Here is a 55306-nt window from a genome sequence, read left to right as displayed (position 1 = left end):
ATGGGACAACTAGGGTGGAGCATCAAGACACTCCATTCTCCTCCATGAAATTAGAGAAGACCAAAGAATCATGAGGGAGGAGCACAAAGACAAGGAAGAGACATTGAGGAGCTCAAGCACTCCATAGATCTTCAAGAGCAAGAAAGCCGCCATCACTAAGGTGGACCCGTTCCTTGATTTCCTTGTTCTTTATTCTTCTGTTTTTCGATTTTTATGCTTATGTTTGCCCTGTTATGTCTTGTGATCATTAGTCTTAGTGTCTATGCCTTAAAGTTATGAATGTCCTATGAATCCATCACCTCTCTTAAATAAAAACGTGCTTAATTGAAAAGGAAAGAATGCATGAATTCTGAATTTTATAATAGTTTAATTATTTTGATGTGGTGGCAACACTTTTGTTCTCTGAATGTATGCTTGAACAGTGCATATGTCTTTTGAACTTGTGTTCATGAATGTTGGCTCTTGAAAGAATGATGAAAAAGGAGACATGTTACTGAGGATCTGAAAAATCATAAAAATGATTCTTGAAGCAAGAAAAAGCAGTGAATACAAAAAAAAAAGACCGAAAAAAAAAGAAGAAAGGAAAGAAATAAAGTTGTGATCCAAGGCAAATAAGAGTGTGCTTAAAACCCTGGACACCTCTAATGGGGACTTTAGCAAAGCTGAGTCACAATCTGAAAAGGTTCACCAATTATGTGTCTGTGGCATGTATGTATCCGGTGGTAATACTGGAAGACAGAGTGCTTTGGGCCACAGCCAAGACTCAAGAAATAGCTATGTTCAAGATCATCACTTTACTAAGAGAATCATTAACCCTATCCGATTCTAAGTTCCTAAAGAAGCCAATCATTCTGAATTACAAGGGATAGAGTGAGATGCCAAAAACTATTCAGAGACAAAAAGATAAAAGCCCCGCTCATCTAATTAATACTGATCTTCATAGATGTTTTTGGAGTTCATTGCATATTCTCTTCTTTTATCTTATTTGATTTTCAGTTGCTTGGGGACAAGCAACAATTTAAGTTTGGTGTGTGATGAGCGGATAATTTGTATGCTTTTTGGCATTGTTTTTAGTATATTTTTAGTATGATCTAGTTAGTTTTAGTATATTTTTTATTAGTTTTTAATTAAAATTCACTTTTCTGGATTTTACTATGAGTTTGTGTGTTTTTCTGTGATTCAGGTATTTTCTGGCTGAAATTGAGGGATCTGAGCAAAATCTGATCCAGAGACTCAAAGGACTGCAGATGCTGTTAGATTCTGACCTCCCTGCACTCGAAGTGGATTTTCTGGAGCTACAGAAGCCCAATCGGCGCGCTCTCAACGGCGTTGGAAAGTAGACATCCTGGGCTTTCCAGCAATATAAATAGTCCCATACTTTGCCCAAGATTTGATGGCCCAAACCGGCGTTCAAAGTCACCTCAAGAAATTCCAGCGTTAAACGCCGGAACTGGCACCTAATTGGGAGTTAACGCCCAAACTGGCACTAAAGCTGGCGTTTAACTCCAAGGAGAGTCTCTACAAATTGCTTCATTGCTCAGCCCAAGCACACACCAAGTGGGCCCGGAAGTGGATTTTTCTGTCATTTACTCATCTATGTACTAGTTTTCTATAAGTAGGACCTTTACTATTGTATTAGGAGATCTTTTGATCATGTTTTGATGATTAAACCCTCTTTGGGAGGCTGGCCATTCGGCCATGCCTAGACCTTGTTCTTATGTATTTTCACGGTGGAGTTTCTACACACCATAGATTAAGGTGTGGAGCTCTGCTGTACCTCGAGTATTAATGCAATTACTGTTGTTCTTCTATTCAATTCCGCTTGTTCTTTGTCCAAGATATCACTTGTTCTTCAACCTGATGAAGGTGATGATTGACGCCCATCACCATTCTCACCCATGAACAAGGTGACTGACAACCATTCTTGTTCTACAAGCATCTGAGGCTTAGTGAATATCTCTTGGATTCCTGATTGCACGCTGCATGGTTGATCGCCTGACAACCGAGTGCTCGCCTGACAACGAGCCAACCATTCCGTGAGATCAGAGTCTTCGTGGTAAAGGCAGGACTTGATGGCAGCATTCAAGAGAATCCGGAAGGTCTAACCTTGTCTGTGGTATTCTGAGTAGGATTCAATGATTGAATGACTGTGACGTGCTTCAAACCTGTAACCTACTGGGCGTTAGTGACAGACGCAAAAGAGTGATTCTATTCCGGTAGGGGAGGGAACCAAACCGGTGATTGGCAGTACTGTGACAGAGTGCGTGCATTAGCTTTCACTGCGCGGATGGGAGGTAGCTGCTGACAACAGTGAAACCCTACACGAGCTTGCCATGGAAAGGAGTAAGAAAGGATTGGATGACAGTAGGAAAGCAGAGAGACGAAGGGAAGGCATCTTCATACGCTTGTCTGAAGCTCTTACACCAATGATATACATAAGTATCACTATCTTTATGTTCTATGTTATTTTCGTTCATCATCATATACATTTGAGTTTGCCTGACTAAGATTTACAAGATGACCATAGCTTGCTTCAATGCTAACAATCTCCGTGGGATCGACCCTTACTCACGTAAGGTATTACTTGGACGACCCAGTGCACTTGCTGGTTAGTTGTGCGAAGTTGTGTAATGCCATGGAATTGAACCACCAAGTTTTTGGAGTTCATGACCAGGGATTATGAGAGTTGTGAAAAGTATTGTTCACAATTTCGCGCACCAACGACCCAGTGCACTTGCTGGTTAGTTGTGCGAAGTTGTGTAATGCCATGGAATTGAACCACCAAGTTTTTGGAGTTCATGACCAGGGATTATGAGAGTTGTGAAAAGTATTGTTCACAATTTTGCGCACCAGTAAGTAATTAATCACCATTTATATTTTAAGTAATTTATGGTTTTTGCTCTTTAGTCATGAGTTACATGTTTGGTGTGATGTTGTATTTTAGGAAAGTTCGTAAGTTTAGTGGACCTCATACCTACTTGGCACCAACGATGTCTGTTGACCATGGGCAGCTAGACGACACGGTGATTAATAGTGTCATCTGGCCTATCATTATCATCCAATCCAATCCTTCAGTATCCATCCCGACGTCATAGAGTGTCGTACAACAGAGTTATCACTTCAAACCTTCATATCGAAAAGTGTGGCTGGGTAAATAGAAAGCAATTGCAAAGATATATAGTGATTAGAAGCACTCCAACAGTGCCTCTCGAGGACCATTGCTGACCTCTAAGCTATGTCATACTACATTGATGAATTGCTTGACACAGTGTGACAAAGTATTCTGGTCATTTCTATCGTGCATTGAGGCTTTTAGGTATTGTAAGCCATTTGTTTTTGTAGACGGTAGTCATTCATAAGGGAAGTACGCGAGTGTACTGCTCATGGTTGTGACACAAGATGGTAACTCAAACGTTAGTACTGCAGGCTGGCGCATGTGGAAATTGGAAGATGGTGATTTGTGAGTGGGACTTGTGAGGATGGGAGACCCGAACCACGTCCAACTTGGGGCAAGTATACCATCTCCCCAATGCAGTAGACAAAATATATCAAATCACACAGTCTTCGGTTCTGACACAACTCTTGCCACTAGTCGTCTAGTCGAGACTTGAGAATGTCTTGGTCTATGATCAATAAAATTTTTTTTAATAAATAAAATAAATATTAAATTTACGCCCATAAGCACCTACGAGTAAATTAAGACTAAATCCCCGTTTTGGTCCATGAGATTCACGCGATTATCTATTTTGATCGTCAAAATTCAAAATTACCTATATTGATCCTCCGAATTCAGATCCGGGCACCAATGTGGTCCCTCGACTCTTTCTGGCGATGACTAGGCAAACAGAGTGCTGAGATGGCACCCTCCCTACCACGCTGGATACTGTAATGGCTAGCTGACATGGTGAGGGTTGTATTTGTATCCAATTTAGTCCTTGAAACTCTAATTATCTTATTATTTATCTGAGTTAGATTCTTTTTTAACCTCCTCTTCCTTCCTCTTGTCTTTTTATTCCTCTTTATGTTCTTGTTGTTGTTACTCTTCTCCTTGTTAAAGATTTGTCATTCATCGCTATTAGTTGAGGCACCATGACGGGTGGTCGCACCGCATCTGGAAGATCAGTTCGCTCTCCTTCGAACGGTAACTAGGTCAGGTCGCAAAGATGGAACAGAAGTGCAAAGGTACCGGAATGGTGTGGGTGCGGCAGCCGTCCAGTTCTGCAATGGTCTAGAATAGAATCAAATCTAAACAAGCCATTTTTTGGATGTCCCAATTATAATGTAAGTTAAACATATGTGAATTTTGTTTGTTTATTCTTGTCTGCTTCATTTCATCTTTGGTTAGTTAATTTCAGAAAAGAGGAAAAACTTGGTGTGGTATGTTTGTTTGGGTTGATATTGAATAAGATGAAGGTGCTGGGATAGCAGATTCTGACAGGGTCAATGGAGAAATGAAGATGAACTGATGCACCACTATTTCGTGGTATATCTATGTTTAATTGAGTGGATTTTATCCACTATTCTCACATTTATTCATAGAATTTGAATGTTTTACACTTTTCTTCCTAATTTTGTTCTATGATTGAAAACATGCTTCTTTGGTCTTAAATTTGCTATGTTTAATCATCTCTTATTACCATTCGATGCCGTGATATGTTCGTTAAGCGTTTTCAAGGTTTTTAGGGCAGGAATGACTTAGAGGATGGAAAGGAAGCATGCAAAAGCGGAAGGAATACAAGAAATTGAAGGAATTGCAAAGCTGTTAAGCCTGACCTCTTCGTACTAAATCAGATTTAACTTGAGCTACAGAGGTCCGAATAAGGCGGTTTCAGTTGCGTTGGAAAGCTAACATCTGGGGCTTCGAAATGATATATAATTTGTCATAGTTGCCTTGCTGTTAGGTGACGCGCACGTGCAAAGCACGCGTACACGTGGATGGTGCGACAAACAAGTGACGCGTACGCATGGGCGACGCGTACGCGTGACGGAGCCACGTGCTGTACATATCAGGCAATTTCTGGGCTATTTTTGGCCCAATTTCAAGCTTGGAAAACACAGATTAGAGGCTGCAGAGTGGAGGATTCAAGGATTCACCTCTCATTATTCACTCTTTAGGTTTTAGATGTAGTTTCTAGAGAGAGAGAGGCTCTCTCCTCTCTCTAGGTTTTAGGTTTTTAGGTTTAGTCTTTCTCAATTTCAAATTTCTATTATGCTTTAATTTAGTTCTTCTTCTACTTTTATTAATTCTAGTACTTTGGTTTATTTATTTCTCTTGTTGGATTATTTATTTCCCCAATTTGGTTTCTGAACTCCATGTTAAATTCAATTTCCTTTTAATACAATTTGAAGTATTTCATGTTTATTGCTTCTTCTATTATTTGTTATCATTGATTTTGCAATTGTTGGTTTTAGGTTTCATATTCTATTATTACTTTTCTATGCTTGTATTTTATGCCTTCCAAGTATTTGATAAAATGCTTGGAAGGATGTTAGAGTAGGATTTTATGTTCTTGACTTGGGAAGGTAACTTAGGAACTCTTGAGTTACTAATGTCCAAGTAATTGATGATTGGAGCCATCAACTCTAGTTCTCACTAATTGAATTGGTGGAGAACTAGGACTTATGGACTTAAATTGATATAACTCATTTAACTTTCCTTTACTACTAGTTAGAGGATGAATTAATGGGATTGATCCTTGCCAATTCTCATGTTGTGGTTAGTGATAAGAAGAAAGATCCTTGACCACCAAACCTTGCCAAGACCGTTTTTATCATTTAATTTTCATTGCAATTTACTTTCCTTGTTCCTCATTCAAAACTCCAAAAATATACTTTTCCATAACCAACTATAAGTACACTTCCCTGCAATTCCTTGAGAGACGACCCGAGGTTTGAATACTTCGGTTATTATTTTTAAGGGTTTGTTACTTGTGACAACCAAACTTTTGTGTGAATGGATTATTGTTGGTCTAGAAACTATACTTGCAATGAGAGTTTATTGTAAAATTCTAGATCACACAAAAGTCCGTTCATCATGAACCTAGCATGGAGCATTGAGAGTTTGAAAGCTAATGTAAGGAGTAAAAAATTCATGATCCATTTATTGCTGGTAGCTATGTTCATGATGGTGGTATTTTTGTTATTGATTTGTTACAGATTTTGAAGTAAAAAGTGAATAAGAGATTCATGTATAATGTAATGTAATAGAAAGTGTATTGTATGATGAATATTTGAATTGAATGAATAGTTTAATTTGTACAATTTATGTGACTCACACATGATTTAACAATATTGCAAAAAAGATACATAAACTAACAAAGCTAACTTATATTTCAATAGGATTATATAAAGCAACTTAAACCAATAATCCTGACTTATATTAAAGTAATTATCATAGTTGAACAAAACAGATGCAAAAACAAACATCATGAGTATTAGCATCAAAAGATCTAGTGTGATAACAAAACAATCATGTCTTAAGAGGGCTGATTGATGAGCGGATATTTTATACCCTTTTTAGGTTCATTTTCTTAGTGTTTTCAGTACATTTTATCAAGTTTTATTATGCTTCAGTAGGGTTTAGTGCAAAATTAACTTTTTGGATGATACTTTGAGTTTTTGTATTTTTCCTATGATTTTAGGTGATATTTTGGTGAACATGGCAAGTTTTGGAAAAGTCTGGTTTAGAGGCTAAGAAAGGATAGCAGATGCTGTCAGATCCTGACCTCCATGTATTTGAATAAAACTTTTTGGAGCTACAAAGATCCAATTGACGCGCTCTCAACGGATTTGAAAATCTAATTTCAAGAGCTTTCCAACAATATATAATAGTTTATACCTTTCGTTGGACATGACTGCCCAAAAGGGGCGTTGAACGCCTAACTTACCCTTTTTCTGGCGTTCAACGCCCCAAAAGGACCAAAGCCAACGTTTAACACCCAAAACTGGCGTTCAACGCCACCAAGGGAGCATCAAGGCAGCGTGGACACCTCCTAGTGGGCGTTCAATGCCCACTCAGTCAAGCTAAATGCCAGCTCAACCCAAACACTCACCAAGTGGGCCCAGAAGTGGATTTTTGCACCTTTAGCTTAGTCCATTTCATTTTTATAATTTCTAATTATGATTAATGTCTTTCTAGGTCTAGTTATTAGTATAAATAGAAGGAAGATCACCTTTGTTAAGAACTTTTGATCTTCAACTTCTCAGACTTATCTTTTTTTTGTAAAATATGAGCGGCTGAACCTCCTAGGTTAAGGATAGGAGCTTTGATCATTCCTATGGATTAATATCATTACCTTAATATATGTTGTTTCCATCCTATGATGTATTGTCGTTCTTCATCTTTATGAATCTAGGGTGGAACGAAAGTATAACCCCTTATTCTACATGAGTTTTTTACGAGTCCTGACCCGGGTAGTATTGAGCTGCAGCTTGAGAGTACATCATAGGATCCAACAAGTTATTTGGGCTAATTGAGATATGTGACATGAAATCTCATTAGTCGTGGGTAATTTAGGTTTTTGTGGCATTGATAAACCATTATTTTATGATTTATATTATGTTTAATTGGGTGGTTTTATCAAGTCTTCACCCACTTATTCATATGATTTGCATGTATTTACAATTCCTTCCCAAAATTGTTCTTTGATTGAAAATTTGCTTCCCAAAGATCTTTTAATTGTATATTCTTATTCTCCTTTATACCATTTGATGCCGTGATCTGTGTGTTAAGTGTTTCAGGCTTCATAGGGCAGGAATGGCTTAGAGAATGGAGAGGAAGCTTGCAAAAATGGAAGGAACACAAGAAATTGAGGAGATGACCAGTGAGAAGTGACGCGGGCGCATGGCTCACGCGACCGCGCAAAATGGAAGAATTCACAGCGACGCAAACGCGTGCCTGACGCGAACGCGTGGATGGAAAGCCGCAGGAATGACGCACGCGTGGTACAGAAAACGCTGAGTGACGCGAATGCGTGGACGACGCAGTCGCATGACGTTCGTGATCTGCAGAATTACAAAATTCGCTGGCATAAATTCTGGGCCGCGTTTTAACCCAGTTTTCGGCCCAGAAATGCAGATTAGAGCCAGGGAACATGCAGAGATAGAGAACATTCATTCATTCGGATATTTTTTAGTTTTTAGATCTAATTTTACTCCTCCTCTAGGTTTTCTCTCTACACATTCATAGTTCTTTGGATTTGGTTTTTATTGCTTTTTGGCTTGGGATATTGAGAAGAGTTATTACCTCCGCCAGACTTCATCACTCTAGTTTGTTCTCTTTACTTGTTGCTTACTCTTCCATATCCTTAATTTGTTTAGAGTTACAATTGGATTATTTTTAGAATTTATTAATACAGAAACCATTTTTATCTTTAATTGATCTTTTTGATTATTGTCTATCATGTCTTTCCTTATTCCTTATTTTTATTTTGTGAAAGTTACATCCATGATGAGCGAGTAGTTCCCTAACTTGATTGGGAGTTGATTGAAAGGAGAACCTTGAGTTGGAATGCTCAAGAATAAAATTGTAATTGGGTTTATTGTTGGATGTCTCTCTAGTCACTTACACTAATCCTTCCCAAAGGAGAGGATTAGGACTTGTGAATAGAAGTAGACTTCCAACTTACTTGACTTTCCTTTACCTAGTAAAGGATAACTAAGTAGAACAACTGATGAGCGGATAATTTATACGCTTTTTGGCATTGTTTTTAGGTAGTTTTTAGTAAGATCAAGCTACTTTTAGGGATGTTTTCATTAGTTTTTATGTTAAATTCACATTTCTGGACTTTACTATGAGTTTGTGTGTTTTTCTATGATTTCAGGTAATTTCTGGCTGAAATTGAGGGACTTGAGCAAAACTCTGAAAAAGGCTGATAAAAGGACTGCTGATGCTGTTGGAATCTGACCTCCCTGCACTCGAAATGGATTTTCTGGAGCTACAGAACTCCAAATGGCACGCTCTCAACGGCGTTGGAAAGTAGACATCCAGATCTTTCCAGCAATATATAATAGTCCATACTTTATTCGGAAATTGACGACGTAACTTGGCGTTGAACGCCAAGTACATGCTGCTGTCTGGAGTTAAACGCCAGAAAAACGTCATGATCCGGAGTTGAACGCCCAAAACACGTCATAACTCGGAGTTCAACTCCAAGAGAAGCCTCAGCTTGTGGATTGATCAAGCTCAGCCCAAGCATACACCAAGTGGGCCCCAGAAGTGGATTTATGCATCAATCACTTACTCATGTAAACCCTAGAAGCTAGTTTATTATAAATAGAACATTTAACTATTGTATTAGACATCTTTTGACAGTTTAATTTCTTGACTGTTTAGCCTTTGATTATTCGGTCTCTTGATCACTCAGGGGGCTGGCCATTCGGCCATGCCTGAACCTTTTACTTATGTATTTTCAACGGTGGAGTTTCTGCACACCATAGATTAAGGGTGTGGAGCTCTACTGTACCTCAAGTATTAATGCAATTCTATTTTCTTCCATTCAATTCTATCTTATTCTTATTCCAAGATATTCATTCGCACCCAAGAACATGATGAATGTGATGATTATGTGACGCTCATCATCATTCTCACTTATGAACGCGCGTAATTGACAACCACCTTCGTTCTACATGCAACCGAGCTTGAATGTGTATCTCTTAGATTCCCCAACAGAATCTTCATGGTATAAGCTAGATAGATGGCGGCATTCATCAGGATCCGGAAAGTCTAACCTTGTCTGTGGTATTCCGAGTAGGATCCTGGGAATCCAGAAAGTCTAACCTTGTCTGTGGTATTCCGAGTAGGATTCCGGTAATGAATGACTGTGACGTGCTTCAGACTTGCAAGTGCTGGGCGTTAGTGACAGACGCAAAAGAATCAAGGGATTCTATTCCAGTAGGAGCGGGAACCAACCAGTGATTAGCCGTGCTGTGACAGAGCGCGTGAGCGTAGTTTTCACTGCGAGGATGGGATGTAGCCTTCGGCCAGTGTGATGCCTCCAGACGATTAGCCATGCGAGTGACAACCGCAGAGGACCATTTTCCAGAGAGGATACAAAGTAGCCATCGTCGAACGGTGAACCCCTATACACAGCTTGCCATGGAAAGGAGTAAGAAGGATTGAGTTGAAGCAGTAGGAAAGTAGGCGTTCTTGAGCCATACAGTATCTCTATTCGCTTATCTGAAATTCCCACCAATGAATCTGCATAAGTATTCTATCCCTTTTATTATTTCTATTTTCTTATTTCTATTTTCGAAACCATAAACAAATTTAATCTGCCTAACTGAGATTTACAAGGTGACCATAGCTTGCTTCATACCAACAATCTCTGTGAGATCGACCCTTACTCACGTAAGGTTTATTACTTGGACGACCCAGTACACTTGCTGGTCAGTTGAACGGAGTTGTGTCCACTCGTGCCAATTTCAAATTCCATAAAAGTACAAGGAGTACAACTTAAAGAATATGGATCACAATTTCGTCCACCAAGTTTTTGGCGCCGTTGCCGGGGATTGTTCGAGTATGGACAACTGACGGTTCATCTTGTTGCTCAGATTAGGTAATTTTCTTTTCAAAAATCTTTTTCAAAATTTTTCTTTTCTTTTTCGTTTTTCCTAACTTTGTTTTCGAAAAAAAATTAATAAAAATCAAAAAAATTAGAAAATCATAAAAATCAAAAATATTTTGTGTTTCTTGTTTAAGTCTTGAGTCAAATTTTAAGTTTGGTGTCAATTGCATGCTTTTAAAATTTTCTTGCAATTTTTCGAAAATCCATGCATTCATAGTGTTCTTCATGATCTTCAAGTTGTTCTTGACAAGTCTTCTTGTTTGATCTTGATGATTTCTTGTTTTGTATTGTTTGTTGTTTTTCATGTGCATCTTGGCATTCATATTTTCCCTACATTAAAGATTTCTAAGTTTGGTGTCTTGCATATTTTCTTTGCATCAAAAATTTTTCAAAATTATGTTCTTGATGTTCATCATGATCTTCAAAGTGTTCTTGGTGTTCATCTTGACATTCATAGCATTCTTGCATGCATTCATTGTTTTGATCTAAAAATTTCATGCATTGAGCATTTTTGTTGTTTTTCTCTCTCATAATTAAAAATTCAAAAAAAAATATCTTTTCCTTATTTCCCTCCAAATTTTCGAAATTTTGGGTTGACTTGGTCAAAAATTTTTAAAATTAGTTGTTTCTTACAAGTCAAGTCAAAATTTCAATTTTAAAAATCTTATCTTTTCAAAAATCATATCTTTTTCATTTTTTTTATTATTTTCGAAAATTTTAAAAAATTATTTTTCAAAAATCTTTTTCTTAGCTTTTATGTCTAATTTTCGAAAATTAGCTAACAATTAATGTGATTGGTTCAAAAATTTGAAGTTTGTTACTTTCTTGTTAAGAAAGGTTCAATCTTTAAGTTCTAGAATCTTATCTTGTAGTTTCTTGTTAGTTAAGTCATTTTAAAAATTAAATCTTTTTCAAAATATCTTATTATCTTCTTATCTTTTTAAATTTTGATTTCAAATCTTTTTCAATCAACTAACTAACTTTTTGTTTATCTTTTATCTTTTTCAAAACCACCTAACTACTTTTCCCTCTTCAAATTTTCGAAAATATCTCTCTCTTTTCAAAAATTCTTTTTAATTAATTAATTGTTTCAAATTTTAATTTCAATTACATTTATCTCTAATTTTCGAAAATCACTAACCCCTTTTTAAATTTATTTTCGAAATTCTCTTTCTCTTTTCTTCTTCTATTTAATTATTTAATTACTAACACTTCTCTCCACCTCTCTTCATCCAAAAATCTGAATCCCCCTCTTCATTCTTCTACCCCTTCTTTTTCTACTAACATAAAGGAATCTCTATACTGTGACATAGAGGATTCCTCTTCTTTTCTTGTTTTCTTCTCTTTCATATGAGCAGGAACAAGGATAAAGGCACTCTTGTTGAAATTGATCCAGAACCTGAAAGGACTCTGAAGAGAAAATTAAGAGAAGCTAAATTACAACAATCCAGAAACAACCTTTCAGAAATTTTCGAACAAGAGAAGGAGATGGCAGCCGAAAATAATAATAATGCAAGGAGAATGCTTGGTGACTTCACAAAGCTAACGTCCAAGTTTGATGGAAGAAGCATCTCCATTCCTGCCATTGGAGCCAATAACTTTGAGCTGAAACCTCAGCTAGTTGCCTTAATGCAACAAAACTGCAAGTTTTATGGACTTTCATCTGAAGATCCTTATCAGTTTTTAACTGACTTCTTGCAGATCTGTGAGACTGTAAAGACGAATGGAGTTGATCCTGAAGTCTACAGACTCATGCTTTTCCCTTTTGCTGTAAGAGACAAAGCTAGAATATGGTTGGATTCACAACCCAAGGATAGCCTAGACTCATGGGATAAGCTGGTCACTGCCTTCTTGGATAAATTCTTTCCTCCTCAAAAGCTGAGCAAGCTGAGAGTGGATGTTCAAACCTTGAAACAAAAAAGATGGTGAATCCCTCTATGAAGCTTGGGAAAGATACAAGCAGCTGACCAAAAGATGTCCATCTGACATGTTTTCAGAATGGACCATTTTAGATATATTCTATTATGGTCTCTCTGAATTTTCAAAAATGTCATTGGACCATTCTGCAGGTGGATCTATTCACCTGAAGAAAACGCCTGAAGAGGCTCAAGAACTCATTGACATGGTTGCAAACAACCAATTCATATACACTTCTGAGAGGAATTCCGTGAACAATGGGATACCTCAGAAGAAAGGAGTTCTTGAAATTGATGCTCTGAATGCCATATTGGCTCAGAACAAGGTGTTGACTCAACAAGTCAACATGATCTCTCAAAATCTGAATGGATGGCAACATGCATCCAACAGTACTAGAGAGGCAGCTTCTGAAGAAGCTTATGATCCTGAAAACCCTGCCATGGCAGAGGTTAATTACATGGGTTAACCTTATGGAAACACCTATAACCCATCATGGAGAAATCATCCAAATTTCTCATGGAAGGATCAACAAAAGCCTCAACAAGGCTTTAACAATGGTGGACGTAATAGGCTGGGCAATAGCAAGCCATATCCATCATCTTCTCAGCAACAGACAGAGAATTCTGAACAAAACACTTCTAATTTAGCCAATGTAGTCTCTGATCTGTCAAAGGCCACTTTCGGTTTCATGAGTGTAACAAGATCCTCCATTAGAAATCTGTAGGCACAAGTGGGCCAGCTGAGTAAGAAAGTCATTGAAACTCCTCCCAGTATTCTCCCAAGCAATACAGAAGAGAATCCAAAAGGAGAGTGCAAGGCCATTGACATAGTCAATATGGCCGAATGCACAAGGGAGGAGAAGGACGAAAATCCTAGTGAGGAAGACCTCCTGGGACATCCCTCAAGCAAGAAGGAGTTTTCTATTAAGGATCCAAAGGAATCTGAGGCTCATATAGAAACCATAGAGATTCCATTAAATCTCCTTCTGCCATTCATGAGCTCTGAAGACTATTCCTCCTCAGAAGAGGATGAAGATGTAACTGGAGAGCAAGTTGCTCAATATTTAGGAGCTATCATGAAGCTGAATGCCAAGTTGTTTGGTAATGAGACTTGAAAAAGTGAACCTCCCTTGCTCATTAATGAACTGGATACTTGGATTCAAAAAATTCTACCTCAAAAGAAACAAGATCCTGGCAAGTTCTTAATACCTTGTACCATAGGCACCATGATCTTTGAAAAGGCTCTGTGTGATCTGGGGTCAGGGATAAATCTTATGCCATTCTCTGTAATGGAGAAGCTAGGGATCATTGAGGTACAACCTGCCTTGTTCTCATTACAACTGGCAGACAAGTCATTGAGACAAGCTTATGGATTAGTAGAGGACGTGCTAGTAAAGGTTGAAGGCCTTTACATCCCTGCTGATTTCATAATCTTAGACACTAGGAAGGAAGAGGATGAATGCATCATCCTTGGAAGACCTTTCCTAGCCACAGCAGGAGCTGTGATAGATGTCAATAGAGGTGAATTAGTCCTTCAATTGAATGGGGACTACCTTGTGTTTAAGGCACATGGCCATCCCTCTGTGACAAAAGAGAGTAAGCACGAAGAGCTTCTCTCAGTTCAGAGTCAAGAAGAGCCCACACAGTCAAACTCTAAGTTTGGTGTTGTGAGGCCACAACCAAACTCTAAGTTTGGTGTTAAGACCCAATATCCAAACTCTAAGTTTGGTGTTGGCAACTATACAACATTGACCTGATCACCTTGTGGCTCCATGAGAGCCACTGTCAAGCTACTGACATTAAAGAAGCGCTTGTTGGGAGGCAACCCAATTTTATTTATCTAATTTTATTTTATTCTATTTTATTGTTATTTTGTGTTTTATTAGGTACATGATCATGAGGAGTCACGAAAAAATCATAAAAATTAAAAACAGAATCAAAAATAGCAGAAGAAAAAATTCACACCCTGGAGGACGCACAGGCTGGCGTTCAACGCCAGTAAGATGCATCTGGCTGGCGTTCAACGCCAGAACAGAGCATCATTCTGGCGCTGAACGCCAGTAACAAGCATGAAACTGGCGTTCAACGCCAGAAACATGCTTTACATGGGCGTTGAACGCCCAGAATGTGCACCAATGGGCGTTTAAACGCCAGAATGATGCACGAAGGCATTTTACATGCCTATTTGGTGCAGGGATGGAATTCCTTGACACCTCAGGATCTGTAGACCCCACAGGATCACCTCAGGATCTATGGACCCCACAGGATCACCTCAGGATCTGTGGACCCCACAGGATCCCCACCTAACATATTCCCACCTTACCTTTTAATCCTAATCACACTCTCCTATTCCCCATGCCACACTTCTCAACACTCTTCACCAATCACCTCAATTCCTCTTCCCAATTACCCCATTCACCACTCACATCCATCCACTCTTCCCCATAAACCCCACCTACCTTCAAAAATTCAAAACCAATTTCCCACCCATTCCCACCCTATATGGCCGAATACACACTACCCCCTCTCCCTATAAATACCCTTCCATTCTACTTCATTTTCACATAACACAACCCCTTCTTCTCACCCTTGGCCGAACCATCACTCCCCCTTCTCTACCATATTCTTCTTCTTCTTCTTCTCTTCTTTCTTCTCTTGCTTGAGGGCGAGCAATATTTTAAGTTTGGTGTGGTAAAAGCATAAGCTTTTTGTTTTTCCATTACCATCAATGGCACCTAAGGCCGGAGTATCCTCTAGAAAAGGAAAAGGGAAGACAAAAGCTTCCACCTCCGAGTCATGGGAGATGGAAAGATTCATCTCCAAGAGCCATCAAGACCACTTCTATGATGTTGTGGCAAAGAAGAAGGTGATCCCTGAGGTCCCTTTCAAGCTCAAGAAAAATGAGTATCCGGAGATCCGGCATGAAGTCCGAAGAAGAGGTTGGGAAGTCTTAACCAACCCCATGCAACAAGTCAGAATTTTAATGGTTCAAGAGTTCTATGCCAATGCATGGATCACTAGGAACCATGATCAAGGTATGAACCCGAGTCCAAAGAATTATCTCACAATGGTTCGGGGGAAATACTTGGATTTCTACTTGCCCATGATGCAAGGTGATGAACGCCCCTACACTAGAAGGGTCAACTTTGATCAAAGGTTGGACCAAGTCCTTATGGACATTTGTGTGGAAGGAGCTCAATGGAAGAGAGACTCCAAAGGCAAGCCAGTCCAACTAAGAAGACTGGACCTCAAGCCTATAGCTAGAGGATGGTTGGAGTTCATCCAACGCTCCATCATTCCTACTAGCAACCGATCTGAAGTTACTGTGGATCGGGCTATCATGATTCATGGCATCATGATTGGAGAGGAAGTAGAAGTTCATGAGGTCATCTCCAATGAAATCTACAAAAAAGCCGACAAGCCTTCACCCATGGCACGGCTAGCTTTTCCTCACCTTATTTGCCATCTATGTTACTCAGCTGGAGTCATCATAGAAGGAGACATCTTCATTGAAGAGGATAAGCCCATCACCAAGAAGAGGATGGAGCAAGCAAGAGAGACCCCTCACGGTTCTCAAGAGATGCATGAGGAAGCTCATCATCAAGAAATCCCTGAGATGCCTCAAGGGATGCACTTTCCTCCAAACAACTATTGGGAGCAACTCAACACTTCTTTAGAAGGTTTGAGCCACAATGTGGAACAATTAAGGGTGGAACATCATGAGCACTCCATCATTCTCCAAGAAATAAGAGAAGATCAAAGAGCAATGAGGGAGGAGCAACAAAGGCAAGGAAGGGACATAAAAGAGCTTAAGGACATTATTGGACCTTCAAGAAGAAGACGCCACTAGAGGTGGATTCATTCCTTGTTCTTTATTTCTTTCTGTTTTTCGGTTTTTAATAGTGTGTTTATCTATGTTTTGTGTCTTTATTTCATGATCATTAGTATGTAACCATGCCTTAAAGCTTTGAATAAAATCCATTAATCCTTCACCTCTCTTAAAAGAAAAATGTTTTAATTCAAAAGAACAAGAAGTACATGAATTTCGAATTTATCCTTGAATTTAATTTAATTATATTGATGTGGTGACAATACTTTTGTTCTCTGAATGAATGCTTGAACAGTGCATATGTTTTTTGATCTTGTTGTTTATGAATGTTAAAACTGTTGGCTCTTGAAAGAATGATGAACAAAGAGAAATGTTATTGATAAATCTGAAAAATCATGAAATTGATTCTTGAAGCAAGAAAAAGCAGTGAACAAGAAGAAAATGGCGAAAAAAAAAAGAAGGAGCAGTAGAAAAAGCCAATAGCCCTTAAAACCAAAAGGCAAGGATAAAAAGGATCCAAGGCTTTGAGCATCAATGGATAGGAGGGCCCAAGGAAATTAAATCCAGGCCTAAGCGGTTAAATCAAGCTGTCCCTAACCATGTGCTTGTGTCATGAAGGTCCAAATGAAAAGCTTGAGACTGAGTGGTTAAAGTCGTGATCCAAAGCAAAAGAGTGTGCTTAAGAGCTCTGGACACCACTAACTGGGGACTCTAGCAAAGCTGAGTCACAATCTGAAAAGGTTCACCCAGTTATGTGTCTGTGGCATTTATGTATCCGGTGGTAATACTGGAAAACAAAGTGCTTAGGGCCACAGCCAAGACTCATAAGTAGCTGTGTTCAAGAATCAACATGCTTAACTAGGAAAGTCAATAACACCATCCGAAATTCTAAGTTCCTAGAGAAGCCAATCATTCTAAACTTCAAAGGAAAAAGTGAGATGCCAAAACTGTTCAGAAGCAAAAAGCTACAAGTCCCGCTCATCTAATTAGAATTAATATTCATTGATATTCTGGAATTTATAGTATATTCTCTTCTTTTTATCCTATTTGATTTTCAGTTACTTGGGGACAAGCAACAATTTAAGTTTGGTGTTGTGATGAGCGGATAATTTATACGCTTTTTGGCATTATTTTTAGGTAGTTTTTAGTAAGATCAAGCTACTTTTAGGGATGTTTTCATTAGTTTTTATGTTAAATTCATATTTCTGGACTTTACTATGAGTTTGTGTGTTTTTCTATGATTTCAGGTAATTTCTGGCTGAAATTGAGGGACTTGAGCAAAACTCTGAAAAAGGCTGATAAAAGGACTTGCTGATGCTGTTGGAATCTGACCTCCCTGCACTCAAAATAGATTTTCGGGAGCTACAGAACTCCAAATGGCGTGCTCTCAACGGCGTTGGAAAGTAGACATCCAGAGCTTTCCAGCAATATATAATAGTCCATACTTTATTCGGAAATTGATGATGTAACTTGGCGTTGAACGCCAAGTACATGCTGCTGTCTGGAGTTAAACGCCAGAAAAACGTCATGATCCGGAGTTGAACGCCCAAAACACGTCATAACTCGGAGTTCAACTCCAAGAGAAGCCTCAGCTCGTGGATTGATCAAGCTCAGCCCAAGCATACACCAAGTGGGCCTCGGAAGTGGATTTATGCATCAATTACTTACTCATGTAAACCCTAGAAGCTAGTTTATTATAAATAGAACATTTAACTATTGTATTAGACATCTTTTGACAGTTTAATCTCTTGACTGAAAGCCTTTGATTATTCGGTCTCTTGATCACTCAGGGGGCTGGCCATTCGGCCATGCCTGAACCTTTTACTTATGTATTTTCAACGGTAGAGTTTCTGCACACCATAGATTAAGGGTGTGGAGCTCTACTGTACCTCAAGTATTAATGCAATTCTATTTTCTTCCATTCAATTCTATCTTATTCTTATTCCAAGATATTCATTCGCACCCAAGAACATGATGAATGTGATGATTATGTGACGCTCATCATCATTATCACTTATGAACGCGCGTGATTGACAACCACCTCCGTTCTACATGCAACCGAGCTTGAATTTGTATCTCTTAGATTCCCCAACAGAATCTTCGTGGTATAAGCTAGATAGATGGCAGCATTCATGAGGATCCGGAAAGTCTAACCTTGTCTGTGGTATTCCGAGTAGGATCCTGGGAATCCAGAAAGTCTAACCTTGTCTGTGGTATTCCGAGTAGGATTCCGGTAATGAATGACTGTGACGTGCTTCAGACTTGCAAGTGCTGGGCGTTAGTGACAGACGCAAAAGAATCAAGGGATTCTATTCCAGTAGGAGCGGGAACCAACCAGTGATTAGCCGTGCTGTAACAGAGCGCGTGAGCGTAGTTTTCACTGCGAGGATGGGATGTAGTCTTCGGCCAGTGTGATGCCTCCAGACGATTAGCCATGCGAGTGACAGCCGCAGAGGACCATTTTCCAGAGAGGATACAAAGTAGCCATCGTCGAACGGTGAACCCCTATACACAGCTTGCCATGGAAAGGAGTATGAAGGATTGAGTTGAAGCAGTAGGAAAGTAGGCGTTCTTGAGCCATACAGTATCTCTATTCGCTTGTCTGAAATTCCCACCAATGAATCTGCATAAGTATTCTATCCCTTTTATTATTTCTATTTTCTTATTTCTATTTTCGAAACCATAAACAAATTTAATCTGCCTAACTGAGATTTACAAGGTGACCATAGCTTGCTTCATACCAACAATCTCTGTGGGATCGACCCTTACTCACGTAAGGTTTATTACTTGGACGACCCAGTACACTTGCTGGTCAGTTGAACGGAGTTGTGTCCACTCGTGCCAATTTCAAATTCCATAAAAGTACAAGGAGTACAACTTAAAGAATATGGATCACAATTTCGTCCACCAACAACCTTCAATTATCAATTGATCTTGGGAAAACTCCAACAAGGATAGAACTTCCGATTAATTTACTTCCAGTCAAGATTTTTATTTAAATTACATCAATTCTCTGATTTAATTTCCTGTTTATCCAACTCAAAACTATTTTGGAAAACCTCTGATTAATAAGATAGCACATCTTCCTGCAACTCGTTGGGAGACGACCTGGGATTCATACTCCCAATATTTAAATTCTAATTTTTGTGACAACCCTTCTAAATTGATAAGAGGATTTTTTTTGGTTAAGAACTGTACTTGCAACGTATCACTCATATTAATTTCTTAATCTACCAATTTCCGCCACGTTAATTTTTGGCGCCGTTGCCGGGGAGTTGCAATAGTGTGCTAATTTATTGATTGGAATTTATTTATCTGCATTTTATTTTATTTTGTTTTTGTTATCATGAGCTATATGTCTCTTCCACTGAATGACTCGTTCATTGCCTGATTCGAGCTTAGCCGCTTTTGATCCTGAAATTGAAAGAACTATTTCACATATTAGGCGAGCTCGACGTCGGCTAGCCTCTGAGGGTGGTGAAGTGATTAACGTCAATTCACCAATCTCATCCGAGGGTGAATCTGAACTGCCATTTGAGGAAGAAACAAGCTCCTCTACTACTGATTTAGTTGATTCACGTGCAGATAACATAGCAGCACCTAGGAGAGTTACTGTCCAGGAAGCTAGAGCCCCAGATTTCACACTGCAGCCGTATCAAGCGCATCACCGAGCGGTGGCTGTAGATTTTGAAATAAAGACTGCACTACTCAACTTGATGCCCAAGTTTCATGGCTTACCTGCTCAAGAGCCTATCAAGCACCTTAGGGATTTCCAGACAGCTTGTTCTACTGTTAAGCGTGATGGTGCTGATGAAACTTCTATTCTGTTAAAAGCCTTCCCATTCTCTCTTGATTGAAAGGCAAGAGAGTGGTACTACACTCAACCCGGAGCAACTGTTTCTAACTGGGATACGCTTAGAAGAGAATTTTTGGAAAAATTCTTTCCAGCTGAAGTTACCGATAAATGAGGAAAGACATTTCCATGATTGTTCAGGACGAATCTAAGACTCTCTACGAATATTGGGAGCACTTCAATAATCTTCTGGAAGCATGTCCCCACCATATGATTGACAAGATAGTGTTGCTCGGCTACTTCACACAGGGCATGAAGCCTCAAGATAAGACCACATTAGAAGGTGTTAGTAATGGGTCTATGAAAAAGTACAAGACTACTGATGAGGCATGGCAATTGATCAGCGACTTAGCTGAATCTACTAGGAATCACAGGCAGAAACAATGCCGGTCAAGAGCTGTTACAGAGGTATCCTCTAGCAAAGAGACTACTGCTCTAACTCAGAGTATATGTGAAATGACCAACTTATTGAAGCAGATGTAATTGAGTCAACAACAAGCTCAGCAAGCTTAACCTTCTCCACCACAGCATAGCCAACAATTGGTTCCACAAAGAGTATGCAGGATCTGTGCTGATTATAGTCATTATACTGATGAATGTCCGCAGCTCCAATAGGAAGACAACACTGTGGCAGCCACTCATAACTTATATGACCGCCCCAATCAAGGATACAATCAAGGTGGCAGCTACAACCATGGATGGCAGGACAATTCCAACCAAGGTTGGAGAGATAATTCTAACCAGGGTTGGAGGGATAATCATAATAGAGGAGGCAGAGATAACAATGAAAACCAGAGGTGGAATAATAGTAACAACACCAGACAGCAGAATCAGAATCAAGCCTACAGAGCACCTCATCTAAGGCACCCTCAAGCATCTCAGTAGACCTCTTAGCTCACTTATCCCTCTTCATCTTCTAATGATGAGTTATTGGTGGACGAAATTGTGATCCATATTCTTTAAGTTGTACTCCTTGTACTTTTATGGAATTTGAAATTGGCACGAGTGGACACAACTCCGTTCAACTAACCAGCAAGTGTACTGGGTCGTCCAAGTAATAAACCTTACGTGAGTAAGGGACGATCCCACAGAGATTGTTGGTATGAAGCAAGCTATGGTTACCTTGTAAATCTCAGTTAGGCAGATTAAATTTGTTTATGGTTTCGAAAATTAATAATAAATAAAAGAAATAATAAAAGGGATAGAATACTTATGCAGATTCATTGGTGGGAATTTCAGATAAGCGAATGGAGATACTGTATGGCTCAAGAACGCCTACTTTCCTATTGCTTCAACTCAATCCTTCTTACTCCTTTCCATAGCAAGCTATGTATAGGGGTTCACCGTTCGACGATGGCTACTTTGTATCCTCTCTGGAAAATGGTCCTCTGCGCTGTCACTCGCATGGCTAATCGTCTGGAGGCATCACACTGGCCGAAGGCTACATCCCATCCTCGCAGTGAAAACTACGCTCACGCGCTCTGTCACAGCACGGCTAATCACTGGTTGGTTCCCGCTCCTGCTGGAATAGAATCCCTTGATTCTTTTGCGTCTGTCACTAACGCCCAGCACTTGCAAGTCTGAAGCACGTCACAGTCATTCATTACCGGAATCCTACTCGGAATACCACAGACAAGGTTAGACTTTCCGGATTCCCAGGATCCTACTCGGAATACCACAGACAAGGTTAGACTTTCCGGATCCTCATGAATGCTGCCATCTATCTAGCTTATACCACAAAGATTCTGTTGGGGAATCTAAGAGATACACATTTAAGCTCGGTTGCATGTAGAACGGAAGTGGTTGTCAATCACGCGCGTTCATAGGTGAGAATGATGATGAGCGTCACATAATCATCACATTCATCATGTTCTTGGGTGCGAATGAATATCTTGGAATAAGAATAAGAGAGAATGGAATAAAAAGTAATAGTAATTGTATTGAAACTTGAGGTACAGCAGAGCTCCACACCCTTAATCTATGGTGTGCAGAAACTCCACTGTTGAAAATACATAAGTAAAAGGTTCAGGCATGGCCGAATGGCCAGCCCCCATGATCTGAGAACTAATCGTCCCAAGATGTCTAATACATTAGTTAAATGTTCTATTTATAATAAACTAGCTCATAGGGTTTACATGAGTAAGTAATTGATGCATAAATCCACTTCCGGAGCCCACTTGGTGTATGTTTGGGCTGAGCTTGATCAATCCACGAGCTGAGGCTTCTCTTGGAGTTGAACTCCAAGTTATGACGTGTTTTGGGCGTTCAACTCCGGATCATGACGTTTTTCTGGCGTTTAACTCTAGACAGCAGCATGTACTTGGCGTTCAACGCCAAGTTACGTCGTCAATTTCCGAATAAAGTATGGACTATTATATATTGCTGGAAAGCTCTGGATGTCTACTTTCCAACGCCGTTGAGATCGCGCCATTTGGAGTTCTGTAGCTCCAGAAAATCCATTTTGAGTGCAGGGAGGTCAGATTCCAACAGCATCAGCAGTCCTTTTTGTCAGCCTTTTTCAGAGTTTTGCTCAAGTCCCTCAATTTTAGCCAGAAATTACCTGAAATTACAGAAAAACACACAAACTCATAGTAAAGTCCAGAAATGTGAATTTAACATAAAAACTAATGAAAACATCTCTAAAATTAGCTTGAACTTACTAAAAACTACATAAAAACAATGCCAAAAAGCGTATAAATTATCCGCTCATCAGTTATTACACTCTATTGATCGGAGACAGCAGGCCATGGAAAATAACCTTACTTCTACTCTAAATGGTCTGAACTCTACCTTGCAAGCTCTTGTCTCATAGATTGGATCACTAAATAACTCCACTAATCAACCTTCGAGCTCCAGTGGACTTCCTTCTCAACCCTTACCTAATCCCAAGGGTGGCATCAATGCCATCACTTTGAGCTATGGAACCACGTTGCAGGATAGGCACCAAGAGGAGCCAAGTCCACTTGAACATACCCCAGCTGAAGATGCAGTAGAAGTGGAAGATGCTGAAGAGGAAGAGGACATATAGGACATAGTTGAAGAAGAGGAAACTCAACCACAGGGTGAAGCACCAAAGGATGTTGAAGCTGCAAATAACGCCCGTCCTGTCCCCTTTCCACAACTCATAAGGAAGCCCAGGAAGCAGATGGAACTTGATCCTAAAATGGTAGAAATATTCAAAAAGGTTGAGGTAACTGTTCCCCTTTTTGATGTCATTCAACAGGTACCTAAATATGCGAAGTTTCTAAAAGATTTATGTATATATAAGGATAAAATTAATAAATTAGAAACTATTCCTTTAGGTAGTTCTATCTCTGTTTTAATGGGAGGTATACCTGAAAAATTTAGTGATCCAGGTCCATGTATAGTCAACTGTACTATTGGAGGTGTGATCTTTTCTGACTGCATGTGTGATCTAGGAGCGTGTGTTAGTATAATGTCTTTATCTATATTTAATGCTTTAAGGCTCCCTCCCTTAAAAAGGTCGGCAGCTCGTTTTGTGTTGGCAAATAAGAGCATTATTACAGTAATTGGAGTTGCTGAAGATGTATTGGTGAGCATCAAGGAGCTCACATTTCCCATTGATTTCTATATCCTGGAAATGCCCCCTACCGACTCCGGAAGGCCATCATCAATCCTGCTTGGAAGGCCATTCCTGAAGACTTCAAAGTTCAAGCTGGACGCATTCTCAGGAACTTATTCTTTTGAAATAGATGGTAGAATAGTGAAATTCAGTTTAAATGAAGCTATGAAGCACCCTCCGAAAGATCATTCTATCTCCTAATGCGATATCATTGATGAAACCATAGCTGAAGTTCACCAGGAAGAATTAGAAGAAAAGTTCATAGGGCAAGGTCCAAGTGTAGGGACATTTTCAGAGAACAATGAGAGCACTTCACCATTATCACCAGCCCTAGATGACCCAGAGCCAAGCCATGAGTAGAAAATGGAATTAAAGCCCCTTCCTCCACACCTTAAGTATGCTTACCTTGAGGACAAGCAGAAGTTTCCAGTTATTATTACAAGGGAGTTCACTTCCCAACAAGAAGAACAACTGCTTAGTGTATTGAGGACGCATAAGAAAGCAATTGGGTGGAGCTTGGTAGATATAGTAGGCATCAGCCCTCAAGTTTGTGAACACAAAATATTCTTAGAAGAAGGAGCAAAGCCTGTCCGTCAACCTCAGAGAAGATTGAATCCAACCATCTTAGAAGTTGTCAAGAAGGAAGTGACCAGACTACTTGAAGCAGATATCATTTATCCCATCTCAGATAGTGAATGAGTAAGTCCAGTGCAAGTGGTGCCCAAGAAGTCTGGAATCACAACAATAAGAAATGAGCAGGGAGAACTTCTGACAACCAGAGTATAGAACGCATGGAGAGTTTGCATTGACTACAGGCGTCTCAACGAAGCCACTTGTAAGGATCATTACCCCTTGTCATTCATTGATCAGATGCTTGATCGCCTGTCAGGTAAATCTTACTACTGCTTTTTAGATGGTTATACAGGTTACTTTTAAATCCATATAGCTCCTGAAGATCAGGAAAAGACTACTTTTACATGCCCTTTTGGGACTTATGCTTATAAAAGAATGCCCTTTGGCTTATACAATGCACCAGCTACTTTCCAAAAGTGTATGATGAGTCTTTTCTCTGTTCTCATTGAGACCTGTATGGAAGTTTTTATGGATGACTTTAGCGTATATGGTGATTCATTTAGCCTTTGCTTGGATAGTTTATCTAGAGTATTGGACATGTGTGTTAGTTCAAACATTGTTTTAAATTTTGAAAAGTGTCATTTTATGGTGAAACAAGGAATTGTTCTAGGACATGTTGTTTCTAATACTGGTATATCTGTAGACCCAGCAAAGGTGGATGTTATTTCTAGTTTACCTTACCCCTCCTCTGTGAGGGAAGTCTGTTCGTTCCTTGGCCATGCAGGTTTTTACAAGAGGTTCATTAAGGACTTCAATAAGGTAGCACTACCCTTATCCAGACTACTGCAGAAAGACATTGAGTTCGAGTTCAGTGAGGAGTGCAAACAAGCATTCGATAAGCTGAAGACTGCCCTGACTCAAGCACCTATTGTGAGAAGACCAGACTGGAGTCAACCATTTGAAATCATGTGTGACGCTTCCAATCATGCAGTAGGAGCAGCGCTGGCTCAGCGTGAAGGTAAGGATCCTTTCGTAATCGCTTACGCATCTAAGACTTTAGACGCTATCCAGTCTAATTACACTACTACTGAAAAGGAGCTCTTAGCTATTGTCTTCGCTTTGGATAAATTCCGAGCCTATTTACTTGGTACTAAGGTAGCAGTGTACTCAGACCACGCAGCTCTAAAGTATTTATTAGCTAAAAAGGAGTCCAAACCAAGGCTTATACGTTGGATACTGCTACTACAAGAATTTGATTTAGAAATTAAGGATAGGAGTGGCAACCAGAATCTAGTGGCAGACCACTTTGCCTCGAGCACATTAAGGATGCCTCCACTCCTATAAATGATGATTTTCCATTTGACAACTTGCAAGCGGTGTCTGAAGTAGTCCTTTGGTATGCGCCTGTAGCTAATTATCTAGTCAGCCACACTCTCCCTCCAAACTTTACTAAGCATCAAAGAGACAAGCTACAAAAGCGAGTCCAAATATTATATATGGGATGATCCATATTTATGGAGGTGTGGTGCTGACCAGGTGATTAGGCGATGTGTGCCCCCAATCAGAATTCCAGTCCATTTTAGAGGCCTGCCACTCATCTGAGAGTGGAGGACATTTTGGCCCTCAAAGAACAGCTAGAAAAATTTTAGACTGTGGATTCTGGTGGCCTACTCTTTTTAAAGACGCTGCTAAATTTCGTAAATCTTGTTCCCCATACCAAAGCTTTGGTAATATATCCAAAAGGGACGAGATGCCTCAACAGATTATGCTTTTTTGTGAAATTTTTTATGTTTGGAGCATTGACTTCATGTGTCCATTTCCAAACTCTAATTGTTACTTTTATATATTGTTAGTTGTGGATTACGTTTCTAAGTGGGGGGAAGCAATTCCTACCCGCACTGATGATGCTAACACTGTTGTTTCCTTTGTTAGAAACCATATTATTTGTCACTTTGGATCCCCACGAGCAATCGTGAGCGATCAAGGCACCCATTTTTGTAACAAGCGACTAACAGGATTACTAAAGAGGCATAGAATAATTCATAAGGTATCAACAACCTATCACCCCCATACTAATGGGCAAGCAGAGGTGTCTAACAGAGAGATAAAGCGCATACTGCAAAAGATAGTTAAACCTCATAGAAAGGACTGGAGCACCAGGCTCCAAGATGCGCTTTGGGCATATCGGACAGCATACAAGACACCCATTGGGATGAGTCCCTTCCGCTTAGTTTATGGAAAAGCCTGTCACCTCCCAGTTGAGATAGAGCACAAAACCTTTTGGGCAGTGAAGGAATGCAACATGGGATTTGAGAAGGCCGGAGCTGAAAGGAAATTGCAACTGCAGGAATTAGATACTCGGACTGATTTTTATCCAATCCGCAACGAATTGGGTACCAGTAGATAGAGTATGTATTGTCAACTTTAATAAGTTTTTTTATTTTTAGTTAGTTAATACATAAAAAATATTAATTTAAAAATTATTTTAGAAATTTTTTGTATATATAAATAATAAAATTTGAGATAAATAAGCTGCAAACACATATATTTTGTTTGGACAGTGTAAACGAAATAAGATAACATAATTTCGTAATAATTTTTAAAATTATTTATTTTAATAAATAAAATATTTATTTAATTTATATAAAATAAAATACCCCTAAAGTGACTAGTTTTAAAAATCTCAAGGACTGTTTTGGTAATTATGATTCCGGTTCTTATGTTTTCTCGAGTTGAGCCAATCTGAACCATCTCCGATATAAATACTTGTGAGAAAACAATAGGGAAAATACAAAGACACGTAGCATCCTTACCTCACATGCCAGCATAGCAGGGATTCTGCGCGCGCTCTCTTCCATTGCTTCCCCTTCACGGCTTCACCACTCAACCAGCTCCTCCGAGCGACTCAATAATGGACCCTCCGATTCGTGACTCGGAGTCCAACCCTAAACCCCTCTGTGAAAACGATGACGTCGTCTTCATCGACACCAACCTCGACACTCACTTGGCCGTCCTCGTCTCCGATCACGATACCGTCTCCGACCTCAAAGGTCTTCCTTTCACACTTTTACTTTTTCTTTCTTCATTCTTCAGAGATTTTTTATTTTTCAAATGCAGACTTTGTTTTCCCTCTCCAGTACAGTGTTCTGAATGTTTATGACTTTGTGCAGCTGTTACGACGTTCTGCATTAGCACCCTCAATGTTTGAGAAAATAGCAAGCTTCGTTTTCTAGGTTGTGTGTCCCCAAAGATGCTTGCTTTGTCTTTTTGTTTTTGTGTGTAGGAAACGAACTAAAATAAGTGTGTGTAGTAGCTTGCAGCCCTAATTATATATATTTAGAGTACAACTGTTCCTATAAGTACAATGCATGTTTTGGTTTTATTGTTCCTTGGATTATGCACATTGAATAGTTTTGGGGAAATTTTGTATCGCCCAATTTTGAGAGTAGCCATGGCGTGCTGCATGAGGTGTTCCAAAAAGGATTAAGATAGCTGCGGTGTCACTGCTGCTATTGTGATTTTGTTGGTGGTGATCCTGGTGATCTTGATCTTCACTGTCTTCAAGCAGAAGGACCCTATCATTACCTTGCAGTCGGTTAAGGTTAAAGAGGCGAGTTTGGTTATTTTCCCGATTGGGGCAATAAATGTGTCCTTGGGCATATTGCTCACGGTTGAGAACCCCAACCGTAGAAGCTTTAGTTACCACAACAGCACGGCGTATCTTAATTATCGTGGGAAGCTTTTGGCTACTGCCCCATTGATGGTCTTGTCATGAGGACACACTTCCAGCTCAAATATCTCTGAACATCAGCACTACTTTGAATTTCTATGCAGATGACATAATGAAAGTTCTGGATTTAGTGGCTGATTTTGTTAAAGGTGTTATAAATTTTACTTCAACAACCACCTTGGAAGGTGTGTCAAGGTGCTGAACCTCTTCAAGAAGAAAGCCACTAGTTCCTCCTTTGGTGATCTCTTTGTATTCGTACATGACAAGAGTGTTAATTCTACTTGTAAAATAGATATCAAACTTTGACTAATATTGGGTCGAGGCAGACAGCTCAAGTATTGTATTGTTCAAGTAGTTAGTGTCTAAGCAACCCTTAGTTTCTATCCCCTTTGCAGTGGATTTGATATTGTCTGTGTGACTTTTTCTTTTAAGATTGTTTTTGAAACCTCAAGTGCATAAAGGCAGGCTTCTCTAGTATATGCTTCATAATCTTTGTTATATTTAAAATCTCTTAGCATTTATAACTCACTATTGTCTTCTCTACTATTCTTTTCTAATCATTGCTTAAATATGCACATAATTATTTCAGAGTTCTAACATTCTGTGTACATGGCATATGTATGAATTTTATATGCAGAGCGAATTTTGTCAGGACACCAATCATGCTTTCCCAAACTTGGGCAGATACAGATTCATGCAATGAAGGTATATCGTAGTTGATCTTGTTTACTCTTGTTTGCTATCCAAGCCATGGTTGTATTCCTATTCATTATAACATTATTTTGCTAATTTGCAGGTAAAGCGCAAAGAGTATTTTTATCACCTATCTGATTCCATGTTTGTAAAAAGTGCCTTCTATGGTTTCAACAAGAGCTGGTTTCTTAATGTGGATGTTTCTCCATTGAGCAATTGTGGTCAAAATGATTGTTCTTCTGATAAGAAAGAAGAACATGATTTTGTGAATGCATCTGATAAAGCTGTTAAGGATGATAACGTCGTTTGTGAAGATGAAATGTCAAAATCTGTGTCTAGTGCAAAGGAAAAACAGATGAGTACAAGGAAAGAAGATGATATTGTGGAATATGATGCTTCTGTTTTTAGGCCAGGTAATGATACCGTTCAAAGGAAGATTGAGGTTATGACAGACCATTCATTAAATGCAACTAACGAAGTCATCATTGAAAGTGAAGTTCTAAAGGAGCATCAGCACAATGAATTCAATGATAATAACGCGACAATTGGCATTGGTACCGAGCCAATGAAAGAGGCTTCTGAACCTGCACGTGCTACAAAAACGAAGAAGAAAAGTAAGAGATCTTTGATTCATGATGCTGATGTTATGGAGAAGAAAGGGAAGAAGAGATCATCAAATTCTCATGAGACACGTTTGACTTCATTCAGGAAAGATGCAGAAGCATATCCTTCCAACATTCGAGGGGGTGTTGAACAGAATAATACAGATGCAAATGTCAGTGAATTAAATGTGACTTCAAAAGTTGCTGTTTCAAAAGTTGTTATGCTTGGACTCAGTGCAGTAGAAAAATTAGAGAAGAAGAAAACAAAGACAAGAAAAAGATAAGGATTCAGATGTAGGAACAACGACGACTACAATATTTTGAGGTAATTATAATCTCTTATTGGTTAAAATTAAAAAACCCTAATCTCTTATTGGACTCGGTGTCCTTGATGATTCTTGTGCCAATTTCACTCACTTAGAAATAGTGTTTTCCTGAAATTTGGAACTAATTATCTTGTTGAATAAAATTTGTTCAGATTCACTTGGTGGAAAAAGACTGGAAAGTGGTGAACAAAATGACTTTAAAGGAAGGTATGGTAGTGAATTGTATTTCTCCGGCTATAAGCAGCAACCTTGTTATTTTCCTTTTGTGTGGATTCTTGAATCTTGACACTCTAGTATTAAGTTGACCGGCTATAAGCAGCAACCTTGTTATTTTCCTTTTGTGTGGATTCTTGAATCTTGACACTCTAGTATTAAGTTTGACTGGCTATTTTATATCAATTAGAGTTTATGAATTATACTATTATATATAGTAGTTAATTTTTAGTGGTTTATTTTGGTATATGTATATATATCATGAAAATACTATTTTATATCAATTAGAGTTTATGAATTATAGAATAGTAATGCCTAGTTACTATTTCTGTAAGTGTGATCCATTTTAAAATGTTTGTACTAAACTATTTCAACACTCATATTCTCAAGCCGTTATAAAGAAAAAACTAAAGAAAGATAAAAAAAAAAGCCTTATGAGCATTTTCTATCAAACACAAATTATGAACAATAATATTAACCGTAAATTGCCATAATTTAATAGGGGAATTATTCCCCCGTAGATTAACTCTAGTGAATGTATCTAACAACTGGTCAACGAGACAACGAGAGAACTGTGGCAGCAATAATGTTGACCTCACTTCTTTTGAAAGGTAAGCATAGAGAATAAAGCTATTGCCCGAGCGGTTACACCCATAAGAATTAGGATGGAAACACACAAACTCCAATCATGAATATTATAGTCACTTCCCTTTAGTGAACCACAACGACTTATGATCCACACTCCATGGTACCTGCATTTTATGCATTATTGATCAGTACCTTCTGGTGTTCCTTCATGTTATATTTTCTTTTAATTTTTCAAATATCACATATAAATTGCCTTATCATTTTCAGTTCTTGGAAACAAAGCTATCTTGATCAGTACCTTTAAAATGCTTTACTTATATTTCATTTGTTCTAATAGTTATTTTTGCAAAGTGGATCTGTATTCCTCCTGTGAGTTTGCATTGTTCCTCTTCATGTTACTAAAGTTCTTTCATCAAAAATTAAATCAAATAAAACAAGAGGAAAGAAAGAAAGAAGAGCATAACCATTTTGACGCGCTAAAAGTTATGCTTTTGACAAAATAAACTCCAAAAGATGTAAATGACAAACCCCCTAAATATATGCTCAAACTGAACAAATGTTTAGGCCATTTACTTATATACTTATACAGATTTGGTTCATTTTTGTCAAGTTGAACATATCTTTTGGGGTTCGTTTTATCATTTGCTTATTTTGAGATCTATTTGATCAAAATTGTAATCTTTCGGGTGCAAAATGACTATTTACTCAAGAAGAAAAAGGGTGATGCTCACTTTGGTCAATGCAGGTTCATGTGCAAGTTATTTTGGTCTGTATAGATTTCGATAGTCAACATAGTCCTGTGAGTCAAATTACTCAAGAAACTAATTTGACTCGTTTACTGACTACAAAATAACTCATTGCTCCATCTATAGGGACTAAAGTTACTATTAACCCAAAGAGAAATTTCTTAGCTACTACAGTTTTTACTTTTTTATTCTTTTATTTTCACTGCATTTAGGCCACGCATGCGAATTTAAGTTTGAGAAAGTACACGGCCGTAAAACTTGATTAGTTGCACAATATCAAGGGAGACATGGAGATGCAGCCTCTAGCTGGCTTCTTTCTATATGCAGGCAATTCATGAGTTGCTTTTGGATATATTAAACAAGCACATATGTAGTCTAATCAACAATCATTATTAACCATAACATACCTTTCAGCATTTGCGATTACGAATGCTTCTAAAGCCCACTTAGGGTAACATAAATTTGCTACAACCTTCAAAAATTTACTGTCTTTAGCTTGTGTTGCAACAAGGGTTAAAACAACTGGAAGAAGCACTGACCACTGCAACAAACAATCACATGTTGGACCGGATGGGGCAAAATAATGATGAGCAAATGTTTTTCAGTTTGTTGATAAAAGTTTTATATTATAAATCTAAATCTAATGCAGTGATACTTACTAGCTGTGCCGCGCCAGGTTTGAATACTATTGCCAATGTATATGCTATTCCAGTCACACAGTATACTAGACAGAGCAGCACAATGTAATTATCTGCAAAAGTTGATCTTGGATAGGTGAAGAAATAGAACATAGAGAGCTGAGAGGTACACCACAGGCTTGACCAGAGTATTAAAATAATCCACTGTGTCTCTAGAAAGAAAGTAAGCCAAGCTGCTCATCCCAGAATCCCTCTCCCTCCAGTAGTGCAATTTATCCAGAGAAAATGATCTCAAGGCCGCAATTTTACATAAAAGAGCTGAAATTAGGAATGAACAACAACAATGAGGGAAATGGAAGCACTGACCATTTGAATTAAGCTGAACTGTTTTAAATATTATTAAATTTATTTTCTATTCTAGAATGAAAATCATGTTAATACTCATGTTATGCCCCATGGATCAAACCAATAAGGCAACAATCATAAGACATGAATGGGGGGCAAACACAAAACAGAAGTTAGGTTATAATCGCTTAAAAAGTCTTAAACCTTGTTTGATTACACGTGTTTACTTACATCTGATGGAAATCAAGGTGAGTGAAAAGAAAAAAAACCTACAAGTCAAGTATATGATACTTATTTTCATATTGGATGTTACCAATGCAATTAATATCATTTCACATTTCTCTATCTAAACCGCACTCTTTTGGGGGGTCATACAAGGTAACAATCTTAGCTTGCAGCCATATTTTGATTGCAGCAAACAGCAATACAGATTATTTAGATATAAAGAGGAAAAATAAAATTGGATTGATACTTATTTCTGAGAAACTAGTTTATTACTCCCTCCTTCTCAAATTAAGTATCTCTTTTACCTTTTAGATTCATTGAAAAAATAATGTATTTTGCAATCTTTTTATCAAGATTCATTAATTTTTCAATGAACATAAAATGTACAAGTGACACTTACTTTGATAAGAGAATACTTACACTCAGAAGTATATTATCAAATTATAAGATGATGTGAATTCTTCACTTCTGCATAGTTTAATATCCATTCCTTAAATTACTCAAACTTATTTTATTAATTCTAATAAATATGAGATTAATTTTCGTCAGACCTTGTCCTAATATGCAGTATCCTATATATTTATTATCCCCCATTGAGTTTAACATGTCATATATGGCAATATACATGCTAACACAACTCCTGACTAGTTAACAACATAACATGAGGGACCTATTAAATTAATTATAAAAGGTCAGAGTAGTATATCAAATTTCACCCATTATTCAAATTGGTCTTCCCAATTTTTATTAAATCCTCAAATTTTCAACGTCAATCATGCTCATCCCTACCCAGTTTTGTGTCCATAGTCTGTTATTTTTGCTCACCGGCGGTGTTTTTTCCTTTCCAGGTTGTAGCGGTTTCAAATCCCTACTAACAGGAAAGCATAACTATCACAATTTATCAACATTTTTCTGTTGATTCACCTCCCACAAGTGAGTGAAACAACGGAGTGTGAACTGAAATTAGGTAGAAACAAACGTGATTGACGTTGGAAAATTTGGAGAACTAATTTGATTGAGTAAAATTAGGAGGACCAATTTGACTAATGAGTGAAATTTGAAGGACCATGTTGATCATTTGCACATTAAACTAACTATAAGAAGTTAACTTACATACACAAATCACTGTATAGATGTATCCATCTCCACCAAACTTCTGATCATTTCCTCTACTCAGCGCTCCTAAGCAAGCTCCAGCAAGTAATAATATTAGATAATCTATAGCTTGGATTTTGGACTCCCTTAGTCGCTGCTTCACAATCCTAAAATAACATTGGCATGAGTAAGGTAACAAACAGATAACAAAAGATATGTAGACACAAAATCTTATAGACATGCTCATCATTAGATATTTATATGCTATGTGTTGTTCAATCAGCATTCAGAACTAGAAATTGTGATGCTTCTGGGAGAAACTAATCCATATTATGGAAAATTTCAACAAGGCATTGAAATTTTAGACATCAAAGTGAACAAAATACTGAAGTCATTGCATGGTTTACCGTATAAGGAAGTACTTGTATTGCTTGAATATCCCAGGAGTTTTCCGGTTAGATAAATCCTGGGATTTCAAAAAGTTGAATAGTATCTTCTCCCCCTCCAATTCCACGACGTGTCTAACATCATGCAATAGTTCTCCGGCAAAGCTTCTTTCGTCATGTCCAGAGCCATTGGGATCAGTTTCTTTAGCTGGATTTGGAGTTAAGTCACCAAATTTCGCTGCATTCTTCTGCATATCAAGAGGTACTGGGTATCCATTATGAAGCATCCATCTAACTGGCAGGTCTTTATAACTGACTCCCAAGCTTCCACCAGGTTCTACTAAGCCCTCCAAAATGTCGATAAAGTAATCAGGAGGATTGATCCACTCCGGAATACAGATCCCAAGTCCTAGAAAGTATTCTTCAACTTTCTTGACAGGTCCATGATACACAGTAAGACCTTTTGCCAGAAGTATCAAGTCATCAAACATATTGAACAATGCATAGCTACAGCGAAAAGATCAGTCATCAATTAAACAAAGGGAGAGTTATATTGTTTTTAACAAGTTCAAACTAAAAGCATAGGGTATAAAACAGATCAGTCTTCAAAATGGTTTCTTATTTGGAGTGCACATGAAGCGATCAACAACGCTAGAAGGACAACAGAAACTAGATTATAAACACAATCAATAGATAAAGGAATTGTAAATATCCGCTCTTGTGCTATTAAAGTGAAATCAGATCAGTAAGGTCTTGTAAATATATATAAGTAATAGGATTCTCAAATAAATAAATAAATAAATAAAACTCCAAAATAAAATGGGATAACCCAGCCATTCAAGACACTTGGTGATCCCATACCAATTCCCTTATTCTTTTCGTATCCTCATAGCCTTCCGTTCTCTCTCGACCTTACCACCAAAGTGACCAAACAATAACATATATTGGAATCTAATGGATTGGTGGCTAAATGGAGATTACTTACGGTTAATGTAGGGTAAATAGGAGAAAGAACTCATTGCATTTTCATTTCATCCAAAGAGAGGTGCACATATAGATATCTATCAACTACTAGCATAAATTCTAAAATACTAACTATCAACTACATTCATAAAAGCTAAGCTACTAACAACCAACTACATGCTAACTTTCAACACTTACGACATATAAACAAAACTTATCGCACTTTATTCTGTGACAGAATATTAAAGAAATATAACATAAAAGCTAAAGAGAAAAGAAACACTGAAACCTTTCGATATGCTAAATAATATGATCTATTTCATTCACTGTCGACAAGTTATAATATTGAGAGGTTGCTCAGTTGGTTTATTTTCTTCGTGCAGCTGCTGCTTGAATTCAATATATCTTTAATTCAATTCATTTACAGGGGGACCCTTCTTATTTGTCTTGCTTTTTATTATTAATCAAAGGTTCTCAGTGTCAAAAGGTTTATGCAGCCTATCAGATTTTAACAAAATGAAACAATCATGAAATTAAAAGTCACCTTGGTTGGTGAACCACCATGCATATGTTCACTCCTTGAAGAGCTTCCCGTCTTAATGCTCTAAGAAGTAGCTGACATGATGCACTGTCCAAACCAGATGTGGGTTCATCTAACAATAAAAGTGAAGGTTCCATGACCATTTCCAGTCCAACATTTACACGCTTCCTTTGGCCACCGGAAATCCCTCGTTTTTCTACAGTTCCAACCAAAGAATTCCGCACAGATTGAAGGCCCAAGAATTCAATAACTCTTTCTACAACCAGAACTTTGTCTGCTTTCGGCAAGTCAGCAGATAGCCTATTAACAGAACAACAAAATTCATTTCTTAACCAGATATTCAAACATATAAGAGCTATCACAGAAACAATATAGGCACAACTGCCATAACAAGAGAAAGGGAACTGAGGTTACATTTAGACAAGGGAAAATTATATGGTTTGCAAAAATCTGTCACATTCCATGTTATTTACCTGCACTGTGCACTGAACCATAAATTCTCTTCTACTGTCAGATTTCCATGAACTATGTCATCTTGTGGCACAAAACCAATAATTTTCTTATAGGAATGGATTGATTCAGTCTTTCCATTTATAATAACTGAACCATTCATCTTGCATCCAAATGCTTTTCCAGCTACTGCTGAAAGAAATGTTGTCTTACCGGCCCCTGATGGACCCATGACAGCAGTAATGCGCCCAGGTTTAATTTTCCCCGTTACACATCTCAATATAAGTTTGTTTTGCACCTTCAAAATGAGAGTTAGATCTTTGAAAGAAATTTCCATTAACAGCCGTTTCCTTGGTTCACCTTTGGTAGCCATGTTAACTACTCCTGAGAAAGTAAGATTCTTGTTTTCTTGTTGCTGTGCCTTCTTCTTCTCCAATTGAGCATATGCATACTTAAAAATCTGGCTATGAGTTTCAGGTTGCTTTTCCTTAGAAGCTTTGCCTTGAACACTTTTATCTCTAGTTTTAGTTTCTAAGTGAAGGTTATCGCCATTTTCAATTTCATGCATCATCTGCATTGGATCAATGGATTCTTTAGCCTTTTCTTTTTGCACAGCTGATGAGCTGGGAGCAATGTTTGGAGTAATAGGGTGTGAATGTGAAAGCAATTCTATATCAGTTGCTTGACCCAACATTTTAACTTTTTCTGGATCTGCCACGTCCTTCTTACGCGAAAATGTTCGTGATAGTTGAGCTTGTAGTCCACTTGCACTCTTTTTAGCAACGTCTTTTGCAGTTTTCCATCTTTGTCGTGCATTTGAAGTCTTCCTTACAGATCTAGCTGCTGCTTCTCTGGACTTCGCCATTCTCCTTTCCCTAGTACTGAGAACTTGATCAGAACAGCTGTAAATGATAAGCAGCAATGTACTCAAAGCAGCCTGCATTAGTAGTTGAAGAGTGTTAACTAACTTCTACGATCATGGTCTGTATCACAGATTATAACTTCTATGTTTCTATATGTGACATGGTGTTAAGCATCAACCATATCACCTATGTAGATAAAGAAAATTAAGAAATAAAAAAGACCATAAATATCTTTATCTGTTTTCATTTCTTAATTTTTTGCTGAGCATATATCCAATATGGCTACTTTTGTTACAAGATATGGCTTATAGGTACAAATTCCTCATTGAACAATTGCAAATAATTGAAACTGAATGAAAGATCAAACATTGAAGATATAACATATAAATGAGAAGAAAAGGAGAAACAAAACAGCAAGAAAAGGAATATTAGAAAGCAAACAAACTTCTAAAAGCACCAAGTAGGTCCCAAGTCATCAAAACAAAAATCATGATGTCCAAATAAAAAGGGAACCTAAATAAATATATGAATAGGCACTATTATTACTAATCCATAATCAGGTTAATGTATAGAAACTTACAATGAGCATAATTCCGTACACACCCATGTTTTGGGTCTCAGCTTTCGATTTACATGAAGTCAACTTGAAGCATCCTACAAGAGAATCAGTAAATGGTAATATGTCTCAGCACGGGTCAGAAACAGTTGAGGAAAATAATGACACAAGTTTGTTGCTATAGTAATTCACAATTCATGTGATCTTACTCGTCTGAGATATAGAACCCATCCTACAGTAATGCCTGAAATTCCAAGAGAGAACATTAAAAGTATTTAGAGTAACAAATTTTGAAGACATAAGTATTATTATATCTGTTTTTATAGGATTCAATAGCTGATTCTTTGGGGAATACTTTGTTTGGTGTCTTCCAAGAATCTTGGTTGTGCCTGACATCCTTGGATCAGTTTTTATTGACTAAGTTCACAGGGGTTGTGGTAGCAGAAAAGAGGCAAAACCTTTGTACCATTATGCAGTATATGCCAACTCTTTGGAGTACATGGCATAGCACAATTAATGCAACTTAATGATACGTTTTCAGATAAACAAGTTTTATGGCATACATTTAGGCGTTTCAACTCTGTACGATGTAAAGCTCATGATCTCTTTTGAGGACTTTCCTTCTCGGACATGTTGAGAGATCATAAACATCACTTCACTAATGTTTTGTTCTATTTATTCTTTTTGTGGGAGGATCTATTTTCCTCTGCTCCTTGTATCATCCATTTTCCCATCTTAATGCTATTCTTCTTTCATCACAAAAATAAATAAATAAATAAAACACAAATAATAATTAAAAAAAGGTATGGACATTAAAATGCTACTATAAAATGCTATTTTATTATATATTAGCAGTTGATAAGGAGTAAACCAATGAATAATGTAATACCCACTACTGCAAGGAATACGTTTTGTAGTTGTTGGGCAATACCATCCTGCTGGACAGAATGTCTCACTACTGCTATCAACATCAGCCCAGATATTTGCACCTCCACAGGTATGGTTTGGCCGCATTGGAGGCAATTGATAACGATATCTTCAAAAATGTGTCAAAGGATTAGTTTATAAATAAAGCATGCAAGCGATTATTTATAAATAAAAAGAGAAAGATTTGAAAATCAGAACTCACGGTTCACATACACCAGTTGTGTTATTGAGTTTTGCAAGAGGACAATAGGATCCAAGAGGGCAAGCTTCCAGAACAAATATTTCAAATACCATGAAAAGATAAAAGCATTAGAGATATCTTTTAGCATCAAAATTGGCAACAAATATCACCATTACATGGATTTTCCTTATGTTTCAACCATCCAACGTATTGCTGAAATAACCACCGAGCGAAATATACTACCTTCTTGTCTAGAATAACATCACATCTATATCCAGAAACATATGAAAAACAACAACAAATTTTCTAGACGAGGTCGACTGGTCTACATGAGTCAACTGAGCTTGCACTAAGCTGTTTAAATCAAAGGAAAACTACACTAAGCTATTTAAATCAGTGACGAAAAAACCATCTCAGACGTTCTTGATGTACTTACGTATCATGCATGTGATACCATGAGGGCAAAAGAAACCTTCACAACATGGTTCACAGTCAGTAGTTCTTGAAGGCATATCCTGTGAATTTTGGAATTCAGCCTGCTCGGTCGAGGGAGCACTACAGGCCCATCCTGGCTCACAACCAGATACCCATGAGGTTAAATTGCAGTTCTTGTTAGGCTTCAAATAGTTAATACCATTAGATCTATCCAATAAACTATTTGAGTAAAACTTTATTTCTGCTTCATTACATATGCGTTGCTTTATGTCCCCTGTTAATACATCAAACCACCAGAATCCAAAAGCATTAAGAGTCATATTAGAAGTAAAACAGATTTCCGGTAAACAACAGAAAATTATTGAATGCAATGATAGTTGAAAAGGCACAATATTGGTATGAACAGAATAGAAATAGTCAGCATTAATAGATGGTATGTAGATTCATAACATCTAGCACAATGAGGATGAAAACATCCAGATTTTCCAAACCAACATGTTTATATTCTGCTGGATAAAACCTGTGCCATTTCTTTTTGTCTAATTCTTATCACAATGTATGATGTTAGTATTCTTACCATTCATCTTTTGAATGCAAGAAGTCAAGAAGCCCAAGTCGGATGAAAAGTTAAATGCATTATTCCAATCAGCATTCCTAGAATAAGAAAATCGAGCTTAATATCAAAACAAGTTTCTAAATGATTTTACACGGTGCCGTGCCTAAGTTATTTATAATTTCAAGTAATAAATGCACATCACCAACAGCAAGCCAGCTTGTGTTATCAGATAGTGTAACCATCCAATGAATCAGATCACATAATAGTTTTAAAAATCTTTAATTTCAACAGCAGCATTTTAACCAGTGCCTTACTATTCAAGGATAAACTTTCCTCATTTGATTCTCTAACCAATGCCATAATAATAGAAGAAGTTAATTACTCAGACAACTGCTCTGGCTAAGAAAAGAAATATTGCGCAAGCTCATTTAAGGGAACTAACATAAGCAGTCAAAACAGGATTAAATTGGAAGAGAAAAGAAATAAAATAAATACACACGCATCATTAATTTCTTTAAATAAACTTAAAAAATGATCTCAATTGAAAATTTGAAGCACAATGCTTAAAACTAAGAACTGATTCAAATAAGTTGCTTTAACAATTAACATCAACTGCAGTTTCTCATCACCACTAGTAATATTCAGTAAAATGAAACTTCATGAAACTATAAACTTCAAGCTTCTTTTAACCATAAAAAAGAGTCATGACTTTTCCAATACAATTATAAATTGATGTATTTGGATGCTATTTGTATACAACACAAATTCATTGATTTATGATTGCGCCAATAAAGCAAATTCAGATTGAGGTGAAATGAAACTGTTTCGCTGACACTGATTAAACAGGATTAAATTAGAAGGGGAATGAAACGAAGGAAACAAATGCACATGGATCATTAATTGCTTTAAACAAACTCCAAAAATGATTTCAGTTTTCAAAATTTAATGCAGTGTTTAAAACTAGTCATTGAAGTTAACGAAACTACAAACTTAAGCTTCTTTTGAGCATAAAAAAGTGTTCCCTTACTAAAACATTGCTAGGGTGCTGAAACAGTTTTTTTTCTTCTGGTGCTGAAAGTATGTGGCACTTCATAATAGAGGACACGTGCCTTTGTTGTCGCTAAAGTGCCAGACAGTTGCTGCGCCAAAGCTGATGGTGATCAGTTGATGATGGTTGCCCAAATTTTGGTTAGATGATAATGATGGGAGTTAAATTAATGGGCTTTTTTTGGAGATCCAGCAAGTTTTCGAGTTCACCTTTAAGTGTGGCTGTTTTTTTTATGTACTATTGAAGCCAAAAAAAAGTGAGCATAATATTTGACATTAATATCCGTTTTTGTTTAACGTTTTGGACCATGAAGAATATTTTTGGGCAGACAACTGAAATTGGATAATGAAAAGACTCTTATGGTAATAATAAACAAATAAAATATAAAACCCAAGAAAATAGATAATAACAATAATAATAGTTATAATATTAAAAAAAAAAGACAGCTCTAAAGTTAAAGATTTATGGTACAAAGAAAAAAGGTACTTCTTACTGCTCTATGGTGTTCAAAGTCCATGTTATTTTGTTATAAAGAAAGTTAATAACTTTTATTTTTCTGAAAAAAAATATTTAATTTAGATATTTATTTTTTCAAGGTAAATAAAATTTAATTTTTAAATTAAATAAATTAAAAATTTTAAATAGTAGTATTATAAATTTAAATATAACTATTGAAAGTCTATGTTAAATTGGAAAACTATGTTTAAATTAAAAATATTTTGAAAATATGTTTTTTATGAATTTATTTAAATAGATATAATTCTAGTTATTAAATTTTAAATTTTGATATTTGCATTAAAGCGTTTGTTTAATATTTAAATGGGATATTATTTAATTTTCAGTTTAGTAATAATGAATTATTGATTACTTTGTTTTAGGAATAAATAGTTTGTGAATACTGCTACTTATATTTTTCAATTTATGAACAGTGAAGTATTATATTATATTATTATTCTAATTCTACAACTTTCTTATACAGTATAGTATTTATTTATATTTATTAGTATCATCATAGTATAAACTCCTAGAAAGGCTCTGCTCTACCACTCTATAAAAGGAGCCCACATCACCTCATAATACAGCAATCCCTCTCCACAAGGATCAGATAGATTTTTCATTTTCATCTCACTAACCAACAAAACCTAATTATTGAATCATTAGAAACCAGGGAATGCAGGTGCGGTGACTGAAAAACGGCGACGTTTACATTATTTTGGTTCCATTATCATAACAAAAAAAAAATGAGAACAACTAAATATTGGGTCCTCAAAAATAGGCCCAATAACATAACTGATATCATTAACAAAAGATAATTATCTTCTAAACCCGTCTTTTAGCATACATCACTATCAACTTTTCGCAGAAATTGTCGGTACCTTAGAAGCATCAGTACTACGCGTCCCCTCCTACACCATGCCACTCAATTTCAGCATCAGCAGAAAAAAATTATTTTCAGCACCATAGGATGACCCTTATTCTAAAACCAAAATTGAGTACAAATAAACTTACAGATCTTCGACGCAGAAACTGGAGCGGTTGCTAATTTTGTGACTGAGGAAAGAGGTGACGTTGGAGACTTGGCTGTAAACAAGCTGTGTCAAAACAGAGAGAACAGCAGGGTTGTCAAGGTCACTCATTTGCTGGCACTTCACCCCATTCAATAAGCTCGAGGCCGTAACTGCCAAAGCAAGAATCACTAACAAATCCTTGGTGCTCCAGCTGGGCATATTGTTGGAACGTGAAAAGAATGGAACCGAACAGGCGTTTGGGAATTGAAAATGCGGAGAACGCCCGGGGGGCCTTATTTCTATTTGGTGGATGGAGTCAATGAGTCAATGATGGTTGAGATTTGGAGCCATTTGGAAGGAGAACAGGGGAAGTGTTTGAAATTCCAAGCTGCTGCTTTAAACGTTAGTACCGCGTCCAACTTGGGGCAAGTAGACCATCTCCCCAATGTTGCAGACAAAATATATCAATCACGTAGTCTTCGGTTCTGACACAACTTTACCACTAGTCGAGACCTGAGAGTTGAGAATGTCTTAGTCTATGGTCAATAAAAAGTTTTTTTTAATAAATAAAATAAAAATTAAATTTACGCCTATAAACACGTACGAGTAAATTAACGTTTATATATCTTTATTATATATTTCGTCCTAGCAAAGACAAGATTATTACGAACGTATTTTATCTTTGTCATAAATAAGATATGTTAAAAATTATTGACAATATTTTTAGTTCGTAGAAGAGATAAAACAGTGTGATCCTTTTGAATGTATCTCATCGTCTATAATAAAAACGAGATACATTCATAACAATTTCAATTTTGTTGAGGATAAAATACATATTTAAAAAAATAGTTATATGTGCAAACATAATACACATGTAATAATAATTTTTAATTATATAAGAAGTTCATTTAATTCATTGTAACTCTAATATATCTTTTTTTCAATATTTTTCACATATTCTTTAAAAATGTCTAATATGGAGTACGTTGTTGTGAATATTTATGTGAATAATTGTATTAGAGATAATAACGAACGAATTGTGTTTAATTGTCTGGACCCAGTCTTATTTCCAACCCTTAGGCTTGGCACTCTGTAGGATTTCAAGAATCTGATATTGATGAAGATGGGGATTTAAGATCAGAGAAAGATTACTAAAATTGGGCACAAATTTTTCGTTTCTTTGAAAAATAGAAGCTTCAAGTTTAAGCTTTTCTAAGTCGTAGGCGATGAACAAGTGCATGAATGTTTGAGGCCCATGTGAAAATCTTAGCATACCGAGTCATGCAATTATATACCGAGATTGTTGATATTGTCAATGGAGGGATTGGCTCATCGTCTACATCCATACCCTTGGGACCACCAATTGCTGCATGTTCATTACATTACGCACACCAGAAGATCACTTGCACGACGACTCTAAGTTAGATGAAAAGTATATTGTTGAGTTCAAGGATTCCTCCGGTAGCTCAGAGGAAGATGAGTTTGTAGTGGATACTCCGTTGGGACGAAGATTTCTCTTACCTGCACTGCTTGTTGTGCCTGACCTATGCAGAGTGCCTAGCCACTTTTAGACACTATATCTTGATGCGGTGGAGGAGGGTCCACTATGTGGTGTCAATGTGTTAGGTGATGATTACAATCTTGACGGGGCATTGAGTTTCGGGTGCGCAACTTGTTCAGGAGCAAGGAAGCTGTTCACCTGGAGGTGAAGAATTATAGTATTTGGCGGGATGCGGAGTATAGAGTGGTTGAGTATGATTATATAAAATACTATTGTCGATGCAAGCAAAGTTTAGCTGGGTGTTCGTGGAGAATATGCATGTCACTTAGACAAAATCTTGGTTATTGGTAAGTAATTAATCACCATTTATATTTTAAGTAATTTATGGTTTTTGCTCTTTAGTCATGAGTTACATGTTTGGTGTGATGTTGTATTTTAGGGAAGTTCGTAAGTTTAGTGGACCTCATACCTACTTGGCACTAACGATGTCTGTTGACCATGGGCAGCTAGACAACATGGTGATTAATGGTGTCATTTGGCCTATCATCCAATCCAATCCTTCAGTATCCATCCCGATGTTATAGAGTGTCGTGTAATAGAGTTATCACTTCAAACCTTCGTATCGAAAAATGTGGCTGGGTAAACAGAAAGCAATTGCAAAGATATATAGTGATTAGAAGCACTCCAACAGTGCCTCTCGAGGACCATTGCTGACCTCCAAGCTATGTCATACTACGTTGATGAATTGCTTGACAAGAAGTCCAGTCAGTGTGACAAAGTATTCTGGTCATTTTCGTCGTGCATTGAGGCTTTAAGTATTGTAAGCCATTTGTTTTTGTAGACGGTAGTCATTCATAAGGGAAGTACGTGAGTGTACTGCTCATGGTTGTGACACAAGATGGTAACTCAAACGTTAGTACTGCAGGCTAGCGGATGTAGAAATTGGAAGATGGTGATTTGTGAGTGGGACTTGCGAGGATGGGAGACCCGAACCGCGTCCAACTTGGAGCAAGTATACCATCTCCCCAATGCAGTAGACAAAATATATCAAATCACGCAGTCTTCGGTTCTGACACAACTCTTGCCACTAGTCGTCTAGTCGAGACATGAGAATGTCTTGGTCTATGATCAATAAAAAGTTTTTTTTAATAAATAAAATAAATATTAAATTTACGCCCATAAACACCTATGAGTAAATTAAGACTAAATCCCCGTTTTGGTCCATGAGATTCACGCGATTATCTATTTTGATATTCGAAATTCAAAATTACCTATATTGATCCTCCAAATTCAGATCTGGGCACCAATGTGGTCCCTCGACTCTTTCTGGCAATTACTAGGCAAACGGAATGCTGAGATGGCACCCTCCCTACCACGCTGGACACTGTAATGGCTAGTTGACATGGCGAGGGTTGCATTTGTACCCAATTTAGTCCTTGAAACCCTAATTATCTTATTATTTATCTGAGTTAGATTCTTTTTTAACCTCCTCCTCCTTCCTTTTGTCTTTTTATTCCTCTTTATGTTCTTGTTGTTGTTACTCTTCTCCTTGTTAAAGATTTGTCATTCGTCGCTATTAGTTGAGGCACCATGACGGGTGGTCGCACCGCATCTGGAAGATCAGTTTGCTCTCCTTCAAATGGTAATTGGGTCAGGTCGCAAAGCCAGAACAGAAGTGCAAAGGTACTGGAATGGTGTGGGTGTGACAGCCGTCCAGTTCTACAATGGTCTGGAACAGAATAAAATCTAAACCAGCCATTTTTTGGATGTCCCAATTATAATGTAAGTTAAACATATGCGAATTTTTTTTGTTTATTCTTGTCTGCTTCATTTCATCTTTGGTTAGTTGATTTTAGAAAAGAGGAAAGATTTGGTGTGGTATATTTGTTTGGGCTGATATTGGATAAGATGAATGTGCTGGGATAGCAGATTCTGACAGGGTCAATGGAGAAATGAAGATAAACCTAGCATGGAGTGTTAGGAGTTTGAAAGCTAATGTATGGAGTGTTGCATGAAATCTTGGATTTGTTGAATAACACAACTTTGCCTGCCTTTTTTCTAATTCATCAGAAGTTACCTCACTGCGAGGAAATTTTCTTTGTCTTTCTGCTAATTGCTTGGCAATTTGCTCTAATTGAATCCCCATACTCTTGATGGATAGGCCTTGATTTTACAAGTTTTCCTTGGTCTTTTTCATGAAGTCTTGAGTTTGTTAAACAAAATCTTGAGTGGATTGAGACAAACTTTCTACGGTAAGCTCAAAAGAAGTTTATGGTTACATTAACTCCCCTTGTTGTTGGTAGTAGAAATTAGAGCACCCTTAGCCTTGGACAAACTAATCATCATCATGATAATTCCTCTGTTTGAGGGGATAAGGATTACTCCCCTACCTTAAGGAATAACCCATGTGTGCTCCTCCATAGAAATCATAGTCAGGGGCTTGTGATGCATGCAATTGTTCTACTTGTGCTGTGAGTAAGGAAACTTGTTGAAGCATGTGCTTGTTGAGTGGAAAAATTGTGTTCATGAGATTTATTACTTTCTTATACACAAACATCAAACTTGATTAAAAGCACCTTGAGGAAAAAAGAAAACAAAAAAAGAGAGAAAGAAGAAAAATAGAGAAGAAGAAAAAAAATTTCAACGAGAAGAAAGATAAAATAAAATAAAATAAAATAAAATAAAGGATCTAATTTAGTAATTCAACCCAACATATGATGTCAATCTCAATTAATCCCCGACAATGACGCCAAAAACTTAACGAGCGAAAAGTGAAGCTCACGGATACTGGCAAATGCATCGGATCATTCAAGTAATACCACGCTGAGTTTATATCATTCCCATGTGAATTAAAGGATTGAGAATGCAAATATCAAATTAAATTACTTATTAGATCAATAGAACCTGGATTGAGGAATGCTAAAAAGCCCTAAAATGCTTGAATGTTGGAGTCTTGAAGGTTGAATGCTCGGGAGACAGTAATTGTTGAATTAATGTGAATGTCTAGAATTTTGGAGATGTTCATGTTCTCAGGAGAATCAAACTTTGTTAACCTAATTCTAAAGCTTGCAAATCTCTGTCATGACGAATCTAAAGTAACCGATTTCTGATGTCTCATCTCCTCAGTTTCTCTTTAATTAACCAACCACCAATGTCTTGGTTGATTGATTAATAAAAAAAGTTTAGTTCAAAAATACGATTCAGTTCCTCAATGAGAGAACACAATTTTCAAGAATTGTCCTAATCTGAATTATATGTCACGTATTCAAAACTAGCGTAATAAAAAGTCATGTATTGTGTCGCACTCTTAGAAAACCATTATATCTAGTTGATTTAAAAGGTCATGTGAAAGAATTTTTAAGCACGATTTAAAAATCAGTTATGTCGAATCAGTAAACAAATCCAAGACAGAATTAGTACACATGTCGATGCTACTAATCCTTTAGTGATGAAGAACGAAATAATCAATCATAAATAGATTAATGCAAAGCTTTAAAACAAAAGAAAACTTAGATTAACAAACCATTGAAACATAAACAGAGCTTCTAACCCTTTGACAAGATGATTAGTGACTCATGAAGGAATTGAAAAACAAAAAAAAAAGAAGAAGAAGAGGGTGTGGAATTGGATCTGAAGACCCCCTCCCCATGGCCTGCCTCCTCTCTATGAACAACTTCACTTATTTCAATCCTAGTATTTCCTATAGTTCAAATTCAAAACTAAATCTTATCTTAATCATAATAATTAAGATAGCTCTTAATTCAAATAACAGAATCAAAATAGAATTAAATTGAATTCAAATTTAATCAAAATAGAATCTTTTATAATCTTCTAATTATTGTTGTCAAACTCGTGAGTTAACTCGTAAATTCGTACGAGTTTACGAGTTTAGGTAGTGGAATCAAGTTAACTTGAACACAGACTCGTTTCTGGGTAGACTCGGGTAGACTCGGACAGAATCGCTCAAACTCGCGAGTTTGAGAGCGAGTCAGCGAGTTTGAATTGGGTTCCCATTTTCGCCAAAATGGCGTCGTTTTGGGACAAAAAAAAAGAAAAGAGCAACTACAGCTAACCACTAACCCAGTAACCCTAAATCGAAACGGCGCACACTCAGACTTTAAGGTCCAAGCCCTCACTCTCTTCTCCAACGTTCGCCGAATCGCCACCATCCACCATTGTCTGCGCCGCCACGCCAGAGGACGGACGGATCCTTCGCTTGTCGCCTCCCCCAACCAGTTTTCCTGGTGGAGTCGTCGTACATCGCTGACATCGCCCAGCAGCCCATCACCTCCCATCGTTCATGTCCTCACTTCTTTGGTTAAGCTGAAGGCTGAACTGGTGAAGGTTCCTCGTGCTACATCGCCGACACCAACCCACCACCCACGTCGGAGAACTTGACGATTCACAGCACGCTGTTCATCGCCGCTGTTCTGCATTCGTTGGCCGTCGCCCCTGTTCTGCGATCTACTTCCACTTCGTTCATCCCCCTTCTGCTTTACTACGTTTGTCTCCCCTGTTCGTCTCCCCTGTTTTGCACTGTCGATCTGCTTCAATTTTGCCCCTGTTCTCCAAGGTACTTTTTTTAAACAAATTTAAATATTAACAATTTTGGTATGAATTCTGCAATTTTGGTTCTGAGCTTCTGATATTAAACTTCTTATTTTAGTTTAGTTTAAATCATACACAGAATTGGTTAATGAGATTTGATATGATGGAAAAAAAAAATTAAACTGATGTTGCTTCATGCTTTAATAAGTTAGTAATGTATCAAAAAAACTAAAATGTGTGGTTTACTGGTTGTCTGGTTTAATTGTTTTTTTTTCTAAACTATTGATATTTGGTTCTGGACTTGTTAATTGTTAGACATTAATGTTAAATTGTTAGTTACTTAGTTAGTGGTTTTTTTGTTAATGAATCTGAATATCTGACTGAAACTCTGAAATGTTAGTGTTAGTTTAGTTAGTGTTAGTTATGAATAATTCAACTTTGATAGTGGATCACTTGGCAATTGAAATATGAAATCTGAATTTGTTATTTATCAACTGAATCTGAAATTTGAATTTAGTTAGTGGGTAATCTGAATCTGAATTTGTTTTTTGGGTTGTTGATTTTTAGGGATAAAAATACAAAATATCTGAGAATGTTGGTTCAGGGACAGGGTCTTTGCTTCCTAGTATTCCTAGACCTACACCTGCTGTTTCTAGGAGAAAAAATGCTACTGGAAATAGAACTGATATAGGATGGAAACATGGGATTGATGTTCATGGCAATGGTAAAAAAGTGAGGTGTAATTATTGCTCAAAGACTATAAGTAGAGAGATTTATAGATTCAAGCATCATCTTGCCGGTACTAAAGAGGATTCAGAGTCTTGTGCTTCAGTACCTGAAGAAGTTAAGGCTGTGATGTTGAAAGTCTGTCTGGAGACTAAAGAAGCATCATTGAAGAAGAGAAGATTCGGTGATGATGAGGATTATCCTGAACAAACAGAAAAGGAGAAGGACAATTCTCAACAAAAGGGGAAAGATATTCGCAACATTGTCACAAAAGAAAAAGGGGCTCAAGTTCAATCAACAATAAATCAAATGATCGATAAAGAAGGAACTAAAGGAACAATGTGATCAACAATGTGCTATATTTTTCTATACAAGTTCTATTCCTTTCAATGTTATTAAGAATCCTGAGTTTTTAAAGTTTTGTGAGATGGTTGGGAGATATAGAATTGGCTACAAACCCCCTTCATACCATGAGTTAAGAGAAACCCAATTAAAGAAAGCAGTGACCAATGTTGATGAAATGCTTACCGAGTTTAAGGTAGAGTGGAAGAGAGCTGGTTGTTCAATCATGTCGGATGGATGGACTGATAAAAAAAGCCGTAGTATTAGTAATTTCTTGGTGAACAGCCCTAAAGGAACATTTTTCCTTTATTCATTGGACACTTCTGACATATCAAAAACAACAGATAAAGTTGTCAAAATACTAGAAGATGCTGTAGAATTTGTTGGCGAAGAGAATGTAGTCCAAATTGTTACAGATAATGCTGCTAATTATAAGGCTGCTGGAGAAAAATTGATGGAGACTAGAAAAAAATTGTACTGGACACCATGTGCTGCACACTGCATTGATTTGATATTGGAGGATTTTGAAAAGAAGTTAAAGGTGCATGAAACAACCATAAAAAAGGGAAGAAAAATCACTACTTTATCTACTCCCGGAGTATGCTCATTAGCATGTTGAGGAATTTTACAAAGGGAAAGGACTTGGTTCGGCTAGGTGCCACAAGATTCACCACTGCCTATTTGACTCTCACTTGTCTCCATGATAATAAAGGACTGTTGATGACTATGTTTACTTCTGATGCTTGGAAGACAACTAAGGTTACATCAACGCCTAAAGGAATAAGAGTCCAAAACATGGCCTTGGATAGTAGGCTATGGAAGAATATTGTCATATGCCTCAAGGATGCTGCTCCTCTCATTACAGTCCTTCGCTTGGTAGATTCAGATGAAAAATTAGCCATGGGTTTCATCTTTGAAGGCATGAGAAAAGCCAAAGAAATAATCAAGACTAACTTCGGTTGTGTTAAAAAGAGGTAATCGTGAGTCTTGACTAATTGAAAGCTTTAATATTTGATTATTAATGTATCATGTTACCATTTTTTCTTATTATATTCAATTATTTATTTAATTTTCTTATTTTTATTCATTTGCATTGTTATTTTTAGTTATGAACTTATATGGAAAATTATTGATGGAAGGTGGGAAAGCCAACTGCATAGACCATTGCATGCTGCTGCGTATTATCTTAATCCTCATTATCACTATGAACCTAATTTCATGGTTGATGATGCTGACATTAAGATTGATCTATATAGTTGTTTGAAAAAACTAGTTCCTAACTAGGAAGAAAGGAAAAAGATTGGTCTACAGCTTCCTGACTTTCATTATGCTAGAGGCCTCTTTGGTAATGAAACTGCAAAGAGTAGTAGGAAGACCATTGGTACACGAAATCATGAGTTCACACTTCTCTCACGACTCTGCGCAGCTGACCAGCAAGTGCACTGGGTCGTCCAAGTAATACCTTACGTGAGTAAGGGTCGATCCCACGGAGATTATCGGCTTGAAGCAAGCTTTGGTCATCTTATAAATCTCAGTCAGGCGGATTCAAATGGTTATGGGATAATTAAAAGAACGAAATAGATCATAAAATAGGATAGAAACACTTATGCAATTCATTGATGAGAATTTCAGATAAGCGTATGAAGATGCTTTGTTCCCTCTGAGCCTCTGCTTTCCTATTGTCTTCATCCAATCATTCATACTCATTTCCATGGCAAGCTGTATGCAGGTGGATCACCGTTGTCAATGGCTACCATCCATCCTCTCAGTGAAAATGGTCCTCTACGGTTTCCCATCAGTTGTCGGTTCTCGATCGTGTCGAAATAAGATCCATTGATCCTTTTGCGCACTGTCACTGCGCCCCACAGTCGCGAGTTTGAAGCGCGTCACAGTCATCCCATCCCAGATCCTACTTGGAATACCACAGATAAGGTTTAGACTTTCCGGATCTCAAGAATGCTGCCAATTGATTCTAGCTTATACCACGAAGACTCTGATCTCACGGAATGGGAGGCTCTATTGTCAGGAGAGGCAACCATGCATCGTGAATCAGGAGGCCATGAGATACACACTCAAGCTATAGCATGTAGAACGGAAGTGGTTGTCAGGCACGCGTTCATAAGGGAGAATGATGATGAGTGTCACGGATCATCACATTCATCAGGTTGAAGTGCGAGTGAATATCTTAGAATAAGAATAAGCTTGAGTTGAATAGAAGAACAGTAGTAATTGCATTAATTCATGAGGAACAGCAGAGCTCCACACCTTAATCTATAAGGTGTAGAAACTCCACCATTAAAAATACATAAGAACAAGGTCTAGACATGGCCGAATGGCCATGCCTCCCAAATAACATGAACAATCGAAAAAAAGTTCAAAGACCTGATCCCAAGATCAAAGATGATCAAAAGATGAAAATACAATAGTAAAAGGTCATATTTATAGTGAACTAGTAACCTAGGGTTTACAGAAATAAGTAAATGATGCAGAAATCCACTTCCGGGATCCACTTGGTGTGTGCTTGGACTGAGCATTGAAACTTTCACGTGCATAGACTTCTCTTGGAGTTAAACGCCAGCGCTGGTACTAGTTTAGGCGTTTAACTCCAATTTTGGCAAAATTTTTATGCTGACTTAGAACGTCAGTTTGGGCTATCAAATCTCGGGAAAAGTATAAACTATTATATATTGCTGGAAAACCCAAGATGTCTAATTTCTAACTCAATTGAGAGCGCGCCAATTGGGCTTTTGTAGCTCCAGAAAATCCATTTCGAGTGCAGGAAGGTCAGAATCCAACAGCATCTGCAGTCCTTTTTCAGCCTCTGAATCAGATTTTTGCTCAGGTCCCTCAATTTCAGCCAGAAAATACCTGAAATCACAGAAAAATACACAAACTCATAGTAAATTCCAGAAATATGATTTTTACATAAAAACTAATAATTATATACTAAAAAATAACTAAATCATACTAAAAACTACCTAAAAACAATGCCAAAAAGTGTAAATTATCCGCTCATCACAACACCAAACTTAAATTGTTACTTGTCCTGAAGCAACTGAAAACAAAATAGAATAAAAAGAAGAGAATATACAATGAATCTCGCAATATCAATGAAATTTAGTCCTAATTAGATGAGCGGGGCTAGTAGCTTTTTGCTTCTGAACAGTTTTGGCATCTCACTTTATCCTTTGAAATTCAGAATGATTGGCATCTATAGGAACTCAGAATTTCAATAGCGTTATTGATTCTCCTAGTTCAGTATGTTGATTCTTGAACACAGCTACTTTATGAGTCTTGGCCGTGACCCTAAGCACTTTGTTTTCCAGTATTACCACCGGATACATAAATGCCACAGACACACAACTAGGTGAACCTTTTCAGATTGTGACTCAGCTTTGCTAAAGTCCCCAGTTAGAGGTGTCCAGAGTTCTTAAGCACACTCTTTTGCTTTGGACTACGACTTTAACCACTCAGTCTCAAGCTTTTCACTTGGACCTTCATGACACAAGCACATGGTTAGAGACAGCTTGATTTAGCCGCTTAGGCCATGATTTAATTCCTTTGGGCCCTCCTATCCATTAATGCTTAAAGCCTTGGATCCTTTTTACCCTTGCCTTTTGGTTTAAAGGGCTATTGGCTTTTTCTGCTTGCTTTTTCTTTTTCTTTCTTTTTCTTTTTCGCCATTTTTTTTCGCAAGCTTTGTTATTCACTACTTTTTCTTGCTTCAAGAATCAATTTCATGATTTTTTAGATTATCAATAACATTTCTCTTTGTTCATCATTCTTTCAAGAGCCAACAATTTTAACATTCATAAACTTCATTATAAAAAATATGCACTATTCAAGCATTCATTCAGAAAGCAAAAAGTATTGCCACCACATCAAAATAATTGAACTAATTTCAAGATAAAATTTGAAATTCAAGTACTTCTTGTTCTTTTGTAATTTGGCACATTTTTTATTTAAGAAGGGTGAAGGATTCATGGAATTATTCATAGCTTTAATACATAGACACTAAACATTAATGATCATGTAGTGAAGACACAAACATAGATAACACATAAAGCATAAAAATCGAAAAACAGAAAGATAAGAACAAGGAAATCAAAGAACGGGTCCACCTTAGTGATGCCGGTTAGTTCTTTCTCTAGAAGATCCTATGGAGTGCTTGAGCTCCTCAATGTCTCTTCCTTGCCTTTGCTGCTCTTCCCTCATGGCTATTTGATCCTCTCTAATTTCATGGAGAATAATGGAGTGCTCTTGGTACTCCATCCTTAGTTGCTCCATGTTGGAACTCAAATCTCCCAAAGAGGTGTTGAGTTGCTCCCAATAGTTGTGTGGAGGAAAATGCATCCCTTGAGTCATCTCAGGGATTTCTTGATGAGGAACTTCCTCATGCTCTTGTTGAGGTCCATGAGTGGGCTTCTCTTATTTGCTCCATCCTCTTTTTAGTGATGGGCTTGTCCTCTTCAATGAGGATGTCTTCCTCTATAACAATTCCAGCTAAACTGCATAGGTGACAAATAAGATGAGGGAAGGCTAACCTTGCCAAAGTGGAAGGTTTGTCAACAACCTTGTATAGTTCTAGAGGTATGATCTCATGAACTTCTATTTCCTCTCCAATCATGATGCTATGGATCATGATAGCCCGATCCACAGTCACTTCGGACCGGTTGCTAGTAGGAATAATAGAGCGTTGGATGAATTCCAACCATCCTCTAGCCACGGGTTTAAGGTCATGCCTTCTCAATTGAACCGGCTTGCCTTTGGAGTCTCTTTTCCACTGAGCTCCTTCCACACATATGTCCATGAGGACTTGGTCCAACCTTTGATCAAAGTTGACCCTTCTAGTGTAGAGACGTGCATCTCCTTGCATCATTGGCAAGTTGAATGCCAACCTTACATTTTTCGGACTGAAATCTAAGTATTTTTCTCGAACCATGGCAAGCCAATTCTTTGGGTTTGGGTTCACACTTTGATCATGGTTCTTGGTGATCCATGTATTAGCATAGAACTCTTGAACCATTAAGATTCTGACTTATTGAATGGGGTTAGTGAGAACTTTCCAACCTCTTCTTCGAATCTTATGTCGGATCTCCGGGTACTCATTCCTTTTTAGTATGAAAGGGACCTCAGGGATCACCTTCTTCTTGGCCACAACTTTATAGAAGTGGTATTGATGGACCTTTGAGATGAATCTCTCCATCTCCCATGACTTGGAGGTGGAAGCTTTTGCCTTCCCTTTTCTCTTTCTAGAGGTTTCTCCGGCCTTAGGTGCCATAAATGGTTATGAAAACACAAAAAGCAATGCTTTTTCCACGCCAAACTTAAAAGGTTTGCTCGTCCTCGAGCAAAAGAAGAAAGAAGAGAGAAGAAGAAGAAGAAAATAGAGGAGATGGAGAGGTTTGAATGGTTTGGCCAAGTGGGGAAAGAAGTGTTTATGATGTGTGAAAATGAAGGAGGGATGAGGGTTTTATATAGAAGTGGAGAGAGGGGTAGGGTTCGTGTATTAGGGTTGGGTTTGGGAGGGAAAGGATGTGAATTTGAATGTTGAGGTAGGTGGGGTTTTTGGGGTTTTTTTTTTGGGAAGAGTGGATGGAGGTGATTGGTGAAGGGTATTTAGGGAAGGGTGTTATTGGAATGTGTGAAGAAGAGAGAAAGTGAGTTGAGGTAGGTGGGGATCCTGTGGGATCCACAGATCTTGAGATGTCAAGGATTTCTTATCCCTGCACCATTTTGGCGTGTAAACGCCTTCTGAGTGCTAATCCTGGCATTTAACGCCAGCTTTTCTTCCCTTTCTGGCATTGATCGCTAACTTGGTGCCCTTTTCTGTCGTTAAACGCCAGTCTGGTGCCCTTTTCTGGCGTTAAACGCCCAGAATGGTGCCAGACTGGGCGTTTAAGGCCCATTCTGCTACCTTTACTGGCGTTTAAATGCCAGTAAGCTCCTCCTCTAGGGTGTGCTATTCTTAATGCTATTTTTGAGTTTGCTTTGATTTTTGCAGTTGTTTTTGTGACTCTACATGATCATCAACCTAAAAAAAAACATAAAATAACAATGGAAAATGGAAATTTAACATAGATAAATAAAGATTGGGTTGCCTCTCAATAAGCGCTTCTTTAATGTCAATAGCTTGACAGTGAGCTCTCATGGAGCCTCACAGATTCTCAGAGCATGGTTATGGCCTCCCAACACCAAACTTAAAGTTTGAATATGGGGGCTCTGTTTGACTCTGTATTGAGAGAAGCTTTTCAT

General features: G+C 37.6%; 2 protein-coding genes and 1 pseudogene across 2 annotated transcripts; 2 read left to right on the top strand and 1 right to left on the bottom strand.

The window, feature by feature from the left end:
• Nucleotides 1-27108: 27108 nt before the first annotated feature.
• On the top strand, nt 27109-30094 carry LOC130960704 (uncharacterized). The gene is made up of 4 exons (XM_057886152.1): nt 27109-27369; nt 28687-28754; nt 28846-29669; nt 29823-30094. Exons 1-3 carry the CDS (start codon nt 27231-27233, stop codon nt 29626-29628), a joined length of 990 nt encoding a protein of 329 aa, XP_057742135.1. The 5' UTR covers nt 27109-27230; the 3' UTR covers nt 29629-29669; nt 29823-30094.
• Nucleotides 30095-30360: 266 nt separating this feature from the next.
• On the bottom strand, nt 30361-39021 carry LOC130960443 (ABC transporter G family member 24-like; annotated as a pseudogene).
• A 10115-nt stretch (nt 39022-49136) lies between these two features.
• Nucleotides 49137-50335, top strand: LOC130962782 (uncharacterized). Its single transcript, XM_057888949.1, has 3 exons — nt 49137-49592; nt 49802-50025; nt 50158-50335. The coding sequence occupies exons 1-3, from the start codon at nt 49137-49139 to the stop codon at nt 50333-50335; spliced, it is 858 nt and encodes a 285-aa protein (XP_057744932.1).
• Nucleotides 50336-55306: the final 4971 nt, after the last annotated feature.

Source organism: Arachis stenosperma, chromosome 2, assembly GCF_014773155.1.
Source record: "Arachis stenosperma cultivar V10309 chromosome 2, arast.V10309.gnm1.PFL2, whole genome shotgun sequence".
NCBI lineage: Eukaryota > Viridiplantae > Streptophyta > Magnoliopsida > Fabales > Fabaceae > Arachis > Arachis stenosperma.
The sequence above is the reverse complement of the archived record's forward strand: the minus strand, read 5'-3'. Positions and strand labels throughout refer to the sequence as shown.

Bases quoted from the DNA above. Each gene is read 5' to 3' on its own strand.
- LOC130960704 (XM_057886152.1), top strand. From the start codon at position 27,231: ATGGACCCTCCGATTCGTGACTCGGAGTCCAACCCTAAACCCCTCTGT. The intron at 27,370-28,686 runs GTCTTCCTTTCA...TTTTATATGCAG, and splicing joins TACCGTCTCCGACCTCAAAG to AGCGAATTTTGTCAGGACAC. The intron at 28,755-28,845 runs GTATATCGTAGT...GCTAATTTGCAG, and splicing joins TACAGATTCATGCAATGAAG to GTAAAGCGCAAAGAGTATTT.
- LOC130962782 (XM_057888949.1), top strand. From the start codon at position 49,137: ATGGTTGGGAGATATAGAATTGGCTACAAACCCCCTTCATACCATGAG. The intron at 49,593-49,801 runs GTGCATGAAACA...GATGCTTGGAAG, and splicing joins ATTTTGAAAAGAAGTTAAAG to ACAACTAAGGTTACATCAAC. The intron at 50,026-50,157 runs GTAATCGTGAGT...TGTTATTTTTAG, and splicing joins TTCGGTTGTGTTAAAAAGAG to TTATGAACTTATATGGAAAA.